Source organism: Phragmites australis, chromosome 16 (genome assembly GCF_958298935.1).
Source record: "Phragmites australis chromosome 16, lpPhrAust1.1, whole genome shotgun sequence".
Classification (NCBI taxonomy): domain Eukaryota; kingdom Viridiplantae; phylum Streptophyta; class Magnoliopsida; order Poales; family Poaceae; genus Phragmites; species Phragmites australis.
Window position 1 is genome coordinate 11352289 of NC_084936.1, and position 72089 is coordinate 11424377.

The 72089-nt window shown below is 42.7% G+C and overlaps 2 protein-coding genes across 3 annotated transcripts; one reads left to right on the forward strand and one right to left on the reverse strand.

Moving 5' to 3' along the window:
- Positions 1-13158: 13158 nt before the first annotated feature.
- On the forward strand, positions 13159-22419 carry LOC133894907 (sister chromatid cohesion 1 protein 3-like). Of its 2 annotated transcripts, none has more exons than XM_062335104.1 (11): positions 13159-13483; positions 15753-16014; positions 16098-16144; positions 16288-16319; positions 16418-16485; positions 16554-16906; positions 17063-17216; positions 20594-20733; positions 20966-21569; positions 21647-21779; positions 21901-22419. In XM_062335104.1, exons 1-11 carry the CDS (start codon positions 13360-13362, stop codon positions 21997-21999), a joined length of 2016 nt encoding a protein of 671 aa, XP_062191088.1. In that variant the 5' UTR covers positions 13159-13359; the 3' UTR covers positions 22000-22419. The 2 variants fall into 2 exon arrangements, with proteins under 2 accessions (XP_062191088.1, XP_062191089.1); XM_062335105.1 differs by lacking the exon at positions 13159-13483 and adding an exon at positions 14997-15120.
- A 229-nt stretch (positions 22420-22648) lies between these two features.
- LOC133895796 (aspartyl protease family protein At5g10770-like) lies at positions 22649-24501 on the reverse strand. The gene is made up of 2 exons (XM_062336312.1): positions 24194-24501; positions 22649-24080 (listed from the first exon to the last, which is right to left on the reverse strand). Exons 1-2 carry the CDS (start codon positions 24387-24389, stop codon positions 22744-22746), a joined length of 1533 nt encoding a protein of 510 aa, XP_062192296.1. The 5' UTR covers positions 24390-24501; the 3' UTR covers positions 22649-22743.
- Between the last annotated feature and the right edge of the window lie 47588 nt (positions 24502-72089).

Genomic DNA, 72089 nt, shown 5'->3' on the forward strand with positions numbered 1-72089 from the left:
AGTGGTGATAGGTCATGAGGTGGGGAGCCCCCAAGGTTGGGGTAGGGTGATGGCCTGGGTGAAGATGCCACCATAGAAAATGCCCTGTGCAAGGGCTCCTCGGGACGGTGCTGGGAATGCTGGGGCTGTCTTGAAGCTCCTGGCTGTCTGGTGCCAAGCTGGTTTCCTCCTGGGCGTAAAGTCGGGGGTTCACCGCCATCGTTTGAGGAGTGGGGCCCTCCAGCGCCCTCTGCGGAATGGGCCGTCATGCAGACCTCGCGTTGGGTCTCGGAGCTTCCTGATTCCGGCTCGGTGTCCCATGCTAGGAGAACACCTGGTTCATCCGGGTGGTATCCCATGACAAATACGTTGCGGCGGCTGGGGTCCTCGGAATGGGACTCAGCGGTTGCCGTGGATTTGGCCATGGGTAGCCTGATCAAGTTTTCTCAAACTTATTGAAATGACGAAAGCACGCCCCCTACCTGGCGTGGCAAATGTCAAGGGTAAATCCCTGACAGTGATTCCGGGGTGTGTTGGTGGGTGCGTGAACGACGTTTCAGGGAGAGAATGTGTCTATTCGTGTAAACGAAGGATTTTTGGATACCGGGGGTTATACAAGTTCGGGTCTCCCGGAGGATAACAACCCTACGTCCTGTTTTTTCTATGTTATAGTAGATCTCACTTGGTTATAGCAGTGTTCTAGAGGATTGCCAGAACTGATATGTCGTGTCTTTACAACAGGGTCTTCATCCCTTTATATAGTAGGGAGAGGGAGAACTAACATACCGGTTCTACACAGATGGCCTCTGCTCATTCCAATATCTATCTCAGATCATCATTACAAAGTACCGGGCACATAACTTTGCTCTGACAGCATTGTACATCGCGCAGCCACGCGCCGTCTTTGCCTAGCCTGTAGAACATTTATCCTGTTGCATTTAATGCGACAAGACAGAACAGTGCACTCATTCACCATCCTCGTCTGCTAGCCTCTACGTGTCGTTCTCGCCCACTTGCCTCTGTTGAATGGCTAATAACATCACATCTGTCGTGCGGTGCTACACCAGCTTGCAGAGTCTCACACCATAGCCTTTAAGGCTACGGGACAGGACACGCCCCCCTACACCGCCCACGATCTTATCTATCGAGGCTGGTGCCTGGTGAAGAGGATTGCTCGGGCAAGTGTCCAATCAGGTCCTGCGACCAAGGGGACTGGTCGTGGGTTTGTGTGAAGATGCGGTGAGATTGGTCGCTGGAGGCTTTGCACCGGTCGGGGTAGCTCATCGACTGACTAGATTTTTTAAGAGATGTTCCCCTGGCTGCTTGTGCCCTACGTGGATCCGTTTAGCTGGGGTATCCCTTTACTTGGTACACTGACATTGATCTTTGAGTACTAGGTTTCATCTCCGAAGTTTTTGTGTTTGCATTCATTTTCCTTAGAGTTTGAGAGCTCTTAGATGGATAGAAGTCGCTAACGAGCCACCAACACGATTGTGGTGTGCCATGAGAAACTTTATGAAGGTCGGATTTCATCTCCACAAGGAAACAAATACCACAAGGAAGCCAAGGAGTGCTTTGTGCAACCTCAAGAGGAAAAGGATCAGAACTTCAGGAACAACATCGATGTGTCTCCACCTTTTGGTTATTTCGCATATTTCCCTTACTTTATTGCGACTTCGTATATGACGTTGTGTTAATCCTAGTTGTATGTATCTTATGTACGATTGCATTTTATTACTTTCTTTAGAGTAGCTTTAATTTCATATTTAATTTCATTAAGGCAAAGTTTTAGCTTGTTTGGAGGAAAATTTGAAAAAGACCTATTCGCCCCCCCCCCCTCCTCTAGGCCTCCATCTCGATCCTTCAACACCCTCGAAGCAGTGTAACATATCCACCCTCCATCCAGCGTGCACGTTTGGGGGGTACACAACAACCCTGGCTATGGCAAGCCCAGGAGCATGGAGATGTATTGTAGGGTTGATGTAATCTCACCTACGGGCAGGTGGAAGGTGTGGATCTTTGGCCTCCAGCGATCTGCTAAAGCTGTAAGAAATGAGTGGTCTAGTGGCATCCGAGGGGACTTGTAGCATCTAGGCCTCTAAGTAAGTGGTAAGTATTTCAGTGATTAATGACAACCGTATCATTGTGACTAATGCATATGTTTTGAATGGAATCAAATTTTTTAGTTCACAATGATTGAATGGGTTTTCTTGGTCTCTCATGGAATTCTGTTGGTCGATCAAAGGACATTTGCGTCAAGATTAAGGATCTTCTAGTTCTAAGTGTCACAATGTGATGAAGAACACTTAGAATAGACATAGGTCTCTTTTTATCTTTTGATCATACTATAAAGGGTGGCTAAGTGTTGTAGCTTGACCTGGTTGAGTCTAGACATTTTTGGATGCACACTTACAAAAATCTAGCACTAGGAAGCTCAAAGAAGCCCATGGGTGAGAATTCGAGAAGTTAGAAATCAAAATCGATTGAATTAGACGAGTTCCAGAAAGTTTGTTCTCACTGGATTGTCCGGTGCGAGAAGGATTAAATTCACCAAACTATTTCCCTCTCTGTCAATTTTGCACCGGAGCATTTAACAGAAGAGCCATTTTTCAGAGAAATTTGAAGTTACATGCACCAGATTGTCCGGTGATATAAAGGACGCATACACCAGACTATTTAATAGAAGGACTATTTTCTTGGAGAAAATCAGAGTTGAACTGACTGGATTGTCCAGTGACTTAAAGGAGTTATCACCGAACTATTTAACAGAAGTTTGGTATTTTCAGAGGAAATATATTATAAGGCACCGGATGATCCGGTGATGAGATGGATATCACACCAGAGCATTTTGTGACTTGTGTCACGGTGCAAAAGACTATAACTCACCGTATTGTCCGGTGATACTATGTGGAGGAACACCGGAGCATTTTGCAACAGCTACTGATAGTTGTCGGACCAGCGTGTGAAAAAGTATACTCATCGGATTGTCCGGTGTTAACAGAGGCGTGTGCACCGGACCATCCGGTGTTCACAGAAAATATAAGTGGTTGGGCAACAGCTAGATTTGAACCTCTAGCCTATATATACCCCTTCACTTGGTTTCATTCGTCCCTCTTGCAACCCAGAAGCATTCACACACAGTGTGTATCATCTAGAAGTACGGGAGAGCACTTGAGGTGATTTGCAAGTTCTTAATTGAAGATTAAGGACTCCATTAGTGCTTCAAGAGTAGCGAGTGTGTATCTAGCTGTTGTTTAGGCTTGATAGGGATCAAGTGAACCAGTTAGCTTGTTACTCTTGGTGGTTGGCAACACTTAGCCGGTCGTGGAGATTGGAGGTGTTCTCAGTGAGCTCTTGGAGGTCTTGTGGGAGCCTTAGAAAGCTCGTGTACTTGGTTTGATGCCCGCCAATATGAAGATGGAGAAGTGGCAATCACTAGTAAGCACTTGAGTCTTGGTGACTCAAGGGGGAGCGACATCCTTGTGTGGATGCTCCAAAAAGGATTAGTGGAGAGTGCCAACTCTTCGATACCTCGGGAAAAACTCGGTGTCCCTTTTCCCTACTCTTGTTACATTCCGCATTTTGCTTCTAGCATTTTGTTCATGCAAGTTTTAATTCCGCACTTTACTTATGTTCTATATGCTTGTATGTTTGTGCTTATCATTCTAGCTTGCTAGGTTGTCTAGTTGCTTTTATTCATTCTAGGCTAAGGTTGCTCTTTGTTCTAGAATTCGGTAGTTGGTTTAGTTTTTTTATTAGTGCCCTATTCACCACACTCTAGGGCCATTAGATCCTTTTAGGACTAGTGCCTAGTCGGATCCAGTAGCTGTGCCAAAGGAAGTAGACCCAAGGCTCTCAACCTATCGCAAATACAGAGGAAGAGTCAATTACTGACGGATTTAAACAATGACAAATATAATAGACGACCATATTACCTCAGGATCCAATGTGGGTCCAACCTTTAGCTATGGTCCAGGGTACGTAGTCGCAAGGGGGGGTGAAGCTCATCACCAACTAAGCGTGATTGATGCATACCATCGATCACGGGAGCAATCAACTCCATACCTATAAAAAAGAATATGGAGGTATTATAACATTGTTCGTGACATAAAGAGTAATATAGCATTCAAATCGAAACAAATGGACATTAATTGATGAGGACATGGATCCTTCAGATAAAAACAATATTGATAATAATCCTCAAATCATACAAGGTCCAATTACAAGAGCATGTACGCAACAATTAAACTACCAGGTGAACTCGTTCCTCGGTGTTCATGTTATCTTGGATGGATTAATACTAAATTCTTGTAATGTTTTAATACTTAGAAATATAAGAGAAGAATTACAAACTCACATGGACATCATTACTTGAAGTCCAAGTTTACTCAGAGTTAAAGTTGAGTCCTAGTCGAACTCCAAATTCTGCTCGAGATTTCAGGACATCACGTTAGTAAAACAGGCATAACTCTCTCATACGAAGTTCGATTAAGGCAAGCTTGAACTCGTTGGAAAGATTATGACGAGACCTTTCCAATGAATCTAGTCTCGAACAAATATTCCTTATATCTTAGTCAGAGTCAAAGAAATAAGGTGCTATACCACTGTTTTGGGCCCTATCGAGTCTTGTAATCATGTCAAGGTTGGAGTCTAGGTTATATACACTTCTCTTCATGACAACACAACCCTAGATCAATCTCCTCACGTTCCCATATATACATAGTAACTGTCATAGTTTAGTCTTGGATTTTAATTAGATTATTATGTTTTATATTGATTTGTCGTATATCAGTTTGTAAAACCCAAACTCGAGTACTTTATTGGTAATCAACAATATTCAAATTGCATCTACCTGTTCTTGCTTGTGTTCTTGATTCACTTGCAGAAAAAGTCTTCTTAGCGAGGTCAATCGCGTCTTGGCACGGTTGATAACCACGGAGTAATGGTGTAGTAGTTACGAAAGTTTCCAATCTGTTCTAGTCAAAGCCTTTGGATCATCAACGTCGAAGCTCTACTAAATAAATTTATCACATTACCTTTAGAAAGATTGGAAACCTAGAGATCTAAGTCCCCACCCGACCCTCAGGTCTTCATCCGTCCGCCCCGGTTGGGGCAAGACAGGGCGGGGCATCGGTCAGGGCGGAGCAAGACGGGGTGGGGCACCGGTCGGGGTGGGGCGGGTCAAGTTCAGCCCTGCCTCGGCCCCGCCCCGAAGTATATGTTACATGCCCATTTATCGAGTTTATTAAGAAGTTTATTATCCTTTTGTAACGAAACTTTTAGTAACATGTTATGTTAGGTCTCGTGAATCTTAGATGCAGTTTTTTATTGATTTATATATTGTGGTAACTATTATCTCCTAATTAAACTTGATCTAGAGCTTTTAACAATTTTAATTATAGTGGGTCAAAGTCAGGTCTCCATGGGCGAGGTGGGGTAAGAAAAAATTTCACCCGATCTCATGTCGAAGCGGGGCGGGGGACAAGCAGGTGGGAGCGGGTGGAGGCAAAACCTGCCCCTGCCCCACTCCATCTAGATCTCTACGGGCACCCCCGTTCCCATCATTAACAAGCCAACACAGTCTAAATACAACATAACAAATATTACAACAGTTCCAACCAGATTACAACAATAGTGCAAGATTACCACACAGTCCGAATATTACAACAATTCTGAACATAGTCTCATCAATATTACAATTTTTTAACACACACAACTCTCACTAATACAACAGAAGGAAACATATTTCAGAAACTATCAATCTAATGCTAGTTTCCAGAGCCCTTATTCTTCTTCAGCTTCCGGATTAGCACACACCTTACATGCTCATCTGACACAAGTTGTTCCACAAAGTATTGGTAGCAATGTGCCCTCAAATGCGGCTCGCTACATATTATACACTACTTGCGGGCTCATGTTCACTCAGAAGCATCCGTGTCATTCCTAATTTGCTGAGTCTTGCGTCGACTCTTTGTATCAATCTTGTTGTATGGGTTTGGAATCCAAGTCGCGCCATTGATAGGCGGCTTTGTGAAGTCTATTATCGCCCTCCACCCAAGAAACTCGCCTCGCCAAGTTCCTTCTACCGCTTCCTTCCGGTAGTACAATGACACAAAAGGCATTGAATCTATGTTGCCCTTTGCGCAACAGGCAAGGACATGAGAGCAAGGTAAATGTAGCAGAGAAGTCTTGTTGCAGGCGCATTGACACTTGTTCTCTACTGTCCATAAGCAACATTTCATAGTTATTTCAAATCTTCCAATGCCAAGTCCACCCTTGTCACAAAACAAGACCTTAAACATGTGTTGACGGTAACCAACTGCAAAAACCATGTCCATCTAACCCTTCGCACTCTTTTCTTCCATATATCGCATAATCTTTTTTGTGTAGACTGTCTGCAGGTTAGCCAAGTGTAGATAGGCCTTGCAATAGCAATCACAAAGGTACATCTGCGTTACTCGAGTAACACCCTCCACAATTGTCACTAATTGTAGGGACATGTTCTCTTTCATTACCCAATTATAAACCTCTGCAAGGTTAGTTGTCAATTTCATAACGCGTGCCATCAGTGTCTGCAATTAGTGCAGGTTTCTCCAATGTCTCATATCTAATCCAGTCCAAAAAAACACTTAACCTTCCTTCCACCCTTCCTCCTCCTCGTTGCATTCTGCGGCTCATGTGGTAAAGGATCCAACCCCTCCGGCTTCTCCTCCCTTGGCACAACTAGCTTCTTCAGGACTTCTTCCATGTACCTACCAGTAAGGCTATCTAGCTCTTGCCACAGAGCGTCAAATTTCCTTCTTTGATTCTGTTTGCACAACTTCTTAAAAAGGTCCATTAACCTCTTGCTCTTAAATTGCTTGTACAAGTTTGCTCCCAGATGCCGCATGCACCAATGATTATGCAAATCTGGACACAGAAATACCTCATCTGCAACACTCTGCAATGTGTTGATAACAGACAACAAGACTACATAGCGGTCATGGAGGACACACACGTTTGGCATGTTACCAACAACATCTCTCTTAACCCACTGCAAAAACAACAACCAACTCTTAGTGCACTCGCTTTCCACGAATGCAAAATCCAAAGGCACAACCCCATTCTCATCATCTACCCTGATCGCCATGAGTATATGTCCTCTATATTTGCTTATCAGGAAGGTCCCATCCATGCACATCATTGGCTAGTAATATCTAAATGACTCGATCATATAGACGAATGATCAGAAAGTGTGCTGAAGGACTCTATCTCCATCTTGATTCACGAAATCATGAGTTGCAATGCATGTGCCTGGGTTTCTCCATTGAATAACCTCTAGTAGGTATGGTAGATTGCAGTAGGAGTCCTTATATGTGTCAAACCTCTTCACTAACACATTTTTCTTTGCTCTCTAAGCCATATCATACGAATTTTTGTACCCAAATATGTTGCCAATAGCAAGCATAATTGAGAACGAGGCCATATCAATCCTCTTCACAACCTCTAGGTACATCTCCTTAGCCACAAAATCCGATGTCAAATTCTTGTGGGAGGCAAGATGTATCTCTGTAGCAAACATGACCCTCTTAGGGTATGTATGTGATTTTAGTGATTGATGATAACATAGTTAATGGGACTAACATATTTGTCAAGTATATACCTTAGTATATCTCATAGATGCAATACAAAAGAAGTCACTGAAGCCGAACTCAAGAATAATTAAATTGCATAAGTTTAGAAGAAAATACACTTACCGGATAATCCGGTGCTCAGAAAGAAGAACTCACTGGATGGTTCGGTGCTCAATGAAGTATTTGTCTAAGAGAAGAAAAAAGTGAAGACAACATTGGATGGTCCGGTGCTTTGAAGGTCATACACACTGGAGCATTTTGTCTCAAAAGAGAATCTGCAATTCAACACACCGGATGACCCAATGACAAGGAGAAATGCACGCCAGAGCATTTTCCAAGAGAAATTTTTTCAGTATAGAAGAGCTTTGAACTCACCGGATGGTCCAGTGATGAAGAGAAGAATACACCGGATGCTTCACTAGAGGATTTTTCAGAAGATTTTTAGAGGTGTGAGAAGTTGTACACACTGGATGGTCCGGTGATCAGAAGTATACCCATCGAACAATGAACAATGCTAAGAAGTGGCTCGGTCAAGCTCAAGTCTACACATCAGATAGTCCGGTGATGGAGTTGAAAAATACACCAAAACATCTGTTGTTCACAAATGGATTTGAGTAGAGTTTCAATGGCTAGTTTGTACTACTGTACACACCGGATGGTCCGGTGTTCGTACTGCTGTTGACACCGAATCATCCGACGTTCAAAGTTTGTTGGAGCAACGGCTAGTTCATAGGGTTGAGGATATAAATACCCCCACTGAGCCATTTGAGTGTGTTGTAGTCCAGGAAAGCTCATAAACACTTGAGAAGACATCTAAGCCACCAAAGTACTTAAAGTGATCATGCAAAGCAATTAAACACATGATTTATAAAGTGATTAGTGATAAAATACCTAGAAAGAGTTGTTGCTAGGTGTTTCTATCTAGAGAGAGGATCAATGAATGATCTTAACTTGTACCAAGAGGTACCCGATGCCTTGGAGTCTTAGTGACTCGCCAACACCTTGGGCCTTGTTGGCTCAAGCTTGTTGACCCTCTAACTTGGTATTGAGTGACGGCAATACTCTTGTACGGGGATGCAGAGACCCTTGCTTTGGTGGTTTAAGTTTCAAAGTGAAGATGGCGGTAAGTGACTGAAAAGAGGCTTGCAGTAAGGTCTGGTCTTGGTGACTCTACCCACTTGAGGCCTTGATAGCTCAAGGGTCGTGACCGGGTGCCGTTCGGGATCTATAGCCTGGAAGGTTGCTCCAACGTGGATTAGGGATGACGTTTATGCCATCGATACCACGAGATAAAAATCTCTTGTGCCGAGTTTGCTCTCTCTACCATATTTACGTTTTCGCATTTACTTCTTGCAATCTATCATTGCTTGTTTACATTCATAGAGTAGTTTGCTAGGATTAGCTATATGTTACAAACCTTTGATCGGTAGAGTAGACACACTAGATGAACTTAGAACACATTTAGACTTATCTTGTGAAGTTTTTAGAGCCGATTAGTTTTTAGTGTTCTAATTCACCCACCTCTTAGGACATCACCAATCCTTTCACTCTCCAAATAGCAAGAACATTGCTAAATAATGGACACTACCCATATAGTCTCACACCTCGGCAAAAAACCCATGCACTCCCATGCACAACCTTTAGCTATTCACTTCTCACGTATGTCCTAGGATTAGAAACAACCACCTTGAACTCCCTCTTCTCTAAGAAACATCATCTCTTTACTACATGCTGCAAATGCACATTATCACGAAATATTTGCATGTACTCACCACAATCCCATCATACTCCTAGGAGGACTGGTGTCCATCATTAACTGTCAAATTCTCTATTGCAAAATCCTTTTATTCCTCTATGATATCACTTTCCATGCCTCATTTCGTTCCACTAGCGGAATCCACAAAGGTGTGCAACACATCATCATATGCCTTCATCTGGTCAGCAAGTGCCTCGTACCACTCCCCCTGATCAGCATGGTCTAAGTATCCTCATCGTTAGAAACTTCTATTGCAGTCTCAACCTTCTCCGAAACACTTGTCCTCATAGGAATCTGAGGAACCACATCATCCTCCACAATGATAACAATTTCTCCAACCACCTCGAGCCTACTAGGCTTGGCTTATATCAAAACAATATCACTCGCTTCTACAAGGATAACATGAGAAAAACCCTGCATCAATCCCATTATCACAAATGGTTGTCATTGTTTCAAACTTTTCACCTCCCAAAGTTTCCACTACCACCCAATTTTGCAATGGCTATGAATCAAAACCTTGATTATAAACCACTGACGTGATAGACTAACTTGTAAAAAATTATGCAGTCACCCAAACACTTTGACTCACTTCATCTCCCGGACTACTTAGATATGTGTCCACGTACTAAAAATTACTCAAGTCTATCCCATTGTCACAATACATTATATAGCCATGACCGTAAAATACTCTAAAATTCACTACGGTCGACAACCCTGATCCAACAACCATACTAATTTCCGTCAGCTAAAATAAAACTAATACGATTACAAGATCTAATAACCATAAAAATACGAACAATCTAGCCCTACAACTAACCCCTAAAAATATCCCTAAACCAAACCTACAAATGAACTTATAACTAACCTAAATCTAAACTTAGATAAACACTAATATACATTACGTAAAGCATTCTATTCCTAATTTACCTAAAATTATCTACTCCAAATATTCCTAAAATCTAAACACTAAAACTACATACTCTAAATATACCTACAATATATTCCAGCTAAAAGTACCTAAAATTACCTAAAGTCTAACCACTAATATTCTTTCTATTCTACCTAAAATTATTTCTATTGTACCAAAATTACCTACAACCTAACCACTAATATTGTTTCTATTCTACTAAAATCCAATCGTGAAAATTATTTCTATTCAACCTACAATTACCTACTATAAATATACCTAATATTATTCTAAATAAAAACACTAAATTATAAAATAAAATTACCTTGTGACCTTGGTCGGTCTCCCTCTCCCGCCTCTCTCTTCCTCCTCCGACCCCCCTTTCTCTCCCTGCGGCCCCTCTCTAAGATCTTTCCCCACCGCCATTCTCCTTCCCTCTCTCTCCCCATGCGTCGGTGACTTGAGCGAAGCAGACGCCCCGCCACCGACCTCTCTCTCCCTCTCAAAAGAAAACGAATGGAAAGAGATAGCCATGGTCGACCGGTTTATGGATATAGGCCTCTCGGAACTCAGAGTGTTGAGGGGTCTTACGTGACCACCTCTCAGGACTTCGAGTACCGACATGCCCTATATAGCCATATGTCAACACTTAGAGTGCCAACAGGCCTTCGTGCACCGTAGACAACCTCCATGGCACTAAGATGGCAGGAGGCCCACCACCTGTCGGCAAACAAAGTACTGATATGTGCCTAATCGACACTCTAACATTCCGATTGTCGACATACATCAATATCATAATTTCTAGGATTTAAACTATATTTTTACAATTTTCTAATAAAATAATATTATTTAAAGAAAAACTCACCTTCCTATCGTGTTCTACCTCCTCAAATTCATCAACAACCTAGTCACCGTCATCATCAATTCTTTCATGTTTCTACCAACCTCCCTCACCCGCTCTACCAATACATCATTGTCACTGCTCATTGGAGATAATCATAGTCGTTTTGTTCTTTATAGTCAAATAGTAGATTCTATCAAATTTATAAATAATATGTATGATTAACATGTATAAGCATAAAATATGGTCATATAATGTAATATGTATTTGGACATAAGATACATCTAATATCATATGTGTAATAAAAAATAGCATTATATGTGAAAGATATGGCATCTGTAAGGTTATATGTACATAATAATCAATTAGCATGATCACAACTCTATATATCTCTATATTTATACTTCTATAAAATATACAAATTGTGACAGATCTCATCGATCTCTACTGTTCACATACATTGATCAAACGGTCACTGTGCAAAGGTGAACCATATCCCTCCTTCAAAAAATACATTCAATCTCCTATTATTTGACTTCCATATCTAGACACTTAATATTTGCCTTATATACATTCACCGCTAGGTTTTTTCCAAAGGGTGCATCGTCTCCCACACTTCGCCTATAACATCAGGTTTCTCCAGAGGGTGCGACACCACCTCCACCGTCGTCTACCACAGAGGTCACCTCCATCACACTATATTTATACTAAGATACTATACGAGAATTATTTTAATCCCCTCATAAATCGGTCAGCATCTTGATCCTGCTCATAGCATTACTACGGACAGTCAACTCTGGGCGATACAGTTTACTCCACCCTCATGTCCAGGTGCTTATCATTCTTCTCCCTCCTGAAATTACATAATTATGTTGTGAATTTCGTGTATGCAAATCTCTCTTTTGTTATGTTATATTCTTTTATTTCTTCGGATTGCTATATCCTAAATTAATTACACGTATGTGAAACACATGTGTAGTTGTTAGTTAATCTAAATTTTACGAGTTTGATGGAGAACATTAAATTTTACGAGTTTGATGGAGAACATCTGATCTCCACCATCGATTGTTTCTATATTTAGAATTGGTTCCCTGTTAAAATCAAGGAGCTAATTAACGTTGCACTCCATAAATTAAGTTATCTATTCCACTCATAAAATTAAGGAGCACTCCGCTCCATAAATTACATGATAAATAGGAAGCAAATAGTGCATTGTTTCAATAATATAGTAATATATTCAATTTTGTAAACTAATGATGATTAACCGTTATATCGCCTTGAACACATAACTGTACAAATTCAAGTAGTGTGAATTTTTTGTGTCTCTGAAGCAACGCACATACATTTTTACTAGTCACATTAGAAGCTTGATTATAGTTCTAGGATTCTAGTAGTAGGAACAAAATTTCTAACTATCCTACACCACGTAATAAAGAAAAACATAACTTATTATTTGCTATCACTGTTATCATTGTTCTTTGCCTCGTTACGAGCTCCTAATCAGCTCCGACTATTACGAAGAAAAACCAAAAGGACCACCCCACGCGCACCAAATAGAATTGGCCAACCAAAAGATTTTTTTCACTAACCCGTTAGTACAAAGCAAATTCGTCCATATAAAATCATTATAAATCAATAAAAAAGGTTTTTATAAAAAAGAAAGTTTTTGAACAATTTAACATAAAAAAGAAAAATACAAACCTTTCCTCACAAAATTAAAGAAAAAATAAAACCTCTAGAAACATACCAAAATCTGATAAAACCTTCTACTTCCATCACACGAAAATCGCTTCACTATCTTAACCGACAACTCTTTCTTTTGAAAGTAAATGAGATCTTTCATCCAAGACCCCTAGGTGATTCTAATCTATACTCCTTCTCTAATCTAACAATTAACACGTATAATTAAAAGAAAAAAAGACATACAACATATAAAAAATCTTTTTATAAGATTACATCTCGTAGAATTTTTTTTCAAATGTCTTGCCCATCAGCGACCCTTCCCCCTCCCGTCCACGGTGCTCCCGAAAACCGCGCGCCAAAAGCCATCTTCAATCAGGTGCCCTCCCGCCTCGCTCTCCCTTCCAAAAACTTCCCCCCAAAACTGTTTCCAATCTCATTATCCCGTCTACTCCCCATTCCCATTCCCCTCCCCCTCCCCTCCCGTGCGCCGCCGTCTCCGCCGCGGCAGCCAAAAACCCTACCAAACCCCCTCGAAGACACCCCGCCGCCGCCGCCGGCGAGCGACGGACGAGCGGCGAGGATGTTCTACTCGCACACGTTCCTGGCGCGGAAGAGCCCGCTGGGCACGGTGTGGATCGCGGCCCACCTCGAGCGCAAGATCAAGAAGCCGCAGATCGACGGCATCGACATCCCCTCCTACGCAGGTCGGTCGGCCCTTCCCTTGCTCGCTCAAAGATGCGGTTTTTCTTCGTTCTTTAGTTTCCCCGGAGAGAGGGACGAGAGCGCATCTGGTAGAGGCGAATGGCGTAGTACTCTTTGTGTTCTTCTGGGAAAATGGTGGACCATTGCGGTGTGAGCAGGAAATGATACATTTTGCAAAGGTTTTGTCCAAAACCGGCGTCATGCAAGTGGAAGGGAAACAAATAGTTTGTTCAGTTTTGGGAAAGAGGTCTTGTGTAGATTCTTTTCTCCCATTACTGACATTTTGGTAACTGATTGAAATTGTGCGTAAACATTTGTTCTTGTCGTAGGGTTTATGCAGAAAAGCAAAATAAAGATATTTGGTACTTTACTAATGAGCGATATTTGTAGAAGTTGGTGGACATACCTACAGTGTAGCGGCTTATTTATGGCCAAAGATATGAACTTTCGAAGCAAGTATGTACTCGTGAGATTATAGGGTGAACTCAATGTGTCTGTTGGCTCTTTATTAAACCTGGAAAAAGCATCAAGTGAAATAATGCAGTATTTGAAGTTGAACGAGACGATAGCGGTGCAAGGAGGAAGAGGAAATAGCGCAGGCGGACGGAGGTAGAAGAAAGGAGGAGAGCGGTCCGATAGGGATCGTAAGGCTCACGGCCGTTGACAATAGCATGACGGAATTTTAGTCGGCTGCTCTATAGCACCTATAAAAAATCCTTGCGATTTGGTTGCGCAATGATTGTGGCTGGGCATGGGGAAGAATGGAAGATGACTGAGTGATTTGTTTCTTGTGGTCACTCGCAAGTTAGCAACCCCCATCACTTTATCCTTTTGGGTTTATGGTATAATGACCATCTCCAGATATTGTTGCAAACAAGTAGTTATTTTTTTTGTTGGAAAAATACTTTTGTTAAAAAAAATATATCGATCTGTACTTGACTCTTGATTTTATCCCACACTAGTCAAATGCCCGTGCCTTGCAACGGAAGAAAAAAAATTCACCAGCAGCAAGAAATGCTTGGTACCAGCTGAACTTGGGTTGGACGACATGGCTAGTTGCTGGCTGCAGAGATTGATGCACTGGTGCGTAAGTTTGCACGTCAGTGGATTGATTCTGGCTGTTGGCTGTAAGCAAGCAAATAAAGACAAGGCATTCCTTGAGCTTGTTAATGGAATCAACACGAAGAAGATCTTATCTTCGAGGCCCTGTTGCTGTGAGGCAGTAGTGGTAGCACTCGGTTGTGGATCCTGCAGTAGCAAGCAGGAAAGGACAGGACATGAATGAATTTAGCCGTAGCAAAGGGAGGAGGAATAGAAGGAGACAGATCTTAAGGGACTCTTCGGAAGGCCTCGTCGATCTCTTAGTTGGTGAGGTCCTTCTTCTCGAGGAAGGATCGCTGATAGACGACCGGGTAGCTCCTGACCTTTGGGTGGGAGAGGAACTTGATGGCGTTCTGAATTTAGTCCTCCCTCATCAACTGTGGCGGCACCTCGAATACCAGCTTCTCAAGCCTGGCTCCCTCACTATCTGTTGTTGCTCCTGGTACAAAGATGCCATCCCATCCCATTCCATCAGGCAACAGGAGAGGAGGGGAGAAGACGATGACGCCGGATGTATATTGTTGATAGGCGGAAGCAAGTGAGGATTTTAACTCAATTCGATTCATTTGAATATCAAAGAAAGAAATTAAAGCCAAAAAAAGGTAGATTTTTTGGAAGAACAAATTGAATTGAATCCAATCAGTAAAAGAATTAACAGAATTGGAGCAAGGCAGGTAGCCGGGTTGGGGGATGGATTGCTGCTTGTCGGAGCCAGAGGCCATGGCCTCATCTCTCACCGGAGTCTCTCTTCTCTACTCTTGTCTTCTCTTCTTGGCGCATCGTGATGCCGATAAGGGAGTCATCGTCTCGTCTCGTCTCGATTGTGGAGACGCCGATCGAGAACAGCGCAGCAGCGCGGAGATGGAGGCAGTGGTGGCGGAGCCCATGGCGGCGGTAGGATGGGATTAGGGTTTTGCACATGCTTTGGGGTTTAGGGGCTCGGGAGGGGGACAGATGGGTGGAGGGGGGGGGGGTAAGTCAGTGATATTTGCGGGTAACTAATATCTAACTACAGGGACAAAACATGAGGAGAGTAGGACATAGGATGGTGTGAGAATTACTATGATTTTTTAAGTAGTAGAGATTTAAGTTTTTTTTTCTATTATTTCCCTATGATTTATTCTGTAAATCTTTGCCTAGTCTTCTAATGCACGTATTTTGCCTTTCCAGAGAGTATAATGTTCCCTGAGGTTCCAATTGCTCTAAGATTATCAGGGCATCTTCTTCTAGGCCTAGTCCGTATTTATTCGTGGAAGGTAAACTACCTGTTTCAAGACTGCAATCGAATGGTAACTACAATCAGAACTGCATTCGCTTCTGTACAAGTCGATCTTCCATTTGAGTCAGACCGTGTTCGGTTTGAGGCCATCACATTGCCGCCTACGTTTAATCTTGACGACTTAGACCTGGACGATGCAATTTGTCAGATGAAGTAAGCATTTTCTGTACTTTAAATCATTGCTTCGTGTTATGCAACCTCAATGTAATACTCATATTTTGTTGAACTTCCTGCAGTACACCAGATAGTCATCGGAAGGCTCCTGATGAGATTACTTTGGGTGGTAAGTGACGTTCAATATACCCAATCTTATTGACATTGCAGTTCTTTTGAAGCAATCGGGAGGGGAGACCCCTACCTATGTTTTCAATAAAAAAAGAGAGCTGAATTGCAATCAAGCGTTTAACTATCTCACTGGTGTTGCAGATGGAGAATATGTGATGATAGACCTTGATGAGGTATTCATTGCTATCTTGCCTCTTTTTTTTTTTAAAAAAAAATCTTGCGTTCTTTTTTACTTCTCAAACCACTAACTTTTTACCTCACAAATGTGCAGGATGTTAGAGTAGAGTCATCAGCTCCTGGTCTATCATCACTCATGGGGCCTAAGCCAATTGAGAACGAGTATGTTTCTTGAATAGTTTCTCTCTTTCTTACTCGTGGATTCATGTCTCCTTTTCAATCATGTGCAGGATGTTCCCTCCGTTTGATGATGGTTTTGGAGAAAATGACAATCACAATGATGAAATTCCTCCCCCAGGCAATTTGCCAGTGAACTCCAACACTAAAAATCAGACAGATGGAGCACAAGATCCACCGGAAAAAATGCGTGAAGCTTCACAGGAGGGGCCTGGCCTGAACTTAACAGATTTAATAATTGGAAATGATGACCCCATGGAGGTGAACCAGGGTTCTTCACCGTTTGTGCAAAACAAGGTTATCAGCCCTCCAGTTATTGACGAAATTTCTTCTGCTGATCAACAAATACCTGGGAGATCCATACCCAATTTACGAACACCGACCATATATGATCCTTTTGATGATGGTACACCACTAAATTTTGTTTAGTATTTGTCTGCTGATACATTATGCACCTGAAGTATTTGTTTTTGTCTGTCTTATGTTTTAATATAATATAAATTCCCTTAATGATAAAACACGTCCTGATCCAACTTTACTTTTTTTCCTTTTATGAATTTAGACAACCAGTTACCTGAATGGAGGATGAACCCATCTCTACCTCAAGTACAACCATCTCCACCTCAAGCGAGAAATAGAAGGCCAAAAGCACCAGATAACAAGAGAAAGAGAAAGAGAAGGGTGAAATTTGATGAAGAAATAGTGCTCTCCAATAAGTAAGTTTTAATTGACCCTCAACTTTGGCATGAGGATTCTTACCTGTTTACTTGAGCAATATTATAGTATGGATAACTTGGAACAATGATTTGATGTTCTTATCTGAATTTTGAAAGAAATAAATTGCTGCTCAGAATTTGATGATTTTTTATAGATTAATGCGTTGGTTCAAGAAATGCTGTGTATCAAAAGATGTACTAATATTCTCGGAAGTCGGAACTATGCATAATAATTTAATGCGTATCGTATACCTGATACTTCATGATAAACGGCTATACCTTTGCGATATTTATACTGTCATTAGAATTTCCTATTTTTTATACTGTGACATTTCTATGATTTAATGAACAAAATTATATTTTTATATTGTTTTTGGTCTATGGAACATGTAACCTGTAGCGCTATTCTACACTTTTGTGTAGGATATATGACGTGTCTAGCTGCTCGTCTCTATTTGGGAGACCCTGCGTATTATTTTGGGGCTCACAAAATAATATTCTACACCTATGTGTAGGGTAGTATATCTAATCATGTAGTTACACACTTTACTATATCGGTTCTGCTTGGTTCTTTAGTGTATATATGAAGCTGTATCAGCGTATAAATGTTTTTTTGGGAAAATTCCATATAGGTGCTACACTGCCACCTTGAGCATTTTCTTGCTAAACAGCTTATTCAAATAACTCAATACCCATCGTTGTCATTTGGTTACAAAAAGTCAAACGTTCCTCTAGAAATTGGGATAGACGCTGTACCAACCTTCTACCAAAATGCAATCGCATGTATAGTTTTACCATCTAACGCTGCATTGCTTGGAGGTACTCTTCTGTTTTTTTAAGAAAATGGATAAAAGTATCGGGCTTTTTGCATCAAGAGATGCATATTGCAAATAATTGATTATTACAATATCCCAGTATATGTAGCCAATATCACACAGGGAGAAAACATAATTAAAACAAAAGAGTGTCATGAAACTTGTAATCTATAATTACGTAGCCACTCGTGCTTGGCGAAGAGCTCTATAGACACTATCTTCAAAGTACGGTAAACCTTCAGGAACTTTTCCGTTTGATCCTTCCTATGGAGTAGTCTCCAGAAACTTATCCAGTAAGTTCATCTAAAAAGTACCTGAATGACATATTTGTTTTTTATAAAAACTATATCATTACGACAAATTCATATAGCCCCAAAAAGTCACTATCCCAACTAAGATTTTTTTTTAGCTCCTATCCCCGTAACCAATTGCCCATCATATGAGAAATATTCCTCGGATTTTTAATCCTTAAGGCTGTCCTTATTATATACCAGATTGTCTTAGCCAAGGAACATTCGAAGAAAATGTGCTGGATATTCTCATTATGATTACAAAAGGAGCACTTGAGGCTGTCTTTCCAATTTCTTTGGACCAGGTTATCTTTGGTCAAAACCACCCCATGTCCTATGTACCATAAGAAATTTTTTATCTTTAACATGAGTTTGAGTTGCCAAAGCCACTTGTTAGGGATGCTTATGGAGTGATTTAACATTTGTTTGTATATTGACTGGACAGTAAGTTGCCCCTTCCCATGAATATCCCATTTGTAAATGTCTCTATTATAAGTGAGCTGGATATGAATAAGTTGCAATGCCAATTGTTGCTATTCAATTAGTTTGTTTCCAATAATCGGTCATTAGAAGGATAAATTAAGAGGTATACTTCTCATTATTTTCACAGTTGTGGCTTGTTTATGTCCCACCGCATTATACAACAAGGGAAATTGTTGGCTTAGTGGGTATTTTTTTAGCCAAATATGATTCTAGATACGAGTTTGTTTCCCATTTTGTTCTTGAAAAGACCCCTATTTGGGGAAATCGTTTTTAATCTTCATAAGATCAAACCAGAAGTGTGAATCTCCTAGCTATCCATGGACTTGAGTGAGCACTTTGGAGCTAAGATATTTATTCCTGAGCATTTGTTGCCAAACCTTATTCTCATTAAACAGCTTAAAAAGCTATTTGCTTTGGAGACAGGTATTTTTAATCAAAAGGTTAGTAATTTCCAAACCCCCTTGTCCCTGGGTTAGCAAAGAATATCCCAACTTGCTAGTTTATATTTCTTCTTGTGATTTTTTCCTTGCCAAAAGGACCTAGATCGTAAGTAATCTAACCGTTTTAGGACTCTATTGGATCTCAAAGAATGACATCATAAAAATAGGAAGACTACCAAGGCCTGAATTTAGAAGCACTAATCGGCATCTAGCTGACATCATATTCCCTTTCCAACTGCTCCACTTCTGTTCAAACCTATCTTAGACCCCTTTCTAATCATTATTTATTATTTTTTAGTGATGCATTGGAATGCCAAGATATTTAAAAGGATATGTAGTAGTATTGCACCCAAATAAATGTGTATATTGGTCTTCGCATTCCTTTGCCTCACTATAACAGAACAACTTGCTTTTATGAAAATTTATCTTCAACCTTGTGAGCTACTCAAACACACATAGGATGAGTTTTATACTCTTAGCCTATTCTAAATTATGGTTTATGAAAATAATGGTGTCATCTGCATATTGCAGAATAGACAGATCATCATCTATCAAATGTGGAACCACTCATGTTATTTGTCCATTACTTTTTACTCTGAATATTAATATTGCAAACATATATGCTATAGTATTAAAAATGATGAGTGATAGGGGTTACCTTGTCTCAGTTCTCTGCGCGTTTGGAATAAAGGGATCAACCTCATCATCGATCTTAATTCCTATATGTCTTTCCAATATAAAGCTTTGAATCCACTCGCACTATTGTGCGGAGAATCCTTTCATTCGCAAAGTTTGTTGAAGGAAGTACCATTTTACTTTGTCATATGCTTTCTCGAATCAATTTTCAATATCATGTCATTTGTTTCTTCCTATGTAATTCATGGATGGTTTCATGTAAAGTTATTACTCCCTTTATAATGTTTCGTTCGGGTATGAAGGCGGTTTGTGTAGATTTTATTATTTTTTTTGTCACGGTACCAATCCTGTTAGTATCCACTTTGGTGAATATCTTAAAGCTGATATTTAACAAACATATAGGATTGTACTCTTGTATCTTCAAAACTCCCTTTTTCTTTGGGATAAGTGTTATGACCCAAAATTAAGGCTATATATGGCCAATTGCCTCTGTCAAAATCAGGGAATAATATCATGAGGCCACCTTGATCACTTCCTAAACTACCTGATAAAATTCATTAGGAAAGTTGTCCGGACCTGGAGCTTTATTATACTCATCTGAAATATCACATACCTTACCTCTTCTTCGTTAAAAAGGTGCTGTAAGGGTCAAATTAGTACCGGTGACAATTTCATCTTCTGTACCGGTGACAATTTCATCTTCTCTCGCGCAGCTATATGAAGGGTCAAATTAGTGGCGCTGTAGATGAGTTGAAACGCAAGAGGAGAAAGCTACCCCAAACGGCCCTGAATATGTGGAGATTCAGCAGGACTAACAGAAGCGACAGCTTCTTCCTTGAACCTTTGCTGCATGGTAAGCAAATAGGCTCTTTGGTGTTTTTTTATTTGCACCTCCCCATTGTGTGTCCTTTGGTGGCCAGAGGTGCGAGACGGGGCTCGAGCCCCCGCTGGTTTGACTTGTCCCATCGAGTTTTATCATTGGGCTCCATGCCCGTCCGCAAATAGGCTCTTTGGTTTCTCAGAGGTGTATTAGTTTCTTCCCTCTTAAGAAAACCCATGTTAACCCCAAATTTGCTCCCTTTCAGGGATGTGCAGTAACCTACATGCAACCTATGGGAGAAACTTCCCCCGTGTGAGTGACCCTGATCCTAAGTCTGCTGCCGGCGAACCCACGGCTGGTGAAGCAAATGGTAGTGGTCAGGATCCACCGCCTGAAAGACAGCTCACCGCAAAGCCTCATGGAAATGAGGATGCACTGCCTGAACGTCATATCACTTCAAGCCCAAAGCCTCAAGGAAATGCGGATGCAAACCCCGAACCTCTGCCCACCCTAAAGTCACCAGAAGCCGATGCAGCACCAGATGAAGATATGTTGCCCGAGTTACCTCGATTCTCCCCAGTAGATATGCCATCTCCAATTGGAAGAGATGATTCTGCTTTCAAAACTCCTGGTACTAGAACTCCACAGTCTGGACTTGGAGGAACTGGTGTTACTGAAATTCCACCATCTGATGGGAGTTATCTATTACCTGGGCAGAATACTCGTGACTCTGATATGGAATCCCTGTTTCCGATCAATGAAGATGATTATGATCAGCCAGATATTCCTGGGCTCATAAGTACTCCTGGAGTTATATCTAGTGCAGGTACTGGCGTCACAGGATTAGGAAGCATGTCTGCTAGGACAAGGTAATGAGATACGTTTGGACTGAAGACGCCATTCCTTTTTAGCATACGTTGACTTTTTGTGTCGTATTGCATTGTAGGGTTGTTGCACAGTTCTTCAAATATCATATGCCTTCAACCTCATCAGATGAGCAACCTGGAAAATTCAGTTTGGACAGAATCTTGGAAGGGAGAACAAGAAAGCAAGCTGCACGGATGTTCTTCGAAACAACGGTAATATACCACTAGTGTTCTTTTTTGACATACACTTGTAATCTTTACTTTGTTCAGCTGCAGGCAATTTCTTCCTGGTGCTTATTTGATTTTTATTTCCATTATATTTTTCTTCCTATAGGTTCTGAAGAGTTATGACTATATTGATGCCCGACAAGAAGAAGCATACGGTGATATTGAAATCTCAGTTAAACCCTCGCTCTCAGCAGACAAACTTTGACAAAATTAATTCGAATCATGGAAGAAAAGGATCTCTCGTTCCATCAGTCCCACAGTAGGATTTGCAGTGGTTCCCTGAATAGGGGATGCGCTGATGTGGTGTAGCTGGAAACCTACTACAGTTACTGGCATCTGTTTTCACGTGAGGCTGCAGAAGACATTTCGTGAAGTTTTAACATTGTTGTGTTATCAAAAGCTAGGACACATGGTTCCGTTCAGAATTGAGATTGTTTTCTCAGCCCGTGCTTTCAACAGTAAGCAAAGTGATGAAATGGACAGAGAAACTTTTGTTCTAACTTATAAATGATAATGGTAGCTATCTGTTAATCCTATCTGAAATGTTTAGTGGCTAGGGACTAGGTTAGCTTACAGAATGTCAGTGTAAATAGTGTGATATCATATATATTTTCTCTTTATGTAATGTTTGTTGCGTTTACTTGCGGTATATTAAGAAAGTCTTTAGGATACACACTATACTTTATACTCCACTAGTCCATTATCGTCGATTCTGTTCAGAGCCATCTGATCTCAAACCGTGGCTATTAGCCATAAGACATGCCATACTTTTTTTTTCCCGAAAGGATGATAAGAGCATTGCTGATATTTTTCTTTATATAGAAGAGGAGAATTAACTCATTTTATAAGGATAGTTTAAAGGAACTGACAAATAATCTCAGATAATTTCAGGACGATAATACGACCTTAATTTAAAACAGAACGAACGGCCTATCATCCTCGTCAAGTTCTATACATAGCTGCAGTCCTCGTCAGCGAAGCCTAGCTTTGACCCCACCGTGTCATACACCACCCTCTTGTTCTTCTGCTGGTAGTTGCCGATGATAGGCGTCTGGTCCTCGTACGAGAGGCTCGCCATGGCGAGGCACACCTGGGACCCGTCCTTCCTCACCACGAACAGCATCCCGGCCGCGTCCACGGTCATTTCGGCGCCGCCCTCCAGCCTCAGCGTCAGCAGCGGCACCTTCACCTCGTCGTGCCCCGTTAGGTCGTAGCACGTATCGAGGATCGAGAACCCCGGGGCGGCAGGGTATCCCGCGGCGCCGAACTGGCGCGTGAACTCGGCGCGCACGGCGCGGTACACGGACGGCGCCAGGCGCGTGATCACCGTGCCGGAGTCGATGAGCACGTTGCTGGCTCCCAGCCCCTGCGCGGCCACGGGGGTCCTGCCGACGGCCGCGCCGGTGACGTTCAGGAAGTAGAACGGAGGCTGCGCCGGGTCGGCGATCATGCGGGTATAGGCGATGGGCGTCGTGTTGCGGTAGGACGACGTGTCGCCGCCGAGGGAGAGGGAGCCCGAGGCGTTGCCCGTGGTTGTCGCCGGCAGGCAGTAGGAGAACACACCGCCGAACCGGGACGCCGTTTGGGAGACCAGCGACAGCTCCGTGCGGCCGAGGCCCATGAGCCCCGCCGTGCCGCCGAACAGGCCGCGGTTGCTGAGCCCGCACCCGAACACGAAGCTGTCGAGGCTGGCCCTGCCGAGGCCGACCGTGTCCATGGCGAGCACGCCCCGGCTGAACGACCCGTCGCCGTAGGCCAGCGCGTAGTAGCACTTCTCGCTGGTTCCGCCGGTCGTAGCGCAGGATCCCGGCATGCCGGTGGCCGCCTTGAGGGAGGCCGCGCACGCGGAGGCGTTGCACGGGACGGCGGCGTAGGTAGCGGAGCCGGCGGGGTCGAAAAGCGGGTCGCGCTGCGCGTAGCACGCGGAGCAGGGCTTGCACTGCACCCATGTGAGGTCACTGCCGGTGTCCACGATGACGGTGAGGTTGGCGGCGGCGCCGGAGCTGCCGCCGAGCACGATGGTCGCGACGTAGTTAAGCGTCTGGAATCGGATGCCGGAGAATAGCGGGACCTCGGGCGTCGCCGCCTGCCAGGAGCCGGACTGCGTGGACGCTGCTGCTCTGTTGCGCAGCTGCAGTGAATTCGCACGCGCTTCGTCGGCAGCGAGGAGGCGGCGGAGGTAGCGATCCCGGGTGGTGAGGTCGTCGGGGATGGCGGTGAGGGAGTGGTGCTTCAGCTCTAGCACGGTGGTCGCTGTTCTTGCTGCTCCCGCTTTCTTGTGCTCCCCTGAAGAAGATGACAAAAAAAAAATCAGCTCTAACACTAATGCATCCATGCTCTGTACAACTAAAATACAGAGGTGAGCTGGTAGCTCCAGTCAGTGCATGCAGCAGAATTACCTAGCGTTTCAGCACGCTCTGCGTCAGCGTAGCGGCGGCTACGGGCATTCCTCAAGGCACCCCATTCCTCCAGCTCCCGCAGAGAGAGCACGGCACTCTTCCCGGAGGCAGGCCGGCCTCGGCCAGCGGGGGCAGCAACAGCCGCGAGCGCGAGAAGCGCAAGGACACGAAGACGAAATCGAGCGGGCAGCGCCATTGCTGTGCAGACGCTGGAGTGGAGTGGAGTGGATCTGACAAGTCACAGGCGGAAGAAACGACCAAGCACGAAGCTGTCCGGGGCCCGGGGAGGTGCAAGAGACAAGAGAATGTGTGTGTGTGTGAGAGAGAGAATACATATGCAGATGCACGGACGCTGCTAGCTAGCTAGTTGCCTGTCACCCCTGCTGCTTGGACGAGTGCGGAGACCATGCACGCAGGAGGGAGCACGAACCGCTGGAGTATCTGCGATCACGGGCACAAAGGTAGGGTAAGCGGCTCGTGTTGTTTGGTTGCGGAGAAGATGGTAGCGGCGCATGCGCGATGCCCCTAGGGCGGCTGCACCTGCTCCCGTGAACGAACATGGCCGAGATCCATGAGGGAGGACATGCAATTCACTGTTAACTGTTACTACCGTGCCGGTGCGGGTGGCGTTGAAACTTTGAGAGTACATCGGACGAGGACGTGCGGAGGGCCAGCGCCATCACCGCTTTGGAAGAACGCGATCGAGCCGCTTCAGAAGAGAGAAGAAGAATGTCCATACGAGAGGGGTTCACGACGTTGGTAAGCTTCAAGCTAGGCCCATTTCCCATCTTAACCGAGAATGAGTGCCCACCTGGACTCGATTTCTTCCTGGCCGCGCCGACATTTGCCTTAACTCCCCTGGTAGAAAGTATTAAGGCTTCATGGCTATCGTTTAGAGTTGGAGTTTGTTTCATGTTTTGAGTTCACATTTAGAGTTTATTTATTGGTCTAGGTGTCTTACAAACGGAAATTTTAGGTGCAAACATTGATTCTTACCCGTCTGATCTTCATCTGAAGATAGTCTTTTCTCCCACCATCCCACCAAAGTCATTTTGCGTAAAACTCCCCAGCAGCCCCATCAGAAATCAATGTAGATCAGGTGTGATGGTGGGAGGAAAAGCTACCTTCATATCAGAATTAAATAGACGGAAATCAATGATTACACCTTTGCACCTAATGGTCTATTTGCATCAAAAATTTTCTTATCTTTACTTACAACCGAGGTCTCATACCTGGAGCCTCTATATTAGAGGCCCTTTAACGGGGCAGATGCGAGACAGGGGGATCGAACCCCTGTTGATCGAACTCCCACCTTGAAGTCCAACCATCGAGTTCTATGCTCGTTCGCAAAAAAAATTCTTGTCTTAGGAGGGCTATATATGTCAGACCATGAATTCACTCATATTATGTCAGACCACAAATTAATTCACTCATGTTTTCATATCGGATCTATTAGCAGAGCATTAATATAGGAGAAGAACTCATGTGTTCTTGTCTTGCGTCCTTTCATATCTATTGATACCAATCAATCCGCACCTTGCCAATGTGCTGGTTGTGTGGATTGCCATTCAGGCAACAAGTAGGGGTGTGTCACGCCTTTGAATATGGGTTTGCTGGTAGGCTCTCAAGCCCAACAAGATTAGTGAGTTAGGTCTGATTTGGATTTAGATCGTATGATGGCCCGAGCAAGAACATCATCTTGAATCTTCATCTCCTTTGCACTAGTCAGAACTTCTCTGTCTCAACCCGTGGACCTATCTATCTTCTTGTTTACAAGAGAGAGGGGTTCGTCATTCTCACGGACTATTGCTCATATTTAGTTACCCATTTAAAAGTTTTTGCCTTGTTTCAGTGTTGGGAATGGGTAGGCTACGGCTAGCGCAATTTTTTTTTCTACCACGTTCAAACAGTAAACCATGTAGAGGATTATGGATCATTACCACAAGACGCGCAATGCAGTGGAAGGAGAGTTGGAGTAGATCGATCCAACTTTGTACGCTTCCTCGACCAGCTCCGAGCAGCGTCGCGTGTTCCTCAACCAGCTCCGAGTAGCGAAGGGGAAGTAATCGATCACGTCGACTAGCTCTGCGACCACGTAGAGGAAGAAGTCGACCACAGAGCACAACCAGCACCGCGATCTTCATGCCGAGGAGATAAATGTTGCAATAGCAACATCGCCTCTATAGTATTCACACGTACAGGGATGGAATGCCATATGCCGGTGTGCTAGCATCGCGCAACCGGCTAAGGTTTCGCAGGGAGCTCATGAAAGAGGTGGCGACCAAGGTTTTTGGTGGTAGAACTTGTACACTATGGCTCATGTCTCCTCTTATATAGAGCATATTAATGGACATTTAATCACATTAAAGTCCATTATGACTCTCTAATGGATCTTTAATTACATTAAATCACATTCGTAGATCCAATCCGCATATGTGATCGCCTCTAGCGCAAATCACCAACATTCAGCGGTTCCTTCATCTGAACCTTTCAGTACTAATCTATGTTCATGGGGGAAGACCCCTCATCTGACCTCCAAGCTACTGGCATTGGTAGAGGAATCCTTTGATTGTTCAATTAGGAAACTGAAAGTGCATCTAGGCCCCCTAAGTGGGTTTTGGCTTATTGATGACAAAACGATTAAGGAACTAATGAGTTTATTGAAGCTATGAACATGTTTTAGTCTCATTGGTGAAGTTATACAACGATGACGTCCCTCGAAAAGAAAAGAGAAGCGTTTTGTAGTACTCAATAGAATTTAATTTGATTTTATCTTTGAAATTGAGTTTAAAAAAGCCGTACTATCAAGAGGGATGCAATTGTTAGTTTTGATGGTGTCTCAATGCTCAAAGTAACCTCTTAGAACCAAATTTTGAGAGACACATTCACCCACGGACACCAGGAAATAGGCAAAGTGTTTTGAGTCCGGAGTCTCCGGTGTTCACCGGATACTCCAGTACTTAGTGTTTTAGGCCGGAGTCTCCGAGTGAGACTCCGCCAGAGAGTCTCGGTTCCGATTTAATTTTAATCGCCTGGAGTCTCCGGTGTTCACCGAATACTCCAGTGCTTGGTGAACTTTGGCCGGAGTCTCCGAGAAAGTCTCCGGCAGAGAACCCCGGTTAGTATTTATTTTAAATGACCAGAGTCTCCGGTGTTCACCGGATACTCCGGTAGTTGGAGTTTTCGACTGGAGTCTCTGAGTGAGACTCCGCCAGAGAGTCTCGGTTAGCATTTATTTTAGATATCCGGAGTCTCCGGTGTTCACCGGATACTCCGGTACCTGGAGAGGTCGGAGAGTCTGGCAAGTCTCTGGGCATTTTCTTTGTGGCGACTAAGTGCCACCCGGAGTCTCCGGTGTTCACCGGATACTCCGGGCAGTTCAACAGAACTGTAATGGCTAGTTCTGACACTGTTCTGAGCCTGTTTTGGAATTATGACCGGAGACTCCGGTGTTCATCGGATACTCTGGGTTAGGTCAATCAGAACAGTAACAGCTAGTTTTTGAAGGATAGCTATATATACCTCCACACCTCTTTGCATTGAATGATTGCTGTTGCTGGTGAGCTACTATTTGACAAAGCCTCCTAAGAACATTCAAGAGCCCCTCCAAACCTCTCTAGTGCTTAGATTGTTCGAAGAATTGAGAGATAGAGTTTGGAAGAGTGATTTGAGTTGTTGAGCCAAAATCCAACCTTTGAGTATTGAGTTCGCCGTCAAGTATTCACTTGTGATCTTTTCTCTTGGAGCCTCGTGCTCCTAGACGGCAAAGCATTGCCCGTAGAGCACCCAAGAACTGTGGAGTGCCACGGGAAGTTTGTAATCGCCCGTTGATTTGAGTAAGAAAACCTAGCTTGATCTTTGTGGTCGTTAGGAGAGGATAGGGTTGAAAAAGACCCGGCTCTTTATGAGCTCCTCAACGGAGACATAGGCGCTTCTTAGTGAAATGGCCAAACTTCAGGATAAATTCTTATCTCCTTATTCTTGTGCAAGCTTTACTAATTGTTGTAGTATTGAGATTTTTCCCAAATTCTATTATTCGTGAGTATCTTACAGCAGGGTATTGTTGTTTAAGTATTTTACTCCTAGTAGAACCTGTGGTATCTCTTAGATTCTAGTAAACTTACTTAGATTCATTTTGATTTTGAAATCCTGTATAACCCGGATAATCCGGACAAGACCGGATAGTCCGGACTACCGGAGTATCCGACCCTCACCGGAGTATCCGGGCTCTGTTAATCCGCCGCTGAGTTTTAAATTTCAGAAACGCCTATTCACCCCCTCTAGATGACTTGATATTCAATTGGTATCAGAGCGTAACCTCCTACAAGGCTTGACCGCTTGGAGGAATTCGAAATGTCAATATTTGGAAGTCCGAAGAGTCCAAAAGATGATCCGTTGAAGAATGGTGAAGGTAATGTTAAGGGAAAGGGAAGTGAAATACCTTTCAATTATGATCGTTTAAATTCTTTTAGCAATTAAATCTCCGTGTCATCTGGGTGTGCACCATTCTTTGATGGTACACATTATGCCGCTTGGAGGCACAAAATGAAAATGCATCTAATATCTCTTCATCCATGTATTTGGAAGATTGTTTGCACAGGTTGTGACTTGCCGGATGAAGACCAAGAGCTCACTTCCAATGAAGAGCAAAACATGCACCGCAATGCTCAAGCTACAAGTGTTTTGCTTAGTGCCTTGAGTCCAGAGGAGTTCAACAAAGTAGATGGGCTTGAGGAGACTAAGTAAATTTAGGACACTTTCCAAGTTGCACATGAAGGCACTACAAGCGTGAGAGTCCAAGATAGAGTTACTTGAGGGCAAGCTAGGAAGATTCGTCATGAAAGACCATGAAAATCCCCAAGCCATGTATGATAGGATGATGTTGATTGTAAACAAGCTAAGAGGGTTTGGGAGTGAAGACATTGATGATCACAAAGTGGTGAAAAGATTGCTTAGAGCTTTTGCTCCTAGAAATCCCACTTTGGTGACACTTCTCTGAGAAAGAAGAGATTACCAAAGGCTCACATCGAGCGATGTGCTCGGGAGGATACTTGCTCATGAACTCATGGAGGAAGAAGCCAATGAAGTGAAGATTCATGCCAAGCAAAGCTCAACATCCAAGAACAAGAGGTTGCATTCAAGGCATGTAAAAGCAAACAAATTCAAGAATCAAGCTCAAGCGAAGAAGAGAGCTCCGAAGATGAAGAGATGGCTTTCTTTGTGAAGAGATTCAAGAAATTCATGAGGAAGAGTTGCTATTTCAAATACAAGAGAGATATGCACAAGAAGAGAACATCTAAGAGGGCATGCCATGAGTGTGGCGAAATTAGCTATTTCATAGCCGATTGTTCCAACAAGAAGAAGGGAAAAGACAAGGAGGAAAATAAGAGCAAGCCATTCAAGAAAGACAAGTACAAGACCCACAAGAAGAAATATTCGGGTCAAGCACACATTGGAGAGGAGTGAGATTCTAATTCCGGCTCCGACTCAGATGATGAAGGGATTGCCACCATCGCCATCCGCGAGCCTACACCAAGAAAATGACTCTTAATAAGTGATGATGATGATGACTCCCCCAAGTGCCTCATGGCTAAAGGTCGCAAGGTAAAATCCCAATCTAAGCTCCTAGATAGTGATAGTGATTATGATAGTGATTGTGATAGTTTGTTTAAATATTTAAGCAAAAATGTCATATCTAAGATAAAAGAGCTAATGGATACAATAGATAGTCATGAGGAGACCCTTGAGAGACAAGAGGATATGCTCATCCTTGAAAAGGAGAGAAACCATGAACTCGAGGAGCTCCTTGCTAAAGAGAAGGAGCAAGTTGAGAAATTATCTAATGATTATGATTTGGCCAATTTCTTAATTGCTAGTCTTGAGATTAACAATTCTACACTTCAAGAGAAATTATCATGTTTGGATAAAAATTATAAAACTCTTGAAAAGCAAATTAATACCCTTAAGAGTAGCTCATTCGACTCTAATGATGCAAACGTGCTATCTAGTGCTTCCACTAGTAATGGGTGCTCTCGTTGCTTTAATATTGATATAAATGCTTGTACTACTAATGTTGAATCTTTGCAAGTGTTACAAAAAGAAAATAAGAGGCTAAATACCTTGGTTAAGTATGGGTGCATAAAACCTATAAATCCAAAGATGCACTATATAAGACCATTCAAGCCAAGGACAACAAGCAAAAGAGAGGGCTTGGATTTGATCAATACACGAGCAAGCAAAATGGCCGTGTGATGATGAATGGAGTGGAGTGCCTCAAGTTCATCAAGGAAGGCAAGCAAGATGATCTCACGACTCAAGCAAAGCAACCAAAAGCCTATGCTCCTCAATTTACCTTTTATGTCTCTTATATGCTTAAGAGAAACCACCGTGGTAAAGTAGTTGCTCTTTATGTTGGTCCCCGCACAAAAGATAGAGTTGTCAAAAGGAATGTGTGGGTACCAAAGGTGCTTGTGACTAACGCTAAAGGACCCAAATAAATTTAAGTACCTAAAATAAAGGCATAAATTTGTTTTATAGGCATACTCCTCCGGTGGATCAAGTTAGGTGATCGATAGTGGATGTACAAATCATATGATCGAAGAAAAGAGTATGTTCTCATCTTTTGAAGAAGATGAGGACCACATGAAAACATCAGCTTTGGCGATGATGGAAAATGAGAGATAATAGGTTTAGGTAAAATTACTATTTTCAATGATCACTCTATTTCAAATATTTTGTTAGTCAAGTCTCTTAATTACAATTTATTATCCGTGTTACAATTATGTGAAATGGGTTACAATTATCTTTTTACTAATGAGAGTGTGATTGTCTCTAGAAGGAAAGATGCCTCAATAGTTTTCACTGGTAAGTTGAAAGGTAAACTTTATCTTGTTGATTTTTCAACAGATGAAGTGAAGCCTAAAACTTGCTTGATTGCTAAGTCTAGCATGGGTTGGCTATGACGTCGCCGACTAGCTCATGTTGGCATGAGAAATTTGTCTAAACTTCAAAAGGGCGAGCACAATCTAGGACTAACAAATATTTCTTTTGAGAAAAATAGAATTTGTAGTGCTTGTAAAGCGGGAAAACAAGTCGGAGCACCTCATCCCGCCAAGAACGTGATGACAACTACAAGGCCATTGGAGCTTCTCCACATGGACTTATTTGGGCCAATTGCCTACATAAGTATTGACGGTAACAAATATGATTTGGTTATTATTGATGACTATTCTCGTTTCACTTGGGTATTCTTTTTTGCATGACAAAAGTGAAACACAAATCATATTCAAGAAATTTATAAGAAGAGCCCAAAATGAGTTTGAAGTGAAGATCAAAAGGGTGAGAAGCGACAACGGAAGCGAGTTTAAGAACATACAAGTTGAAGAGTTTCTTGATGAAGAAGGGATCAAGCATAAATTCTCGGCACCCTACTCCGCTCAACAAAATGGGGTTGTCGAGAGTAAGAATATGACTCTAATAGAGTCGGCAAGAACAATGCTTGATGAATACAAGGTATCAGATTAATTTTGGGCGGAGGCAATCAACACCGCATGCCATGCCATCAACCGGTTATATCTCCACAAGACCTTGAACAAGACCGCTTATGAGCTTCTAACCGGTAACAAACCGAATGTTTCATACTTCAAAGTCTTTGGTAGCAAATGCTTTATTTTGAATAAGAAAGCAAAGAGTTCTAAATTTTCTCCTAAAGTAGATGAAGGCTTTTTGCTTGGTTATGGATCAAATGCCTACGCCTATTATGTTTTCAATAAAACCTCCGGTTGTGTTGAAATTGCACGGGACGTGACATTTGATGAGTCTAACGGCTCCCAAGTGGAGCAAGTTGATCATAATGTATTAGGTGATGATGAAATTCCAAGCGAAGCAATTAAGAAGATGACAATTGGTGAAATCAAGCATCTAGAACCACAAAAGCAACAAGTGGCTTAAAATGATCAAGCTCAACCATCTTCATCAATTCAAGTGGAGCCATCAACATCAATTCAAGATCAAAGTGAAAATCAACTTCAAGAGCAAAATCAAGCCCATGATGACTCCAATAAATTCCTAGATGATGATGAGGTGGAAGATATTTAACCTCAATCTCAAGTGCCACACCCACATGTTCATCAAAGTATCCAAAGAGATCACCCGATAGACAACATACTTGGTGATATACAAAAAGGGGTAACTACTCGCTCAAGATTTGCAAATTTTTGTGAATTACTCTTTTGTTTCCTCTTTGGAGCCTTTGAAAGGTAGAAGAAGCTCTTGAAGATTCGGATTGGGTGATGTTGCAAGAAGAGTTAAACAACTTCAAAAGGAATGAAGTCTGGTCCTTGGTGGAAAGATCGAATTAAAATGTAATCGGCACAAAATAGGTCTTCCGCAATAACCTAGATCTATTCTATCAAAACCCAATCCCTGGAAGAGGGTGCGGCTGTCTATTTATGAGATAGAAGAGGAGATGTTTCGGCCAAAACACAGGAAGCCGAATTGGACTCTAATACAAGGCCCAAGTTTGATTCGGACTGGAAAGCAGAAGTGACTCTCTTTAACGATTCCGAATACCTCAGGAGGAATTTCGAGATGAGGCTGTATCCATCTGAAAGTAGATAGAATTATCTTTCCATCAAGTACTCATGGGCCCCGAGAATCCTTCGGAATCAACAGTTATGGCCTTTATCATTTGCTGCTGTCAGGAGGGCCGAATCCAAATTGAACTTGCGTCCACTTATATACTTGGGCTTGTATGGTTCTTCTCCCTGGTTCCTAAGGACAATAAAATCATCACAAAAGTTAAATAGTAATCCATTCTTGTAAATATTTGTGGGCAGCCCTAGGAACAAGTTCACCTGATGATTAAGTTGGCGTGCTCGTGCTCGCGTTATTGGTCCTTCTATCACCTGTTCAGCGTGTTGTGTGGTAGGAGGAATGCGTGTATCCGTGGAAAGTATGTCCTTATCAAAAGTGCAGGATATACCCTTCACGTGAATGAATAAATGAATGAGAGCTCTTTACCGAAGTATTTATCTCCACATGCGTGCATCGCATCTACCCATCGCTTGTATGTCAAAGCGCTTATTTGTTTTTCACGCGTTCGCGTTACATTTGCATCGAAACACGTATTTTTTGCATGAATGCTGAAGTATTCACCTTCTGCGTTTGCATAGCATAAACGAGTCAAAGTACTTATTTTACCCTTCGCAAGTATATGAAGGTTTTTATTTTCCATTTGAGGGGCTATTTCTCCCTCCCATTCAGGTACTTACCCTTCGCATTATATTGCTCAATATTACATGCCGAAGTGTCTACTCTTCGCATACTCGCATCACATGTGCTTGTATTGCATGAGTGCCAAAGCATTTACTCTTCCGAATACGTGTACTAATCGCTTGAGGAACTTCATTCGTCGCTTGCAGGTTTTGGTCCTTCGTATAGAGTCTTTACCTTTCGCTTGAGAGTTTTAATTCTTCGTTGCATCGAAGCATCCATCATTCATATGTGTTTTATTTTTTATATGGCAAAAATACTCTTCATACATCACATTTATGTGCTGAAGTGTTTATTTTTTGTGCATTTGCATGAATACATACTTCGCGCATATATACGCTTTGCACATTTTGCATTGTATAAGTGCATCGGGATATTTAGTCTCCGTGTATGTTTACTTTTTCTTTACGCTTGCATTACATATGCATTGAAGCGTTTATTCTTCTCACAATTACTGAAGTATACATTTTCTTTACGCTTGTATTACTTATGTGCATTGAAGCAACTATTCTTAGCCTCCGTGTGTGCGAAGCAAGTGTTCTTCAGGTGCTGGCATTACTTATGCATCAAAATGTTCACCTTTCTCTCGTATGACGAAGCTTTTATTTTTCACGCGCTCTCGTTACATTTGCGCCGGAGTACGTATTCTTGACATGAATGCCGAAGCATTGTCTTCTATATACTTATTACATAAATGCATCGAAGCGTTTGTTTTACCCATATGCAGATTCTTACCCTTTGCTCGAGGGAATATTTAATCCCCATACACAGGTTTTAACCTTCGCATAGTTGTCGAGGTGCTAATCTTTATGGCGCTTGCGTTATTTACATGCACCGAAGCACCTCTTCGTTCTGTATATAGGTGCCTCACCCTCCGTGCGAGGGAATATTTATTCAACATGCACAGGTTTAAGCCTTTGTATGAGAAGACTATTATTGCTCATATACATGAATTTTAAATCTTTGCAAATGGGGCTTATCCCTCATACCAAAGGTTTTATCCTTCGCTGCTACATTTATCATTATGCCGAAGCGTTTACTCTTCGATTGTACTTTTCGTGCATCTATTTGACACATGCACAAAACACGGAGGCTAAGAGTGCATGATCCCGCACCGAAGGCAAAAGAGACCTTCGGGAATAAAAAGATGAAGTGTTGCTTGACCTTAAACGAAGGTAGCGCACCCCTCAACTTAAAACAAAAGACGAGGTCTAAGAGTGTCTGCCCCCGCACCGAAGGAAAAAGAGACCTTCTTCGGGAACAAGAAACCGAAGTGGTGCTTGACCTTAAACAAAGGCAGCGCACCTCTTGACTTAAAACAAAAGACGGGTACTAAGAGTGCTAGCCCCGCACCGAAGGCAAAAGAGACCATCGGATTACATTAGTGCATTTAAGTATTTATTCTTCATATCCACATACCGAACATACATCGATTATAATGTGTATTTCATCTCTAGAAAGGGATACGAAGCACCTATTGTCCTACATGATAGGAAGTCGAAGTGCCACTGGTCCTTAGGTAAAGACAGCACACCACCTATTGTCCTACATGATAGGAAGTCGAAGTGCCACTGGTCCTTAGGTAAAGACAGCACACCAATCGACTTAAAAGGCGGGCGATGGCCCAACAAAGAGGACCGAGATACTGCTTAGCTTCGGGTACATGCAACACTTCACTCGGACCTCAGACAGCAAGTCTTGAAGATACGACTCTTTGAGTTCCGAGACGTCGAAGATCCTTTCGTACACGGTGCATTACTGAGCACCTTCGTCTACAATGACTACTACTCCATGTTGGCACCTTCGATATTGACTCATTGTCACCTTCGGCATCGGCATCAACTCAGGTGAGTCGCCCTCACCTTTGGCTTCAACAGCGTCGATGAGACTTTGGATGGAGTCCTCGATGGCTTCCCCCCATCTACTTCGACTAGAGAGGCCTTTGGCCACGTCCACTTTGGCCTCATCTACGACTTCGCCTCCGTCGACTCCGACTACATTGACCAGAGAAGCTTTGGTCGCGACTGCTTTGCTTCAGCCGTGACAACTTCACCTCCGTCCACTTTGACTACGTCGACCAAAGGGGCTTTGGCCGCGACGACTTTGCCTCCATCGACTCCGACTAGGTCAACCAGAGAGGCTTCAGCTGCGACTACTTCACTTTGTTCATGATGACTTCGGCTCCGTCGACTCTGACTACATCGACCAGAGGGGCTTCGGTCGTAACGACTTCACCTCCATCGACTTTGACTATGTCGACCAGAGGGGTTTCGGTCACGACGACTTCGCCTCCGTTGACTCCGACTATGTCGACCAGAGGGGCTTTGTCCGCGATAACTTTGCCTCCATCGACTCTGACTATGTCGACTACTTCGCTTCGGCCACAATGACTTCACCTCCATTGACTCTAACTTTGCCTTTGTCGACTAGGCGATGACTACGGCCGTTACGCCTTTGATTTGTCGACTTGGACATCGACCAGAGGGCCTCCGACACATGACTTCGCCTTTGGCAGCTTTGACATCGATAGAGGGTCATCGTCCACGACTACTTCACCTCCATTGACTCTAACATCGACTCAGGGGCTTCACTCATGATGACTTCGCCCAAGCCGACTTGGACTACATCAACTATGCGGCATCTTTCACCACTCATGAACCCCGGACAAGAAGGCTACGGGGGGCACCCGGATTAAAGTCCCGTCTTGGGTCCCAAGAGTTTGGCTGATGCACGTAAGCGGAGATGAGAGGATACCATGGACTTTGGTGAGCCGCGACAATAGTCTTGATACTCGGCTACCTACGTTGAAGCTTCTTCCCACGAAGCCTCGGCAGCAGCTTTCGCCGACCACTTCACTGAAGACCCCTTCGTCGAAACCCCCTTCGCCGATCAGGATGAAGAAGAACCTTTGACTTCCACTGCGGAGGATCACCTCCTGAAGCCGTAGCAACAACCTTTGCTAAGCAAGACAAAGCGTAATTATGAGTGTTAGCTCTAGCAACCTTGTAAGGGACATGCGCATGTACGCGTTCATTTCTCCATGCCCTTTTTTCCCACTGGGTTTTTGGGATGGAGTTTATAGTGAGGCGTACATGTCAACAATAAACCTAGGTCATTTTCTAGTAGTAGCTGTTCTCCCTGCTATCCTATTAGAGCTTGGAGCTAAGGGGTTACTATTGGGGGAAAGGCTCAGGCCTACAAAGGAGCCCATATAGTAAAGTAGCCCATGTAAAGATCCAAGGGCCTCTTTGTAATATTTGTGCCCCACCAAGGGGTGGAGAGGAAATTTCACCTCCCCCCTCACCTATATAAAAGACCTAAGGCGTCAAGGGTAGTGGTTGATTCCTCCCACCTCCACTCTCTCTCTCTTTGCCTGGAATGAACCCCTTCGGTACTGTAGCTATAGATAGTTCCAACAGCTTTAAGTCGTTGAACTTGTAATAACTTAAGGCTTGTAATATATTTGCTTTCTCGCTCTTTATTATGCCTTGATATGATGAAGCTTGTTGTAAGGTGCGTGTTCCGATTCTAGGCAAAAACACATGCTGGGAGAATCGGGATTAGATTCGTTATAATCATTTGTGATTGTGATTGTGCCTTGAGATGTGGGTTAGCGCGTGGCACATCATGAGATGGGTGTGTGCTAGTTCTCATTTTATCGGATGAGTCACCGATTTCATTATTTCGAATACAATTTGGTGGGTTCCTCATAATGAGCGGCCGAAGTTCTAGATACTATACCATACAAAGCTTGAGTAACTAGCTTGATGGCAAATAGTGAGATCTACATTCCTTCTAGTGCGCCAGAGAATATAATATTCAGGGAACTCCCTCCATCGATTAGCACTTGGGTGACCCTATAGTTATTAATCGTAGGCTCGACCGGTATAGGGAATCGACCTGGCTGCACGAAGTTCTCAAGACAATCATCTTGACCGAAGGAGATTTCAACATTTGACACTTAACAGCTTGACGAGCCACGGGGATGGCAGCTAAGACTTCTCAGGCCACCGTCTTGTACTGCCTCTTGTACTTGTAGGAGGCGGAGCCACCGAACATGTGATCGACCGTTCTCTCATCTGGCTGAAAGGACATCGTGTCCATGTCGTCCCAACTGCTACTGGAGCTGGTATCCCTACTCTAGGTTGTGACCTGAGCCTTCTTTCCGTTGGCCACTTTTTTGACCTCTGCCTTGACCATCTTCTTCCAGAGGTGGCACTCATGGAGGCTAGTGGCTCAAGCTCCGAAGTGAAGATAGCAGCAAGTGACCGGAACAGAGGCTTGTGGTGAGGCCTTGCCTTGGTAACTTAACCTACTTGAGGCCTAGGTGACTCAAGGGTCATGACTGGGTGCCGTCCGGGAGTTATAGCATAGGTGGCTGCTTCAATGTGGACTAGGGGTGGCATTTATGCCATCGATATCACGAGATAGAAATCCCTTGTACCGAGTTTGCTCTCTCTACCATCTTACGTTTCCGTATTTACTTAATTGCAATCTACCTTTGCATGTTTACCTTCCTAGAGTAGTTTGCTAGGATTGGCTATAGGTTGCAAACCTTGTTGAATGGTAGAGTAGACACACTAGATAAATCTAGAGTATGTTTAGATAGAAATTAAAATAGTTTTATCTTGTTAAGTTTTGGAGCTAATTAATTTTAGATGTCCTAATTCACCCCTCCTCTTAGGATATCATTGATTCCTACACCAGGGGATTGTTGCATGTAAGCTGTCTCGTCAAGCACTCTATGAAGAAAGGCATTGCTGATATCAATTTGACGAAGACACCAGCCCTTAGACACCACAGTGGATAGGACAAGCTGAACCGTGGCCAACTCAACCACAGGGCTATAGGTATCCAGATAGTCGACGCCATAGCACTGGGTGAAGTCGCGGGCAACGAGGCGCGCCTTGCACTTATCAACCAAGCCATCAGGTCTTTTTTTTTATCTGGAAGATTCATTTGCAACTGATAATATTTTGACCAGGCAGACGGGGAACAAGAGTCCACGTGCTATTTTGCTAAATAACTGAGAATTTGTCCTCCATAGCTGCCTGCCATCGAGCATCAACTAGAGTGCCCCGGTGGGACATGGGCTCCACAGCAAAAGCGTGACATGAGGGGTCATACCACAACATGCCATCATGAAGCCAGGTCTGCGTGGGTGATGAGGTGGCACGGGTGCAGGAATCGGTGCATCCCAGTTGGGATTGCATGCAAGATCAGTGGACGTGCATGTAGGAGGTGAACTGCATGGAGATGTGGTGGGCGCGGTGGGCTTGTGCGAAGACCCTTCATCCATGAGAGTGAGAGCAACGAACCAATGCTTGCTCTAGGAGAATCTGCATTAGAAGAGCTCCTGGCAACATCATCAGTACACAACAATCTAAGGTCATAATTTCTCATGCGATCATCCTGAGTAACCGACTATGAAGATGGAAAAATAGCTGGTGATATAGGAGCACTAGGATGTGAAGACGAGGCATGACCATTGGAACCAGATGCAAACATTGTCAAGACATTTATATCACTTCTGCACGGAGCTGTAGCTCAAGAACACGCATTGACGAGACCTAAAAGCTAGTTTCCAGTTGTTGTATGGGCGGAGATTGGGCCAACACGTGTAGTTGAATACGCGAAGGAAGGAGTAGTTAGGCTGCTCGTTGAGAAGACATGAAAGGGGAGTTGAGTTTGAAGTGTACGCATGGGTATTCGATTGATGAGATAGCATGCAGCCAAGAAGGCTTCATCCCAGAACTGGACAGGAAGTGAAGAATGAGCAAGGAGAGTGATGCCAGTCTCGATGATATGCCTATCCTTGCGTTCAACGATACTATTTTTCTGCAAGGTATGCGGACATGAGATATCGTGGGTGATGTTGACACGTCGGAAGTAGCAATTGAGTTGATAGTACTTGCCACCCCAGTCGGATTGAACCGCACAATTTTTTTGCGTTAAGCATTTTTTCAACATGAGATTGTAAAGAATAGAAAGCATGCTCAACATCTGATTTGTGCTTAAGAAGATTGAGTCAATTGAAGCGACTGAAATCATCTACAAAACTCACATAGTAACAGAAACCTCCCACATAAGTAACAGCCAGCCCCCAAACGCCAGAATGCACAAACTCAAGAGGAGAGGAGGCTACATGTGTGGAATTGCGATAGGGTAGCTGGTGGACTCTTACATGTTGACATGCATCACAAACCGATGACTCACTAAAAGGTACGCAAGAGAGTTTGTTTTCCCTAACAATTGACTCAACAATATTGTGGGAAGGATGCCTGAGCCTTCTATGCCAATGCTTTAGGAGAGAGCTTCACACCAGAGAGGCCCTGATGACTTGATGATGACAAAGACAATGGCTCGCTTGGCACTGGATAAAGACCCCCTTTGCTTTTACCTAGAAGCACAACTATCTTTGTTGTTAGGCCCTTAACTAGGAAAGAGTCAGGGTAAAATTCAGCAACGTCATGATTGTCAGAAACAAGTTTGTGTACCAAAAGAAGGTTCTTGCTAATGCGAGGAACACGTAAGTCATTTTTAAGGACAAGATTTCTATGAGAGCCAGGAATTTCAGAATGACCAACATGAGTAATATTCAGACCTGCACCATTGGCGACTTATATGTTATCCTTGCCAGAGTAGCGTTCATGGGTGTTGAGGCAGTCGAGGTCACTGGTCAGATGATCAGTGGCTCCGCTATCCTCATACTAGTTGATATCCACAGAATATGCACTAGTGTTTGCAGCATTGCCAACGTGTGAATCTTCACCTTGGTAGGCATGGTTGAAACGTTGTTTGCATCGCAGCGCATCATGCCCATATTCGGAGCAGATTTGGGAAGTTGGCTTGGGGCCACTATCACGCCTGGTTTTCAAAAGAATAACCAGGTGTATTTCACATGTATGATATGATCAGTTTCATCATACATGTGGTGACGTTATCAATGATATATAGTTCTATATCGAACAAAAATAATTTTATTAAAATTAATACCAGAGTTTAGAAGATAGCGGGCGGAAGAACACAAGAGGACTCCTATGGATCCTCTGGGCGCACTACAGGAAAATGACTGGGGACAACGCTCTGTCTTCATGGTTGTCTTCAGCTTCATTGTTCTCTGTGTAGTCTTCTCTAACTGAATAACATTTATTATTGAAAATAGCAAGAGTGAGTACGTCTCATACTCTGCAAGTGTTGGAAGGTATGACATGAGGGCTTAAGTCAATAAAAGGTTAGACACTAGTTTACTGCACTAAGCAAGCTAATCCTATAACTCCAACAACATGTATCCTATTTACCAGGTGTGAAGACACCACTAAAACAAGAAGGACAACTCATCGGATTCCATCTGACTACCAAAGCTCGCCAGATATTCCATATCCAGCTACCATAACTCAACAGGTAATTCCATTACTTGGCTATCCGACCAACCAAACTAGAACCCTGATCCCAACTAATCAAGAAGAAGTCTACGCAGCTCTTGACCTTGAGCATGGCTGATTGATCAATTTTATACTCTGCAGAGTTTGCCCATCTTTCCCCATGGGTCGTGATTTCATCACCCGCATTACTAGTAACAGTCTCCATGTTGCCATGCTGATCAAGCACTTACACACTTCCTATGGTGTGCTGCCAGGAAATCACTACAAGGCCTTTACAAAGCTACCGCTGACCCATAAGCATCCACTGAGGTTTCACCGCTAACAGTGATTCCATCACTGCAGAAGCCCCCTCTTGTGCCACTCAACTGACTAATGGTGCTCACAGAACTGAAGGGGTGGCTAATTAATTGGTCAAGTTGTACCCATATAGGTCCCGTGAATGGTTGCAGTTTAGCTTGGTTACAGGCTTTAAGAATCGGTCCTTAGGATCCCACATAGGAACAACCACAAACCAACTGTGCATTCCACGCACACGTGCATACCCGTACCATCATCAAACATCCATCCATTTAGGACCCCTATACCATGTTGCTACAAAATTACCATACCTGGTTCATGTTGCATAATCATTAGTCAACTTTAACATCTACCCTAACCATGATAGCTACTAGTATATCTACCCTTGATTTCTTATGACTTATTAACGGCGATAAGGATAATCATACAAAATCTAGTAAACCCTAATCATAGTCTTTCAATTTAGACAAGCATGCATGAAGGATAAATAGCTAACATAAAACCCTAAGTTAGGTGCAAAATGAGCAATGACACTTGCCTTCATGATGTTGCTTAGCTATCTCAAGTTGTTGCTCCTGAAAATCCTCGTACCACCTCAGAACATCGTCATTTACTCATAGGTTCAACTGACAAAAGAGAAAATACAAACAACTAATAGCAATACATCAAACAGCTGCAGTACATCATTAAAACTTCATGGTTGGATAGGTCATGAGATTAGATGAACCAAGGAGTGATGCTTGGATTTGAATGAAATTCGCTGAACAAGATCTAAAAAGTTGAATATTCGAATTATAAGGGCTAGAACAGAATTAACTATAGAAGGCAGGGGCTAACGTGTAAGCATCCTAAACAGGAAAGTAAAGATATAAATAAAGACTTGTAGAGGGGTTATTTGAGATTCTCACCAAGAGAGAGAGAGACAGAGAGAGAGAGAGAGAGAGAGAGAGAGAGAGAGAGAGAGAGAGAGAGAGAGAGAGATCAGAGAGCAGAGCAGTGGAGTTCGGCGTGGAGGAGTGGGCCGGCGGTGGGCTCTCGGCGTTGCTGGTAGGGGAAAAGGCCCAGGGTTGACGGAGATAGTGCAGATGGGGTTGTATCACAGCCATGAACTCATGGAAGGCTCAGCTTGACCCGGGGTACAGAAGGACACACACACCGACGAGCTGAAGGCTGGGAGGTGCACGATGGGAAGCAATTGTGTTTCAACAAATCAAGGATAGCACGGTGTAGAATGAGAGAAGACAAGCTCAACTTTATGGTTGGTTTTGGTAGAGAGGTTCCAAGATAGCGGCAAAACAACGACAAACACTCCCAGGTTCGGTGGTGGCCGCTCATAGACACATCGAAGAATATGTGCGTGTTTTGGGGAACCATCTGAACGAAAGTGTTTTCATTGGAACACAATGCCACGGTGGTGGTTCAGACAGATCATCCCCATAGAGGGAGATCAATTGGGGACTTTGGCAAGATTGCGCAACGACGTTGGAGGTTGGGATCGTGTTCCTAATGGCGTCGCTGCAGATCCGAGGGGACCCTCATGTATACATGAAGAAGATTTGATGTAACACACCATGACGCAGTTGGTACATCAAAACCACAGCTAGATTGATGGGGAACACGGACTATACCCACAGTGCACATGCAGAACTTATCCAGACAGGGCAGCGGCAACGCCGATGTCGAGAACGGTGGCTCTACTGCATGTGTAGAAATCATCTGGATGGGGGTAGTAGGTACGACGATCGTGATCCAGCGACGTTGGGGCTCTAATAGCCGATATGGTTGGTGAGGGCGTGAGTAACATCTAGGGACATGTGCTGGCCAAAGGGCATGGCAATCCAAGCTCTGATCGGCCGGGGAGCACCAATGCCATGCACGATGGCGGCGCAATGATGGATTCAAGGGGATGGGGGTTTGGTTAGGGATCACCAATGGCGTCCATACATGGTAATAGAGGAGGGGAAGGGGCTGGTCCAGGGTTTCTCACCTTTCTGTGATGATCGGCGAAAAGAAGATACACGGAGACAACGACGGCACCAGCGGCGACGGTGTTGATACCGGCAGCATGGTGACGTAGCCATGGTTACATCGAAGAGCTCCGGCCAACGGTGCTTCAGCCGGCCGGCGGAGGGGACGGGGGCTCAGTGGTAACCTCCTCGACGAGCTCCTCCGAAGGGCGGCATGGGGCAGAGGTCAGCACGTGGCTGCCACTTGGGGTTGACGATGATGGCGAGCTTGACATGGCCTTACTGCTCCAAACACCGGAGGCGGCAGCAGATGTCAGCGCACGACAACAGGACGTCGGTGGTGCGCAAGTGGGGACGGTGGCCGGCACAAGGGCGGCGGCCATCAGGGCTTCGTTGATTTGCTTTAGTGAGAACAACAGAGAGGAAGAAAGAGAGATGGCATTGGGAAAGAGGGAGATTGGTGGGAGGAGGTGGTGCTGCTATTTATGTGGTTGGGTGCTGCTGGACACAAAGCGGGTGAGGAAGAGTCCAGAGTTGGAAGATGAAGCGAACTGGTGTAGGAAGATGAAACAGTCAGCTCGATTGGAGGATGATATCATCACCGTACGAACTCTAGGTTAAAAGTTGTTTCATTCTATCTTGTAGTACTAGAAAAGATCTATAACTTTGGTATTCATTAGTACTTCTAGAAATGCCATCTTGATTTCCAAAAAAATGCATCACAAGATAAACTGTTTGAAGTCAGCCTTATCTGCGCAGTACTGCTCGGGGGCAATATCTCATAGATCCATTATCTCATAGATGCAAATCAAGGGGACGATCATGGTGGCACTCGGCGATCAGACGCTAGTGGTTGAGTTGAGAGACGCAGGGGATGACATGGTGAGCAGATGGGATCAAGCCCTAATGCTTAAAATATGTGTTTTTGCCGTGAGGAGAACCCACATGCCTTGGTGCTTTATATATATTGATGATCAGATGAGTACGGATCAAGGAATCGATTTTACAGGAATGTAGAATCAATCATGCTCTATTGCCGGATATTGGCATATTGCCAGATATGCTACAATATCTACACAATCCTAACTATCATCTATAGAATACGATGGTTAGTTTGACATGATATACTTACTCGACATCTCCCTCTTCAAGACAGACACCTCGTATGAATGAAGTGCCTCGTTGTTGGAAATTTCCTCCCTAAGGCATGCCTTGTCTTCATCATAGGTCGCCTCGATTTGGGATTTGTCTACAAGGAGACTACCACTTCTCTGTCAAGGTGTTTGTGTTCCACCTTAGAATAATTTTCTCCACAACCAGCTCCAACCGAAGTCGCTCCGACTCAGAGGAAGGTGCTTGGAGGGTCGAAAAGAGGTTATGCATCGAGGTGATGATCTCCTCGAGCTGTTAGTTGACCCAAGAAAATGAGAATCTAGTGAGATAAAAAGAAGATAATGGTACCAAAATAACCGCACCAACAGATGGCTTACCTAGATGACACTCATGCTCTAAGAAGTCAGAGCCAGAGGAGTCTCCAACACAGGGTTTTCAAATCCTTGCCAACCACCATGGGATCGGTAGCAGCCCCGTGGTCGACCACCATCTCGTGCAAATCAGTGGTCATGGCTGTAGTGTATTCCTCCACACTTAGGATGTTTTCCCCCAGTCAGGCGATGTTAGCAGCAGCAGGGGCAGCAGGGGATCCCGATGTTGTGCCCAAGAGTCCTTCCTCGGGCAGGAGCCGTGGTCTCCAACTTGGCATCCGCGGGTGCAGTAGCAGGGTCTAGGGTTGAATAGGACCTAGAACCTTCACCTCTCAAAAGGAGATTTATATGGCTAAAGAACAAATTGTGTTCAAAATACAACAACACGATGGAGAATCAACAAAGACAGTGTTCTTATAAGTATGCGTGTTACCTCAGAAGGGTAGGTTAGTGAGGCACGTTCATGGGGGCGAGGGAGTCCCTTCCTGCATATTGGTCAATCCTTCTGCCTCACCAAAGATGGCTGACGGAGAGCTACCTCTCCAACTTGGTAAAGACTCTGATGACCCTACATTCGACAGATTTGCTGGGGAAGTAGGGTGCTGCTCCATCTTGGAGGCATATTACATGAATCAGCAATGATAACCCTGACCCCCTCACCCAAAAAATGTAGCTATTGTCGATAACAACATATTTAAGAAACATCACTATACACAAGCACATATACATACACAATTCATCACAAATATTTCTAGCTCGACATATTTCATTCATAAATCACATATATATACATACACAATTAACATGTCATTCACAAATATTTCTTGGTTGGTTAGGACAGAGCTTAAACTCTCTAGCTCATAATTTATTTTAGTTACTTGGAACAATCATGCAAGGAGAACAAATAAGCGGTTCAACCTCTGTTGTGAACTCGGCAAGTCCTGAATGCTCATTGAAGGAATCATTTTATATGCCGACTCATAAAACTCGCCTTTTAGACTTATCACTTCATCATTGATGAACCTGATAAGTTGTTCTTGAATGGTATTGAGGTCATGTTAGTGAAGTTTACTTGTGTTCAACTTGATTAGCTATCATTAGAAGAATTGAACAAATCAATCCTACAGAACACATGTAGAAACTGAGAAACTCGCATCAATATGTATTTACATAGTCTGCATCATCTTGAAGCACCCTATCTCCAGTGAATATGTGCATGAATTCACAAACATAGAAGCTACATAAATTGTTGCCATGTTCCTGCCTGTTACACTGGAAAAAGATATAAAACATTAGCGGCATGGAAGTAGTCATTTAGTAGGAATTTGAGACATGAATATTTCTTATGCACCGTAAAGTTGGTTTGGACAGTGAAGGTCTTATGGTATGGACCGGATCGAGTGCTCCATGTTGTTCTTGTTTTCTGCAATACCCAGTATATTCTCTTTTCTCCTAGCGACTGTGGTTTGACCGGCTGACAAAGCTATTTGTTGGCTAATGCATGGCTAAATCCGAATGGAAAAGACCAAAAGGAACATGCACAAATCAGTAAAGAGTTTGTCCTTGTGACAAAATTTCTATTGCAGCAGCATTTGTTAATTTATTTGAAAATAATATCAAATGGTACACATCTTAGTTTCCACATTAGGTGATTCGAGAATTTATCAAGGATACATTCATGAGACAGATACATGAACCTGTTTGATACTTAATGGAGAAAATAGTCAACTAACACAACAGTCGAGGCATCGGGATGGCAGGCGTCGACGTTGGGGTGACGGGTGTTGGGGCACCAAGGTAGCAGGCATGGGCGTCGGGGCGATGGATGGTAGAGCACCAGGGCGTCGGACGCCGAGGCACCGTGGCAGCAGAGCACCGAGGTGAGTGTTGGGGCCATGACAAGAGATGGAAATTTTGGGTTTTGTGGCTAGGGGTTGGGGGCGCCGAATCTATACTAAAAAATATCACTACCGGTTGTAGTATAGAATTAGCAATGATGCCCTAAGATTATAGTGTACAACCAACAGTTTTGGGTGATGCTTTAATGTAAATACTATGATTGGTGCTCTTGTCACTACCGGTTGCTAAGTATAGAACCGATAGTTATAAGTATCACTGCCGGTTGATCACAATCGGTATGACAAGAGCACCAATCATAGTATTTACATTAAAGCATGTTCTTAATATTTTGTATAGTATTTTTTATAGTATTCATATAGTTTATTAAAATATTATTTACATTAAAGCATATATATCTTTAATTGTATTAATTAAGGATTTGATTTAATACAAATTAAAGCAAATCCTTAATGAATATATCAAAGCTTTTTTCAATTAACGATTAGACATTTGTTATGATCACGGTGTATGTAAGTAGCTTCCTCAGTGTCTTCTATTTTACTTAGATCAATGTTCTTTCCAAAAGGAGGGAGGTCATGAAATTTATTATAGTCTTTCTCGTTGACGCTATTTTCAACTTCGACAATCCTTCTTTTTCCTTGAAGAACCATGTGGCACTGCTTGTCAGTCGGGTCCATTACATAGAAGACTTGTGTAACATCATTGGCAAATACGAATGGTTCTTCGTTGTAACCGATGAGTTTGGGGTCCATGATAGTCATACCATATTTATCGTTGTTCACTCCTCCTGGTAGTCTGACGCATTGGCACTGAAAAAGAGGGACATTCAACGGTCCATACTGGAGCTCCCAAATCTCTTCTATGAATCCATAGTAGGTCTTCCTATTGCCATTGCTATCGTAGGGATCGATACGTACACAACTATTTTGGTTGGTGCTCTTGTCATCCTATGCTCTCATATAAAATGTATATTCTTAATGTCGTACCTTTGGAATGTCAGAATTGTAGTTGACAGTCCATGAGCAAGCAGTTTCAACTGAGCATCCTCTATATCCTTACCCATCATGTGTCTACATAACTAATCACCAAAATGATCTATGTGCTCTCTTCCGATTTAATCCTTTCACTTTATTGGGTTTTTGGTGTGTAGCATGTTCACATGCATATTGACATATGGGTCTACTACAACTGATTGTAGCAAAACTGTGAAATGTGCTTGAGTGAAGAAAACACGATCGGTTGTACGGACTAATTTCGCACCTATTGTCCCTATCCACTATAGCCTCCCCGCATGGTGAGATACAGGTGTCAAAGATTAGTCCCTGAAAATATGTCTGTGATTAAATAGGGGTACCTTTGAGATCATGGATCGAGCAAAAAAATAAGACACACGATGTATACAGGTTTAGGTCCTCAATTGGAGTAATACCCTACATCCTGTGTGGATGTTGTTGTATATGATTATCTCGAGTATGAGCAATGTAGCTAGACCTATTATGATAGAGGGGATTGGATCTAGACTAATATAGATTTGAAGTCATCGAGTATCTCTAATTGCTAGGGTCTTGACGTTACTCGCCTCAAGTTGTATACATGTAGATTGTCTCATGGTCCTCCCTCAAAGGACAGGGACCTAGCCTTATATAGGAGTCTAGGTGCTACCTTAATCCTGGTCATAGTCGATAGGAAATCGTTTATCTTGTCAGCCAAGGCAAAGCAGATGAATCCAACCTGGAAACTAGTCGTACTCGAGTCAAATAACATAATCGAGACTTCCTAATATATGTCTTTGAAATCTCCAAGTGTATCGGGTCCCGTAGTTTCTAGTTCGTAATATCTGGAATTGTTAAACATGTGAACAATGTATCTATCCGTATATGGTGTACTTCCTATGCATATATACCTGATAGTTAGATATTCGCAAGTAGCCCATAACTCTACTCGGTAGGGAGGGTTTCCACAAGCACCCACTTGAGCACTTCCAAGTCTAGGCTTGGTCAAGTAAGATGGATCAAGCTTGTAGTCAAAAGAATCGAGCAAAAAAGGTCCCGTTCCAAGTATCAAGTGGAAATGCAGTTGGGTCGAGGAACCTGCCATTGTCCGCACTCAAGACTCAAGAAAGGATTGAAAACTCAAATTATCGACACCCGACTCCGAGCAGAGTTAAAAAAGAAAACTCCAAAATTTGAACTGCTGGGTATACTCGCATTTAATGCATGCGAATGGGCATGTAAAGATTCACATGACACCATCGCCATGCCTTTCGCGCCAAACGAGGTGCCACAGTGAATGGGGTGGTTACCAAAGAAACAGTAAATCATAGCTATTTATCCGTACGAACTTGGACTGTAGCCATTCTTTCATCCTCTCACCATCAGTCTTCTCCCACAAGCTTTCATTTTTCTTCGCCCAAGCTCGTGCCGCCGCACAAAAACCTAGCTCCATGGCTTTCACTCCCTCTGTGAATGCCGCTGCTCCTTCCTCACTTGGGAAGAAGTCCAACGTGATGGCCTCTGACACCTCTCCCAAGCAAATGAGATGAAACTCGTGATAGATGTCTAGTCCATTTCGACAATGCAAGAATCAAAGCTTCAGGAACTTGAGGCCTAAGGTATCATTTGTCCTCGTGAGCTGGCCAAGTGGAGTCCAACGTCGGGTGAGGAATTCCCCTCCTGCCAATTTGATCATGAGATTGTGGAGTTTGAGTAATTTTTCTGATGTAGTTTCAATGTTCTCCCTTCCAAGATCCTTCTCTCACCATACTCGGGTACTACCGAATCAAGCTTTACCACATGAATCCCAACTCGATCACCATGCTTAGCGTGTTTGTCCACCTATGTGAAGACTTCCTCGGTATCATGCCGAGCTTGAATATGTTATAGTATTTTTACCATTTGAAAAGGAATACTGAGAATAAATGTGTCAGAGGCTGTAGTTTCCAGCTGCAGAACGAGATGAAGAATTCCTATATCCCAGTTACGTTAACTTCCTCTTAGCAAAAGGATTGGAAGAAACATTGGTTTTACATCTCCAACCCCAACCCAGTCAATTCTCCCTTAGTCTATAAGGGCCTTCATCCCCACCCAAATTCATCTTGGTCGAAGAAGCACCGCGAGTCTGACCACACTGCCCATTACGTCAAGAGGATCGATGAGCTTAGGCAGAGTGGTTTAACTGGGTTGCATGTGCCCAAAGACTTCATTAGTCGGAGATCCAGTCCCTTAAAATTGTGAGATCACTTCACCTGAGACAATGCTAGAGACGATGATAGCTCCTGAGACACGACCAGATGTAAGATTTAGCTTGCATTTTGCTGCTTCTGATGCTGTAGTTGAGCTCTTTTGAGTGACTCTTTCTTCTTTCATTTTTAGCATGTCCCTGTAAGATACTATTGCTCGATTGAGCAAAATATTTGCTAAAGAGGCACAACCATGCTCCATTCAGCCCTACTGCCCCATGATTCCTCAACCACCCGTGAGAATTTTCTTGATTAAGAAAGTAGTACTAATTATTACTTGCTCGACTTGACTTGTCTTTTTGATTCCAGGTTCCAATCTTCTACCAAGAGGACAGCATCCCTTCGGTCAGGGTCCTTGTTCTCGAGGATACCTCCTCCTCCGGTGCCAGCGACAAGCAATGCCCTCACCCCATAACCAACGCTATTGCAAAGGAGGCTGAGGCCAAGGGGAACATGTCAATTGATCGAGAGGCCAAAGGGTCTCCTCGATCCAAGAGATCATCCTCGCCATTTGATATGTCGCCCCTCAAGCACACACGAAAAAGAAGTCAACTTTTACTGAAATCGAGTGTTCAGGTGATCGCTTTTCCAGCTGTTGCTCCGGTTATCGAGCACATACCAACTGACACCCGGTCTATGTGGGTGGCCTTTCTTACAGAAAATAGATAGAATCCTCCCCGATCACCTCCTCAAGTAACCGTTGTGCCTCCCTTATTTTGGTCATTCTTTTGAGGATTTGCTCGATAAGTTCAGAATGATGATGAGTCATTGTGGGTGGGTTTCTTACAAGCAATGGCTTCCTTGGCTTCATCTGACCCCCAAGTCATCCGTTTAACACAACCGATCCTAGCTACCGGTATGATGAAGAAGAAGATATCAACCGAGACAAAGAAGTTGAATTTTCTTTCAAGTATTCCGGTAGCCAAAAGGTTTGACTTGACTATATGTTTTGACTTGCGGCCTTCCTTTCCATTCCATATACTATCGATCATAGGTTGTCACGTTCGGAAAAGTCGAAGGAACGGATAACAAGCGGTTCGGCCAGTCAACTAGTCCCAGCTTTCCCTGTCATGTCGCCTTCACCTTCTCAAATAGGGCAACCTCCCGCAGATGCACCAGAACCAAGCTTGAAGTTTAATGCAACCGAGGTCCTTGTGACTCCTCTGGTGGTTGATCCTTGGGCAGCAATAGAAGCTCGAGTCAAGGTAAACAACCTCTATGAATTTATTATACAACCTAAGCTTCACTCTTTGACTATGTTAACTCCTCTTTTTCTTTCAAAAAAGTCCATGAAATTGCAAATTGAGGCATGGACTAGCATGCTTGCAACAGTGAGTGCTTAGGTAGTGTTCACCAAAGATCAGCAGTTGGCAATCAACCATTCTAGCTACCAGAAGGCTCTTGAGGAGAAGGATGTCTTGCTGCCTGCTTGCCAAGAAAATATCAATGGTTGGTTTACCTGCAGATCACCTGTATATGACTCGAACATCAGGTAACTAATGTTGAATTATCTTCGTTTGCTTTCCCAGCTCTCAACGCTGACTTGAAGATCAAACTCAAGGTTGTCAATGGAGAAATAAAAGTCATAAAGAAGAAAGATAACAAGCTGGAAGAACTTAGGGGTGCTTTGAAGAAAGCGGAAACTGATCGGGATGCCATGGCTACCAGTCGGGACACTGCAGTTACAGTGCTTCAAAACCGAGGGATCAGACCCTCAATCGCATGAATCAGTCAACTTCCATCAGCGCTGAGATAATGCTTGGTCTCCTCAAGAGCTACAACCCCAACCTCAACACATCAGTAGTGACAGAGGGGCTTGAGTGACCTACAGAGGAGGCAGCGGACATTATCCTAAGTGTCAAGCCCCTAATCCCCATCTTCGTCGAGTCCTTAGCACTCAGATTGCCTGATGATGAGAGTGAAGGTGGTCCTTCTTGCTAGTTTCCTGTTGTTTTTTACTCAAAACATTTGAAGCTTGTCCTATGATTTGGCGATGTCTATACCATTACTGCTATTTTGCTTGTCTAGCATGCTATTGCCTGCTCTTTTCTTATCGATGAAATAGAGCTAGCATAAGTAGATGCAATACTGATTAGTACATGTTATGACCATCCTCGGAACTGGCTGACTATATATCCGTTGACACCTAAAAGCTCAACTAGACACATTATTAAATGCATTGGCCCTTGAGTAAATACTCAAAGTAGCCAAAAGAGTAAGGAAAAGAAACTAGTGCAAAACTAGAAAAAGAGATAACATAATGGATTTTGCAAACTTTAACTGACATGCGTACTTAACCATCATGCAAACATGAACTCGGTAGAGAACACATATGGGACTGACTAGAACTTTAGAACCTTATGGACAGTTAGGTGTTAGATATCTGACAATCTCTAATGTTGTTGTGCCTTATGAGGTGTAGTTATCCGTCATCGACCCAACACATACCTCCATTGGTTCTATTCAATGTAGTTGACACATAGCCAGATAAACTTGCAAACAATATGTATTTACGAAATACGGTATTATTATGTAGCCCCCAACTCTCTGGTCGAGGATAATATTTCCCGATTGCAGAGTAAGAAAGAACATACCTGTACCATCAAAAATTTATGATATAGCCCCTGGCTCTATACTCGATGACTGGATCAAGTGGAGAGTAGAGACTTAGCATCGAAAGTATGTGATGTAGCCCCCAACTCTCTGTTTGATGTAATAATCAAGACGGAAAATATAGTTGTAGCATCAAAAAATACCCGACGTGGCCCCTGACTCTTCGCTCAATGACTACATCAAGTAGAAGGTGGAGTATAAGCGCTGACATTAAGAGATGTAACCCCTAGCTCTTTGGTTGATGTGATAATCAAGACAGAGAGTAAAACATAAACATAAAAAATATATGATGTAGCCTCTGGCTCTCTACTCAATGACTAGATCGAGTGGAGAGTAGAGCATAAGCATTGACTCATTACTTTTGATCATATGCTCGAAGACATCAACCCTCGAGCTATAGTCATCGAATGAATTCAAACAGTCGGGAAGGTGAATCATTAAAAACCCACTCCCGTTCATGCTCATTTTCACCGCAACCCTTGATTCGACCTTCCATAATGATGCAGCATCCCGCTGTGCAGAGATTGGATGCGCCATAATGTCCCAGCAACACCTCAGCTTCCGCCTAACGTGCTAGCCTATGAATGCCGCGCACTCGAGGTGACCTTGGAATTGCCACCAGTGCTATCGGATCTTAAAGGTTTCACATCTTCGTTTCGGACCATTCCCACGACTATAAATAGAAGGGACCGAGGCCATCCTTGTTCACCCCAATCTGCATCCATCCTTCTTTGCGCATTGCTCTGTAGTACGCCTTGTAACCATGGCCTCCACTCCACCATCGTCTCCCAAACAATGCCCAGAAACTGAAGAAGTAGGATTTCTCTCCTCAAAGCTTCTTGATGAGCCCATGGCTCCCCAAAATATTTCGACTAGTATCTCAATGAATAACTACAAGAATTCAATTGTTTCAGCTGGTAATAATCTGAAAAATCCTTCGTCTATTCTGCTTGGTGAATTTTATATTGATGTGAAGCATGGCAAGAAGGTGAAGGAGAAAAGTCTTGCTGCTGCTTCTAGTGTTTTGCTGAGCAAGTTGATATTTAAAGGAATTAATCTGCTCGATAGAGAAGAGAAGGAAACCAAGAAAATATATTTGTTGGCTCCATACAGGTTGAAATCAAGGAGGAGGCCCCAAGTTGATGTGCTAGGCGGCATGGTTCAGAGTTGAAGTCGGCCATAAACTAATCAAGTTATTTTTGGCGTTGATGTATTCAGTCCAATTACTAGTAGATGGCAAGCAACCACATTATTTTAATATTTCCTTTGTTTGAGTCTAGCCAGTTAGTGTTGGTTCGACCAGGTTAATTAGAGTTAGAGTTAGACCTGTCTTTGTGATCAAACCTGATAGGGAGTCGAGTCAGGATCAGCGTTGTGGCTGGCCTGCGAGCCATATAGCCAGGGCACCGCCCCTTGGATGAGGAGATTAGTTTTGATCATGTTTTTGTTTAGGGTTTCACCCATAACCAAAAAAGGGGGCGTTCCCTCTCATCTACCTTGTATCCATCCATCCTTGATTGTGATCGTGCATGATTAGGTGATCTTTCTCTTGGGTGCTTGCTGGAATCTCATGGTTCCCCTTCCCTAGATCGTGCTCATCTGAGTCACGAGTTGGAGAGGTTTTACAACTGTTTGTTTGCATCTACACCAAGTTCTTGTAAGCCGGTTATTATCTATCTTGTTCCCTGCTGCAGTTGTCGCGATTGCTTGTGGGTAACCAATCTTTGGTGATTGTTTTCTGTCCTTCCTAAATAGTTCAGATTGGTACTACTGTATTGATCCATCATATTGCTGTTATCACAATTTCTACTATAGTGAGATACTTGCTACATTGCTATAATTGTTGGCTGCTCTAGCTGTTCTAGTCGTGAGAAATTATTTTGGACGATTGCTAATTGGTTTAGTTTTGAGCTAGGATTGTTATTTGCACATAGTCATGTGTGCCATTCAGGAAAGGATTATTCATCGCTTGCTACTTAGTACTGTGAAAGGTCAGGACAATTTTCGGGAATCATAGGCTCGTTCCCATCACCTCTCGTCATGGTTCCGTCAGGAGTCATCATCATCTCCTCCAACGAGGAAGAGTTAAGTGAGGTTCCTAGGAGAAGATGATGTAGAATGTTCGTCAGAGGTCGTCGACCCTTCACCCAGCACATCCGGCACTTCCTCAATGCGGATGTCACAGAGTGAGAGGTGTGGGAGCAGGCGAGGCGGGCTATGCAGGAGGAATATGAAGACGGCAATAATCTTGACGAGATCATCGACCAAGTCGCCGATGAGGTCTTCGGTGATGGAGCCCCAAGCCTCCAGTGATGAAGAAAGCGCGGCCGTCACCTCCATCGACAACCGCCAGATCATCTCCGCATCCCGCGGAGGATCCTTTGGCATCGTCGGCGCCGGTCGGCAGCTCCAGCATGGGCAGGGTCTTTGCCTCAGCCACTTTCCCTAGCACCGTCGCTGGCTGATGGCTGGTCCCCAAGACGATCAGCTGCCACCTCAAGTAGGAGCAGAAGAGGTTCCTCAACTCATTCAAGGGCAAGTAGGATCTCCACTATTTGCAATAACTAGGCGAATCCTTTCTGTCAACTTTGTGCGAGCCATACACATCCAAAGGGGAAGAAAAAGTATGTAATAGAATATTTAGTATGATTAAATGTAGTCAACTTACCTTCAATTTACCTTATATATAAATGAAACTATCGGAGTTGGTCGATATTTCACGAGCTTTCGAATACCTCACCGTGTACAGTAGATAATCGTACAGATTCAAGTCAAGTAACTTTGACTACTATGTAGGGCCCCTCCCACTTAGGTAATAACTTGTGGCATCTATTTTTGCACCTTTCATAGAGCAATGTAGATAGATCTATTACAATACAGGGGATTGGATCTAGACTAATCTAGGGTTGAAGTCGCCGAATATCTCCAATTGCTAGGATCTTGACGTTACTGGCCTCGAGTTGCGTATGTGTAGATTGTCTCGTGGTCCTCCCTCAGGGGTCAGGGATCTCGCCTTACATAGTGGTCTAGGCACCGCCTTAGTCCCGGCCATAGTTGATAGGGAATCCTTTATCTTGTTGGTCAAGGCAAAGCAGATAAATCCAACCTAGATACTAGTCGTACTCGAGTCAGATAACCCAATCGAAACCTTCTTAGTATATGTCTTTGAAATCTCCAAGTGTATCGGGTCTCGAAGATTCAGGTCCGCAATATCCAGAATTGTTAAACATGTGCATAATGTACATGTCTGTCCGTCCTTACTTGGCCAATTTCTAACGAATCAAGATATCCTCTCGTTCCGATATAAATAGTAGCTATCTGCTCTTCCATTAGGAGAGGGTTTCATTGGGATTGTTTAAGCAATTCTCATAATCGTCAACCCCTTGCCAATTGATTCTGACTTGTTTTATCGAGAGCAGAGGTGAATTGTGCAAAGGCTTGTAACTCTGCGAATTGAGCTAGTTCCAATTATGGTGTACTTCTTATGCATATATACCCTATAGTTAGATATTGGACAACAGGCACACAAATTGGTTTGAGATTCATGTAGTCAATGCAGAACTCAATGACCTCCTCGGTTCCCCATTATGTGGCAATGCAACCTTCCCGCTAACCTCGGTTATGAATATATTTCTTCAGAGGTTCCACCAATCTCTGAAAGGGTACATATGATGAAGAAACACGAGGCTAAGGATCTTTATCTCTTTTATAATCTGAACAACGAGATGAGTCAGGATATCAAAAAAAGATGGTGGGAAACACATCTCAAGCTAGCATAGAGTATGGATCACATCATCGTGCAACTTTTTCTAGTTTAACGGATCGATGACCTTCTATGATATCGTATTGAAGAATGAACACAACTTTATGATCGGGTCTTGGACTTTCTCCGGCAGAACGCCCCTATTGCAATTGCAAGCAACTATGTCCTCATCATGTGGCAAATATGAGACTTCATGCCAATTAATTTCAAATCTATCATCGATACTAGTCTCTTTACGTTAGCGGAGTATCCAGACAAAACTTTGACTTCATACAAGCAACCGCACAAGCTGCGTTTCTTTTCCTTGCTCAAAGTGTAGCAAGCCATAGGTAGCCGCTTTCTCCCATTGTCCAGTTCTTTAGGATGAAGGTCCTTCCTGAATTTCATATCTCTTATATCCATCCATGCTTGGAGTGTATCTTTTGTCTTGCCTAGTGTCTCTAGTAAGGTACCAATCAAGCTGTCAAACAAGTTCTTCTTGATGTGTATGACGTCGAGTGTGTGTCGAACCTCCAGGTCCTTTCAATAAGGTAGGTCTCAAAATATTGACATCTTTTCCCACATAGGAGCTGCTTTTCCATTTGGGAATTTTGTACTGTCTCGCCCATTTCCAATGACAACTTTAATATTCTTTACCATCTCAAATGCCTATTTCCCTGTGCGAATTTTTGGAGCTTAACCAATCTCCTTTGTCCCATCAAAAGCTCTTGCCTTGATGCAGTACGAGTGATCTGGGCGAAGGAATCTACGGTGACTCATGTAAACTATTTTCCGAGAGTTCTTCAGCCATCGATCCATTGTATCTTCCAAGCACTAGAAACATCCATTGTATCCTTTAACTGACTATCCCGATAGGTTACCAAGAGTAGACCAATCTTATATTGTTACGAACAACATTACGTGTAGGGTGAAGTTCTCACATTTGTACTCGTCCCATACCCATACACCATCGTTCAACATTATAAGAATATCTTCAACCAATTGTTTCAGGTACACATCGATATCGTTTTCAGGTTGACTCGCCCCTTGGATCAGCAACGGCATCATAAAGTACTTTTGCTTCATACACATATAAGGTGGAAGGTTGTAGATACATAGAGTTACGAGCCAAGTGCTATGAGTACTGCACATGTTGCTGAAACGATTCATCCCATCTGTACTCAACCCAAATCTTATATTTCTCAAGTCATGTGTGAATGCCTTCTTGTATTTTCTATCGATGTTCCTCCATTGCATGCCATCAATAAGGTGTTTGAGTATTCTGCCTTTCTTGCGCTCTTCAACATGCCATCGCATCAACTGGTCATGTCTTTTGTTCACAAACAATCGCTTCAAATGGGGAAATACCACATCACCTTCCCGAGGGATCTTTTCTTCTTATGGTTCACTCCCACTTCATCATTGTTATTGCACTGCTTGTATCATGATGCTCCGCACATCGGATATGCATCCAATTCTACAAAATCTTTGCAATACAATATGCAGTCATTTGGACATACATGTATTTTTTCTACTTCCAAACCCAACAGACATACAACATGCTTGGCCCGGTACTTGGTTTTAGGCAACATGTTCCCCTCTAGTAGCAAGTCACCCAAGAAATGGAACAACTCGTTAAAACCCTTATCTAACCAACCATTGCTAACCTTCAATTGTAGTAGTGTCAACACCATATATAGCTTTGTGTGCTCATCCTTACAGTTCAAGGGTGTTTTAGTGTCCTCTGTCATACACTAGAACTTTTCATGTTGTCTCTCACCGGTGAAGCCTCCCTCCCCATTGTGCAACATCTTATCTATGTCATCTTCATCGTTGTGGACCAAAGTATCTTTGAACATTGGCATATCGTCGTCTTCATCAGCTATAATATGTTGCTTATGTCTTTTTCGATAGTGGGTTGTCCTTCATGTTCAAACTCCTCATCTTCACTGTATTTGGTCCAATGGGTATAGCCACGCTTGAAACCCCTCTAAAGCAAGTGTGCACGAATCTACTCTATACTTGAAAACTGCTTCTTATTCTTGCAATCAGTGCATGAACAACATATATAGTCATCACAATTAATTGACTTATATACCGCGGCAATGCTCAAAAAAGATTCCGAGCTGTTAAAAAACTCTAGACCGCTACGGCCAACATCGTACATCCATATTCGATCCATCTGTAATTTTATCAATTATCATAAATTCATTGCATTAATATGAAACAATAATCAATTTAATTAATTTTTATCAACAAAATAGAATATAATGCTCTTTAATTATAAATAAATTCATACCTAAAATATGAAAACCTAAAATCGATTATCTTAAATTCAATAAGTCAATTGGAGCTCTAGCTCCTTCAAAATTCATCATCATGGAACAAGCACATATTTTCAAAATCTGGAGCAATCTAAAAAGTAAATCTAAGTACAAATAAAAAGCAAATGAACCTACTAATAACCCGGATAATGTATACCTAAAATCGATTATCTTAAATTCACTCAGTCAATGGAAGCTCTAGCTCCTTTAAAATTTATCATCATGGAACAAGCACTGATTTTCAAAATCAAGAACAATCTAGTAAGTAAATCCAAGTACAAATGAAATATAGATGAACTTACTAATCTTAGAGCACCTAGATCATGTGGATTCCACCAAATTTTGAAGCCTCACAGCACAAGCTCACTACAAAGAGCCGTTGCACGCTGAGGAAAGCTCCTCTGTTCTACTCTGGCTTAGGGACCAGAAAACTTACTATGTACTATCACACATCATTGCCGGTTTAGGAACCAAATGGTAGTACTACTTCTTTATCACTACCAGTCCATGACACCAACCGGCAGTGATGAATCAATGCCGGTTCTTGTAACCATCCGGTAGTGATAACACAAGTATATTGCTGGTCCATTAGATGAAACTGGCAGTGTTGTATCACTGTTAGTTTGTAATAAAAACCATTAGTGATAGTGTGTATCACTACCGGTTCTCAATGGCTCAATGATGGATCGATCGTTGGACCTTGTGAACCGGTAGTGAAGAGGGGGCGCAGATTATCCTTTCTATAGTAGTGATTGTTTGGATATTGGGATTGGGATCCAAACCCTCAAGTTTTAATTCAAATTTGAACTTATTCAAGAGTCCTTAGAACCATTTTCCAAACAAGTCCACAAGGATGTTAAGACTAGGAACACTATCGATGATGTATAGCGCATGTTTACACACAACTTGCTGCCGCATGCCACGCCTAACGAGTTAGGGCTCGGGAGTGGCCTGGTACAAGGGGGAGCTAGTGCAATAGGGAGAGACGATAATGTTCCAGGGTGGGGTAGGGAAACGGTGATGCTGTCGTTTGGCGAGGAGGAGATGAAATAGAACTAGAACATAAGAATTTTTTCCTCTATGGTTGGAATATGTTTCTCATAATTTAGAGCTTTTTTCTTTGATTTGAGCATTCTTATCTCTACCTAGAAACCCTTTTTTAATGGGGTGTGGGTTCTATTGCTTCTAAAAGTTCATCCAAGGATATCACACTTGCAACAAGCATTGATCCGCTCAAGAAAGAAGAACTTAAAATTATGCCAAAGCCGAGGACGGCTTTGTTTAAAGAATGGAAGAATGATGAGCCCATTGCTCGTCAAATTATTCGACTTAGCACTTCTGAAAATTTAAGCAATGCTTCTCCTACATTTTCTGTCCAAATTAGGTCATTTTCTTTTGATGAAAAACATGGCAAGAACATGGATGAGAAATCCCTAGCTGAGATGTCATGCAAGATATCAAGGGGATCCACTTTCAGCACAAGGAGAATAAAATTAAGGAGAACAAATCCATGTTGTTTTGGATAATTTCATATCTATCTTGATAATGGAACGAATGGATCTATGAATCGGAAATGTTGTACTATTATCTACTGGACCCAAATTGTTAATAGGCCCCCCAAAAACTTTAAAAATTCATCTGAAAGTAGCTCAACCGACTGGAACACTGAGAGGAGCTCTAGTGTCAATCACTTGCATTCCTCTCATCAACCCATCAGTAGCACTCGTAGTTACAGCTATAACTCGATTATTTCCGAATAATTGTTGTACCTCACAAGTCACATTACTTTGCTTATTGGCAGTGTCTCGACTTTTGACTATCAAAGCGTTATAAATATAAGGCTACTTTCCCGAGGAAAAGTGATATCCAGCATGGGTCCAATAATTTGATCAATACACCCTACGCTTTTTTCTTCAATTGTGGAAACCCTGGGACATGAAGTAGTATGATTGGTTCTCATAATTATCACATAATTATACAAAAGGAATTTAAGGGAATCCACTTTCAGTGCAAGGAGAATAGAATTAAGGAGAACAAAATCCATATTTTTGCACAGGTTTGCAATGCCCTAACTAATTCTCTTCAGATTGAAGATACCTCATTTGATATCAAGAATGACAAGGATCAGAATCTAGCAGCAGCTGCTGCTACTATTCTGAGCAAGAGTGTTTTTATTAAATCTAAGTTTATGCGCAAGGAGGAGGATAGGAGGCAAGAAGAAGCTTGCCAAAAATGAGTTCTATTCTGTTCAAATCCCTCTTCATGGTGGAGGAGCAAATCACATGATGTAGGTAAGAAATATATGGAGTTACGAGGATGTGGAAGACATTCCTTTCATACCCTCCATGAATTATTGTTACCCCAACCTGGAAACTGAAGATAAGAAAGGTTTTGTGCCTTCTCAGATTCGGGCGGTCATCTACGTGAAAAAAGCACATCAGTGACGGGTGGTAACCATCATTAGTGATAGGTAACACACCCGTCACTCCGAACGCGTCACTGATGAGAGGTCGTTAGTGACAGGTTATGACCGATCATAATAGTGACACGTCACTGACGTGCGTGTCCCATGTGCTGGCAGAAACACATTAGTGACATGTTATGGGGTTACCCGTTACTTATGTGAATACATAAGTGACAGGTGAAGAGGTTACCTATCACTTATGTGTAGGTTATAAGTGACGGTTAATGGTCTTCACCCATCACCGATGTGCGTCTCCTATGTGCTAAGGAGAAATACATTAGTGACAGGTAACTGTTACCCGTCACTTATGTGTAGGTCATAAGTGATGAGTATTGGTCTTCACCCATCACTATTGACATCACCCCTATATTTTTCTCCTATTTCCTGGCTGCATCCTGGAGCATAGCTAGGATTTTGGCAGCCATCTTCTCTCTGCAAATAACAGCAATGCAAACATATCCATATTGACAAACACACATATAAGAACTCACTTCATCACAGAATCGCAAAGGTTACAAAGTTCCAATCAATTCATCACAGAATCACAAGTTATAAAGTTATAATCGCTTCACATTATATAAGACCTCACGACCTAGGGTTTCTACAGTGGAACTCACCGTGTGAGTTGATGACTTCGGACAATAAGAACTCGGTGATCCGTTGTCGAATCCCTAGCAGTGCACCGTCATCGAAAAAATAAGCCTCATAATCCTGCATAATTTTACACATAACCAATGTCATGTCATCATTGGGGGGAGCTCCAACACGTGATGAGTGACATTGGTATGTACTATATCCACCATAACCACAGCATAGCCAGCACGTATCAAGACCGTATGTAAAATATGGACGTATGGAAGCACCTAGATCCTTGCAATCTCCATTTGATACCCATCATGCCTGATTACAAAGCTGCAGGGCATGTTCCCTTCTAGTCGACCAATCGTATCTGGCTTAGTCACGTCGGCTACTAGTTGATCGACCGCCTTAGAGGCGCAGCTACTCTTCCGTGTAGTTCCGGGGCTAGCTGCCTCTGGGATGGAAATCTCTATTCCCCATGCTACAAGCATTTGCATGATATTTGCATAAACTTTCTGGGTGATGTCCTGTGACAAGGCATCCACATCCCCTACACCTGACCTCTTCCTCTTCTTTACATTTTGAGGTCTTCAGAAAAGTCATATTTCCAGCCCTAGGAGCTGGAAACACCTCGCACTCGACCTAGGTGCTCCCTAATGCAGCTGAGAGAACATCATATTTCCTGACCTCGATGAAAGAACATTGGCTTGCTTCGGCTACCTTTTCTTTTACTTTTTATGCAATTGATTGGGTTTCACTGTTTCTAAATGTGATTTCCCACTTTTGGACAGCTCACCTCTTGCACGAAAATATTATTGCGATCATCCTAGGAATTACAACCAAGGATTCTCGTGGCCTCAATTGGCAACTTTTCATTCTCTGCCTTCCATTTTGCTCTTTTCCCCACATACCCGGTTGCGCTGGTCCTGTGGTTGTGCTTGTTCCTAGCCCCCTGCTTCTTCTCCTCACTCACCTTTTTGAACTGCTCTCAGTTCTTCATCTGCACAAAAGCTTCCCAATCTTTCGCTTTCAAGTAATTGTAGCTCTCAAAGGGTGCCACTACTTTAGCCAAGAACTGATTAAGAAGCTTGCTCTTAAAGCTTCAGTGAAGTTTCGCAATCACTTTCATTGTTGCCTTGACCGTGGCATTCATTTGATATTCACTCATGTTTTCAGGGTACTCCAAATACTCCTTGACGACATTATTGAATAAGTCCCTCTTCGCTTCGTCACTGAGGTTATCGAACTTAGTCATTATTGTCACCCTCTCTCGAGCAATGAGTCATGCGACCCTCTAAAATCTATTCAAGGCCTTTTCATCTATAGGCAACCTGTCTGCATCGATTCCCGTGATGGAAACCTTGTTCGTCGGTCACTATGTTTGTGTCCATGGTTTTCGGGCTCGTGCACCACTACCAACTATCTGACTTGGAGAGTGTGCTTCCTCATAACCATGTAACTGGTAAGAGGATGCTGTCAAAGATGCGTTGGCAGACATCTAAAATCTATTTATACTGAAGTACCATAGTCTCTAGTTGGGTAGCTTTAATAATCTCTTATATAGAAGTTGTTAGTCTATATAGATGCACGGGTTGAATTCTACGTAAAATGAGAAGAAAGGTAGAGCTAATAGGCTCGCCAAATATGATAGCATTTTGAAACATATGTCTACTCTCACCAAGATGACAACAAATATGACAAAAGACAAACTAAAATAAATTGGTAATCAGACTTGGTATCATGAAGAAGCTTTTCTTTATTATGCAGTCAACTCAAACCATTGGTTCACACAGATATCTGCAATTTCTTTTGGTTGCATAAAAAAGCTAGCGAGTCAGCATCTGCACAATGACAACATACATGATATGGCTGGAACTGATTAAAGACACATGACTTTTGATCTTATCTTATAGTGAAAATTGACAATTTTGGCAGCATGCCTTAGAACAGCGTAATTGGAGCTTCCTTACCACGTCAGCGAGAAGAAAGAGGCGAAAAAAGGTGTAAAGGCAGGGATAGGCTGCAGCCTTCTTCCTGTCCAGCAGGGAGGTAGCAGCGGCACCTTTAGGCATGCGGGAAGCTTGAACTCTAGGGCATCAGAGATTTGCGGGAAGGTCAAGTAGGAGTGGCAGGGAGGGTGTCAGTTGAGGGGATGGAGTTGCACCGGGCGATGCGGCGGAGAGGCGCCAAGCGAGGCGGCTCTGGGTGGCATAGAGGGGCGGTGGAGCGGGGGGTAGTAGCGAACCATAGCGCGAGCGGGTGCTGCAGGCGAGTAGAAAATGACTTAGGCAAAATGACATGGAGGAGGGCTGAGACTCATCCTATATAAAGTATATGGTCATAGTGATGGGTAAAGACTGTCACTCATCACCTATGATCACCACCCGTCACTTATACGTAATCACAGGTGATGGGTGACTCTTCAGACCATCCCGTGAAGAGAAAAAGATTTTGCTGAACTAAAATTCAAATAACTCAAACCTAAAATTCAAATTTGACATTAATATTATAAATTTGATATTAATATTACAAATTTAATATATAAAAATTCAAATTTGACATTAATATTACAAATTTTACATTAATATTATAAATTTAATATATAGAAATTCAAATTTGGCATTAATATTACAAATTTGACATTAATATTACAAATTCAATTAACTTGAAACCTAAAATTCAAATTTAACATTAATATTACAAATTTGACACTCAAATTCAAATTCACTATTTCCGTACTTTCTTGATATGGATCCCTTCGTTATGATCGGAGCACAGATATGGAGTTTTCTCGGTCGGCGAAATGTGTGCCACAATAGCAATAGCAAAAGGGAGGATTTCATCGAATTAATTGAACTCCTTCTCATCAACGACATTTGCAACTTCGACAATGCGTCTTTTTCCAACGAGAACCACATGACATTTCTTCTTTGTGGTGTTCCCATGTAGTTCAGCTCTCAGATCTCCTCTATTTGATCATAGTATGTGCCTCTCTACATGTCATTGTCATAAGCATCTATACGGACACCATTGTTCTAGTATATGCACTTCTTATCTTGGGAAACCATATAAAATGTGTATCCGTTTATATCATACCATTGATATATCATAATTGAGTATATAGAGCATAATGCTAGTTTTTTATCAGAGCACTTGTAGTAGTACTCGATTGTTTGATTCGATCTCGGAACTAAATGTTGAACCATTGCATATTTTGCCTCGTAACCCAAGCCTCGGTCTGCCCTAGATTCTCTTCAAGTAGTGTCTGCTTGTGCTCATCGATATATGGGCAATCGCTCATTTATTGCAGCACGATGAAATGAGCTTGGTCGTATGCCTTCAGATTAGGAGTTATTGCCATCTTCTCAAGAACCCCTACACCTGCGAGCCTCCCCTCATGGCGAGACTTAGGCACGTCAATTGTGTTATTTTGGTCAATGTAATCGACAAACCACTCCAATACCTCCTCCATCGCGTAACCCTGCATGATGTATCCATCAGGAAAGGCTTGATTCCTTACGTACGACTTGAGAACATCCATAAATCTCTCATATGGAAACATGTGATGCAGGAACAAGGGACCAAGGTAGTGTATCTCCTTCACAAGGTGAGCACTGAGATGGACCATGATATCGAAAAAGGATGGTAAGAAATACACCTTAAGAATACATAGTCTTAAAGTGTCTTTTTTCTACTTCCTCCTGTGAGTCTGGATTTAGCACCTTTTGTTCAATTGCATTGAAGAAAAAACACAAGCTAAGGATAGCCTCGCTAACCTTAATTGGGAGGATGCTCCTAATAGCTACCACAAGCAGTGACGTTATCATCACATGGAAATCATAGGACTTCATCATGGCAAAATTCATTTTTAGTTCATTCACCGAAACAAGTCTTGCGATGTTGGACGAGTAACTAGAGGAAACTTTCACACTATGAAAGAACTTGCAGAAATCGTTTTTCTCCTTCTTGGAGAGAGTGATAGCTGCTAGGGGTAGGTGTTTTCCTTTGTCCGTATCATGTGCATGAAGCTCCGACCTTACGCCTATTTCTTCAAGGCCAGCTCGTGCATTCTCATGATCATTTCCTTTTCACTTCATTTGGAGCAATGTACCGATCAAACTCTCGCAGATATTCTTATTTATATGTATGTTATCGATAGAGTGGTGAACATCTAGTTTTTCCCAATACTCTAGATTGATAGTATTGATTTCTCGTTCCATATTCCTTTTTATTCATCATCCTTGGAGGATCATTTTTGCTTGCAAGGACAACAATGATATTTTTAACCTAATTGTGGACATCTTCCCCGCTGAAATACATTGGAGGTAACACTTTCTCCCTTGTGACATCGAACTACTTGTCCATGTTTCTGTACTGGTGCTTCCTAGAAAGGAAATATTGATGCTGCATGTACACTATTTTCATTGAGTTATATGCATGTTGTCAATAGAGTGACGAACATCTAAATTTTTCTAATACTCTAGATTGAATAGTATTGATTTCTTGTTTCATATTCCTTTTTGTTCGTCATTCTTGGAGGATCATTTTCGCTTACAAGGACAACATTGATATTTTTAACCTGATTGTGGACATCTTCCTCGCTGAAATACCTTGGAGGTAACGTTTTCTCCCTTGTGCCATCAAACTGCTTGTCCATGTTTCGGTACAGGTGCTTCCCGGGAAGGAAACGCCGATGCTGCATGTACACTATTTTTATTGAGTTGTTCAACCTCAAACTACATGTGGCATCTAAGCAATAAGGGCAAGCTTCATCTTTTCTTTTGCTCTGACCTGATAAGTTATGAAGTGCTGGTAGATCAGTGATGGTGACGAACAATATGGTGTGCAAGGTAAACTACTCTTGCTTGTACTGATCCCAAACCTCGATGCCTTCCGACCAGAGTTTCTTAAGATCATCAACTAAAGGCTTGAGATATACATCGATATCATTGCCGGAGTATTTTGGTCCTGATATCAAGATCAACAACATAATGTATTTTTCGTTTTTTACAAAGTCAAGGTGGAAGGTTATAGATTGGCAATACAACATGCCACATGTTATGTGAGGTAGTCATGTTACCGAATGGATTCATGCCATCTATGCTCATAGCAAACCTAATATTTGTCAATTCTTTAGCGAACCAACCAAATGTGGAATCAATAATTCACTAGTGAGCGAAATCCGCAAGGTGTTGTATCATTGCATCATTTTTATGACCCTACTTATGCCAACGCACCAAATAAGCCGTCTTTCTATTAGCAAAAAATCACTTCAGACAGGAAATTATAGGAAAATACCACACCACCTTCCTAGGAGGCCCTTTACTTTTCTTGCCTCTATCCCTATCATCACCGTTATTTCTACGCTTACATCAATAGATTCCACAAATGGGACATTGATTCAGCTTTGCATACTCTTCACGAAATAAGGTACAATCCTGCTTACATGAATGTATTTTTTCTATTTTCAGTACAAAAGGACAATTGTTTTCTTCGCGTCGTAGACGCCCTTGGGTACCAAGTTCCACTCCGGTAGCTTGTCCCTAAGTAGACCCAACAATGCTTCGAAACTTTCGTTAGTCCAACCATGGGTTGTCTTCAACTATAGAAGCTTTAGGTCCCTAGATAGACGCATGTATTTCTTCTTACAGTTAGGATAAAGGGGCGCCTTGGAATCTCGTATAAATTCCTAGAATTTAGCAAACTCGCTATTATTATACTCGTCGTGCCGCTCGATATCCTGCACGGTCCACATTCTCCATAAAATCCACGAGATCATTATCATTGAAACCTAATATGTCCTCGTCCATGAGATCATGATCCATATCACCGGCTGTAAATCCTTGATCCACACAGTCAGCATGGAGGCCCCGATCCATCTCTCCTTCATTAAGTCCTTTCTCGTCATGTTTGTTCGAACATGTATAATTCTCTTTAAATCAACGTATGACCAAATGTACATAGATATTGTCTAGTTTCGTGAACTTTTTATCATTCCTGCAATTGTGACATGGACAATACATTGTCGTTTTACCCTGATCTTTCATATCTGCCAACGCAACACTCATGAAATACTTCACCCCGGCTCAGGTACTCCGGACAAGTCTGGGTCTCAAGGTACTCCAACTTATGTCCGCCATCTGCAGTGTAAAAACATTCATTCTGCATTAACAATTACCTTAATTGTGTGATTAAGCATGTGATTAAAAATTCCATACAACTACACTAGATTTGTGATATCTCACGGTAGATCGGATAAACCTAGTATCAAATCTAATATAAATATAACTCACTTGTACTAAGATTTTTGATAAAGATGCAAAATGGTTGATTACAACTCAAAGCACAAAAATCTACCAAATAGGAGTTAGAGGAGGAGGAAAGGGAGAGATGCAAACCTTCAAAGACCTAGCAACAATTCAAACTTCAAATCAACAAGATATTAGAGAGTCTCTAGCGGAACCGAAGAAAATCGCAAGAAGTTGGAGCCAAGATCTAGCTCTGTAACTGCTGGGCGTGTAGTAGTTGGCCAGCTCTAATACTAGAGCAGAGCATTAGTGATAGGTTATGTTACGACCTATCACTGATGATTGGTCTAGAAAAACCCGTCACTAATGCCAGGTGATAAGTGACAGGTCATAACATGACCATCACTTATGACTGGTGCTAGGAAACCCGTCACTAATGTGTTATACATTAGTGACATGTGTAGTTACAATACATTATTAATGCCATCAGTGAAGAGTAACTTTATGATCTGTCACTAAACAAGTCATCAGTGACGGTTCATGATTCGATCCCGACCCGAGGCTACATAAGTGACGGGTTCTGACCCGTCACTAAATCATGTCTTTGTCTATTTTTCATGTAGTAAGGTAAACATGCCTAGATTAAAAGTTCCATAACGCTCTCATACGGAGGAGTCAGTTTTGGCCGTGTGAGTACTTGTTGAGAAGGTAATTCAAGGCCTTTCCAATGGATCTGGTCCCATAATTAGATTCATCGTGTGCGTGCCACAATGACCGACATAAGTGGTAGTTTGTGTTGAGTCCGAGTCAGGTTAAGTCTTGGCCGAGTCCAAGTTAGTTTTTGAGTTTGGTTAGGCATGTGGGGGAATGTAAAAGCTCATGGGTGCAACCTGCTATAATGAGAGTAGATTTATCATGTTTTTGGTCGAGGTTTTCCTCCCAAATAGAAAGAGGGTGTTCCCCTCTCATCTTGTGTTCCACTGCTGGTCTTTAGGGTTGTGCTGGAATGTGTGGTCAAGCTTCTACAGTCTGGGTGTGCCTTGGATTTCTGTTGAGATTCCTGTTCTTTTGATAGTGGCACCCATTGCTATGGGTGGAAGGAACTTTTTAGGGTTTGGTTGCAATCTTGTAAGCCGATCCCTCTATCAATACCACTGTTGCTGCTGGTTTCGTTTTGCCCTAAATTGCCAGGTCTACTGTTGAGAGATTATTGCTATTCTTGTCGTGCAGAAATCCCAGTACTTGTTGACCTACTATTCCTGTTAGTTTAGACCGGGAAAGCTGCATCTTCTCTCGGGTGTGCTACTGTTTTACCTTGAGAGATTAAATTTCTGGCACATTGGTTATCTCGGTGATTGTTTTTGTTGCATGCTACTGTTGAAAAGTTACTGTGTGTTCTTCGCTGAGAATTGGTTCTGCATTAAATACTGTTGTACGCCTGGTTCTAGTAACCTTAATACTTGATTAATTTTTACCGAAGATTTGTTGTCCATCAATTAATCAAACTAAACCGCCAGTTGTTGCTTTGGTCGCGAGATAGCAAACAAGCTGCTGCTAAAATTCAGAAGTATAACTAAGTTGTTGCAAATACAAACATACACCTTTGGCTGTTATTTTGAGAAAAAAATTCAGAGATCACTTGTCCTAAATTGTTGTACTGTATAAGATTGGAACAAAATCCATGATTTTGAAAAATCTAACACATTTAATGCTGAAGGCACATGGGGAGAAATTTGAAACTCGATGGCCTAGAAAGAAATATAGTTATTTGATGTTGAATCATATAAGCATGATTTATTCCGTAGTAAGTGATGAGGACATCCCTTCCATTGATGCAACCATGCCTATTGCACTGCAGGGACCAATGACTCGAGTTTGAGCACACCGAATCAATTATCAGGTAAAGTCGTTCCTTGTTGTCCAAACAAGTTCCTCTCCGAATGGGGTACTACTAAAGCCTTGTGATGAATTCCTTATGCTTAGAAACTTGGGAGACGAACCAGCTGGACACAAGAGTAACCAAGGTAACCATCAGGTGGATGCTGGTGTAAACAAGAAGATGATCGGACCAAACGTCCAGACTGCACGTTCGGACCTCCAGGCAGCACCATTTTGATTTGTCCATAATTCTCTGCTCCAGAAGGTGATTGGGGCTCATGAGTACTTGTTGGAAAGATCTCATCATCTACTTTCATATGGATCCAACACCAGCATCAGATTCCATTAGAGCTGCTCAGAATCGACAAAAGAACATTCGGACCTCTAGCCATGGGCCTTGGTCCTTGTATCCCGTAGAGCCAACTAGGGGGCCATTCTAAGTTAGGGTTTCTTCCTCCACGCCTCCCGGCTGCCTCCTATGTATAAATAGTACCAGCAGCTGCCAGGAACAGGTTGGATTTTGTTTAGATGCAAGATAGCTTATGCTTCTTCCTTGTAAACGCGTGTGTCGACTAGACTACCTGTTTTACTCGATTCAGAACCCCAACTTCGTGTATATCGATTTCATCCTTGGCAAGGTCTGTGCATTGTTTGCTTGTCAACTTATTCTTGCTTGTTCTTTGATTTGCTAGCAGGTTCAAGGTTGTTCTTGGCATGGCAAGAACAGCAACAAATCAAGGTCGGTGTAACTGTCGCTAAGGCGCAGCGCCCCTGTTGATCGTTGTAGTCGGGCAGCACACCGTCAAATCCACCCCAAATCGAGTTATCCCCTCTCACCGAAAGGTTAGGACTAGCCCCCGCCTTATCATATGGTAATCAGAGCAAGGTTAATCGATGAGAGTTTTACCCATTCTTTACTTTAACTACAGTCCAAAAATCCCAAAAATAGGTTAGAACTGAAATGCCAAAAACAAATTTAAGCCTTTGTTGTTTTGCTTAGTTCTTGCTTGTTGAGTTTTCAGTTGCATCGATTGGTCGAGTTGCTGGTTCTTAGTGTCTAATCCATTAGAGTTTCGAGTTCTGCTCACGTTTTGGTCACCATCGTTACCACCAGATCCACCTCCAACACGACCACCACCACCACCAGAACTGCCGCCATCTTTTCCCCCATATACACCTCTGCTACCACCGCAAACACCTATTCGTTCTTAGTTTTTCAGATCGGTCCGAACAGCCACCCAAATAGCAGATCCATTGGGCTACACTTTTGGTTGTTCTAACTTGTGGACAGGTCCAAACATACCAAGACACCGAACCAAACACTCCCTCTTTGTTCAGAATTGAGTATTCTTACTTTCAAGAGAGAGAGAGAGAGAGAGAGAGAGAGAGAGAGAGAGAGAGAGAGAGAGAGAGAGAGAAGTGTATGTATGTAATGACTTTCTGAAATCCTTGTGAAAAGTTTTCAGATTTGAGCTAGTTGTGCAAAAACAAAAAAAAGAAAGAAAGAAAAAACTCAGAAAAAAAGAGAGAAAAGGAAAAGAAAAAGAGGAGAAAAGAAAGAAGGGGTTCTTGCTGCTATTTTCCTTGTACTCCTTGGTTACTTTTATGTGTGTCAACGCTTGTGTTCAGGCTCGCATCTCTAGCACGGGTTAGCCTAGGACCAGCATGGTACCATTGTTGAACGTTTATTCAATTTTCATCGACTAACGTGGTTCCAGTTGTACCTTGAATTTTCTTTTAGCCACCTATAGCTCCACAAATTTATCTACAACGTCACAAGTTTGTGCTTGCTGCCACCTTTTTGTTGTTGTTCTTGCCAGCTGCCAACACCATCTGCAAAAGCATGGTAAGAACATGTAAGAACTTGGTTGTACAAATCTGAGGGAGAGATGGAGTGATGTCACCTAGTTCCACCAGTTGATAGGCTTAATTTCTTGTGAATTCTTTGTTGCATACTAACCATGTCAGGAGATGTGGATGATACATCTCAACATTCACCGCGTACGAGAGGCATCATACAACACTTTGAACGCCAAGTGAGGGTGCATGCTGAACACCTTGATGAGGATGTTCGGGTCACCAATGAACGCCTTGGCCAATTGGAGACGGCTCAGATTGACACCAACACCAAGCTGGCCTCGTTGGAGAGCTCTCTTGGGGCTGTTAACATTTCTCTTGCATGTATCATGGATCGATTGGAGAGGATGGACCAGAATGGTCGTGATGGTTCGGGACCACGCAACAGCAACAACCACAACACCATGGGCAGCGTCGCAGGTGAGGATGATGTAGAATATTCTGCGGACACCGAGCTTGATGAAGAGGTAAATGGTAATCAATGCAGGAAACAACGCCGCAACTGCCATGGTACAGGTGCTCATCCACCATGACGAGAGGTACGTGCTGATGACTCTTTCGGCAAGATCAAGTTTACCATACCCTCTTTTGATAGAAAGTATAATCCTGACAAATACCTCACTTGGGAATTAGCTATTGATCAAAAATTTACTTGCCATGAATTTCCTGAGAAGAAACGTGTTAGGG

Coding starts and splice junctions, on each gene's coding strand:
- LOC133895796 (XM_062336312.1), bottom strand. CDS start 24,389: ATGGCGCTGCCCGCTCGATTTCGTCTTCGTGTCCTTGCGCTTCTCGCG. Junction 24,081..24,193: donor AGAGCGTGCTGAAACGCTAG/GTAATTCTGCTG, acceptor CATCTTCTTCAG/GGGAGCACAAGAAAGCGGGA.
- LOC133894907 (XM_062335104.1), top strand. CDS start 13,360: ATGTTCTACTCGCACACGTTCCTGGCGCGGAAGAGCCCGCTGGGCACG. Junction 16,320..16,417: donor TGATGATAGACCTTGATGAG/GTATTCATTGCT, acceptor ACAAATGTGCAG/GATGTTAGAGTAGAGTCATC. Junction 16,907..17,062: donor ATATGATCCTTTTGATGATG/GTACACCACTAA, acceptor TTATGAATTTAG/ACAACCAGTTACCTGAATGG.